The 72,089-nt window shown below is 39.3% G+C and overlaps 3 protein-coding genes and 2 pseudogenes across 3 annotated transcripts; 4 read left to right on the top strand and 1 right to left on the bottom strand.

The window, feature by feature from the left end:
• Positions 1-5,781: 5,781 nt before the first annotated feature.
• Positions 5,782-6,791, top strand: LOC124526695 (olfactory receptor 1J4-like). The gene is given in 2 exon segments (XM_047099823.1): positions 5,782-5,800; positions 5,803-6,791. Coding segments are annotated over 2 exon segments (1,008 nt in total).
• Positions 6,792-19,553: 12,762 nt separating this feature from the next.
• Positions 19,554-20,498, bottom strand: LOC124526707 (olfactory receptor 1L8-like). Its single transcript, XM_047099834.1, has one exon. The coding sequence runs from the start codon at positions 20,496-20,498 to the stop codon at positions 19,554-19,556; it is 945 nt and encodes a 314-aa protein (XP_046955790.1).
• An 18,779-nt stretch (positions 20,499-39,277) lies between these two features.
• Positions 39,278-40,272, top strand: LOC124524607 (olfactory receptor 1J4-like; annotated as a pseudogene).
• A 13,113-nt stretch (positions 40,273-53,385) lies between these two features.
• LOC124526717 (olfactory receptor 1J4-like) lies at positions 53,386-54,327 on the top strand. The gene has a single exon (XM_047099842.1). It carries the CDS (start codon positions 53,389-53,391, stop codon positions 54,325-54,327), a length of 939 nt encoding a protein of 312 aa, XP_046955798.1. The 5' UTR covers positions 53,386-53,388.
• Positions 54,328-59,080: 4,753 nt separating this feature from the next.
• Positions 59,081-59,992, top strand: LOC124524616 (olfactory receptor 1J4-like; annotated as a pseudogene).
• The last annotated feature ends 12,097 nt before the right edge of the window (positions 59,993-72,089 follow it).

A 72,089-nucleotide genomic window follows, 5' to 3' on the forward strand; every position in this document is an offset into this window, starting at 1 on the left:
TGTTGATCACTGGGTGTAGGCTGCCCTTGGATGGAAGAATGCTTGTGTGAAGCAGTTTCTTTCAGTCAAGGCTATCCCCAAAAAGAGCTTAAAGGGCTACCTTACGAGGCAAACCTTGATGAATTATAGTGGAGTCATCATTCATTTTTGACCTGCAATTACACAGTGAGCAGAACTATTTATGAACCATGCTCAGGAGTTTTCTTCCTGTCAGCTGGTTATAGGGGATATTCTGTGCAGCCATAGCTTTCTGATCCCTCTCCTAGATCACTGGGTTTCTATAAATGATACTGGTATAATGGGTCCCCTGCATTTTTGCAGTGATTATCTTTCACCCTCAAGACTGTACATGTCTTTCTAAGGCTCCAACTTGCTAGTAACTTCTTGGTTATCTGATCCATTTACCATGGTGTCATTGATACAGTGGACCAGTGTGATGTTCTGTGGGATATCTAGATTGTCTGCATGTTTTACAACGATATTATGACAGAATTCAAGAGAGTTAGCAGAACCCTGGGGAAAACCATATACCATTTCCATTCAAAGTACACGCAAGCTGTTTCTGATCCTTTTGTGTATTAAAGGTGGAAAAGAATGCATCCACCAGATCAGTGGCTGCAAACCACGTAGCTAAGACCACATACTAGTCCTCAGTAGCAAATATACCACATCTGGGAAGATGGCTGAGATTGAGGCTAGTCCTCGGTTGAGTTTGCAATAGTCCACTATCACCTTCCAGGGTCTGTCTTTTGTAGGGACTCAAATGGTGAATGAAGGAGAGAAATGATGGCTATCCTCTCTGGCATGCTTTCTCTGCCATTCCCCTCGGATTATTATTTTTGATTTATTGCCCTGACTTGGTGATGGGCAATTTCAGAGGATCCCCAAAGGTCAGGGATTCAATGTTGGGGATGTGCCAACTGCCAAGCATTCTTTGTAATTATATTTACGGAGACTACTGAAGTCACACAGTGAGTCTGCAGATTAAGTGGACCCACTGTATAACCGATTTGGCCAGCACTCCATTTAATACCTTGCCCCCATTTGCATCCTCTCTAACAATGACACCATGATGAATTTCCCCCATATAAATTTGCCCAAGTAAATGGCCATAGGTACCTCTGGGGAAGGACAGGGAGAATCATCATGAGCACACTCTCTGTGGTGTTGCATGGCTTTTCCTTCTTGGGACGTGGTCTCTCCATCCGTCAGTGGATTCTGGGTCTGAAAAGTGGCTCAGGTCTAAAAATCGAGCAAGGGACTAGAATGTTTTATTGAGTATACTCAGTCTCCTCATTCATCCTTGATTTTCTTTGTTCATAGAGATGGAACAGTACCCTTTACTGGTTGCTGATCTATTTTCTCACAGCAACCCTATCTCCATATTTTTCCCAGGTGAGGATTCCTTGACTAGCACTCTGACCTCACCACTTGTGATGGTTAATTTTCTTTGTGAAGTTGGCTGGGCTATGGTACCCAGTTACTTAACCAGATAGTAATTCAGGTGTTGCCATGGAGGTATTTTGTTGATGTGATTAACATCTACAATCAGTTGACTTTAAGTAAAGGAATATAATTTAAGTAAATGAATAAAATATTTTATAAAGTAAATATATGTAAGTAAAGTAGAATAATGTTAAGTAAAGGAGATTACTCTTATTTAATCAGCTGAAGGCCTTAAGAGTCCAAGCAAAAAATGAGATTTCTTGGAGAAGAGACTCTGCCTCAAGGCAGCCTGAATTTCCAGCCTGCAGATCTGTCTGCCCTGTGGATTTTGGACTTGTCAGCTCCCACAATGGCATAGGCCAATTCTTAAAATCTCTATCTCTCTTCCTCTCTCTGTCATATATACATTTCTGTGATGGCATATATTACCATTATTCTGACTTTCAGAAGAAAGAAGACCCATTATCAAAAGCATAAAATGGAAAATACAGTCTTGTGTTCCTGTTTCCCATCCACAGTCTGCTACTAGCATAATTTAAAATTAAATGAAGACTTGGGTTGGTATGTTACAAACTTGAACAGTTATTAAAGTGAATGCTTCATTTGGCAAATTCATTAGGATGTTTGTCCCTTAGGCCATTTGTCTTTAGGAAACTGGCTGGGTTTAGTGCTTTAGCACCAGTATCTCATTTAATGCTGACAATAACCTTGCAGTCAAGGAACTGTTACCACCTGCCATAGGTCTGAGGGAGCAGAACGTAAGTCCCTTGCTTAGATGACCCAGTGGCAGAGCTTGTACTGATCTCAGGTCAGTCTGTGTCTAATGCCCTGGGATCAATCTCACCATTTGACTCTTTCCTGATCAAGCCTCAGCTCCTGCCCTGCAGAGTATCTCAGGGGAGCGAGGAGACCTGCAAGCTCTCAGGTGGCAGTGGAATGCTTGCTCTGATGGAAGCCAGGTCTTAAATTTGGGAGTCTGCAAGGGTCAGGTCTTATCCTGTTTTGGACGTTCTGTAAGGTATGGAAAGGCTGCCCCCATAGCTATTCAGAAGCCAAGGTGGCCATGGTCACTTCTGCTCTTCATGACATCAACATCAAGGACACCTTCTCCTGGGACTTGTGACTCAGCTCCTCTAGTTCCTTCACAGGTTACCTCCCAAGGGAAAGGCCAGAAATTGGGCAATTAGCCTATATAGGCTTCTGCTCTCATCAGAAGCTTGGGCTGTTCCCCTGAGGTATTAATCTTGTTGGTGAATGAGGATCTTCTTGCCCATTTTTCTGCTGCTGGAAAACAGGAATGAAACCTTCACAAGGTCCCTAGGTCGTGAGAAATTGTTCCTTGGATACCAGGTGTCCTGAACAAAAAGTGAAGGCCCAAGGAACAACCTCGACCAGAAGTGTCTGAGCTCACCAAGGAATGTTGCAGGTCAGAGGAAGATGGAGAATTACCACCTGGCACTGGATGTGTATTTTTTTGTGTTGTTTGTATAACCTGGTGCACTTAGTGGTTAACTGACTCACATACCAACTCTGTTCATGTAGACAGGGTTTCAATAGATTATGGAAGGAAAACTCTTCTTGGTAGTGTGTGTGTGTGTGTGTGTGTGTGTGTGTGTGTGTGTATTCGTGTGCTGTTTATGCTTATGTTTGTGTGTGGTGTATTTGCATTGCTGCACATGTACCTATCTGTAGATAGTATGTGCTTTTTTGTGTGGGTTGTGCTTTGTTTGGATGACTGTGATGTTTATGTATTGTGTTGTGTGCAACAGTGTTTTATTTATCAGTTGTGTGTTAATTCATGTAAAAGTAACACAAACCCTGATTGTGTTCTACCTAGAATGAGTTTATGTCGTGAAGAGAATGCATATAGATCTGAGGTCTGTGATGGTGTGCATGTGTGTGTAACTACATGTGTGTTTTCACATATAAACACTCACACTGTATTTTAACCAAGAATGGGTATAGAAGGGAGAGAACTAAAACCATGATAAGGCAACATGTGTGTGTGTGCATAGTTTTGTGTGTATGTCCATGGGTGTGTGTATGTGCATGGGTGTGTTTGTGTATGATGTGTGTGTGTATGTGTATGTGTTGGATAAACAGTCTGATAGCTACATTCTCCTCTTATGTCTTATCTCCTTTTATTTCAGACAGAGATATCCAGCTCCAAGAAGAGTCATTCTCAAGCCAGGTTGTAAGCCATTTGTCCATGTGATTTGAAGACCCCACAGTGCACTGAGAGCACTTTTCTTCATTGGCCTTCCAAAATGCCATATTTCTACTCTTTGAAAAATTTTGTTTCAATGTTTACCTATTTTTTTTTTGAGGGAGAGAGAGAGAGCATGAGTGGTGGAGGGGCAGAGAGGGAGACACAGAATCTGAAGCAGGCTCCAGGCTCTGAGCTGTCAGCACAGAGCCCAACTCAGGGCTCGAACCCACAAACCGCGAGATCATGACACAAGATGTAAGACCATGGCCTGAGCCAAAGTCGGCTGCCCAACCGACTGAGCCTCCAGGTGCCCCAACCATATTTCTACTCTTGAGAACATGGTAGTGGTTAAGTGCTTAGGCTCTGGTGTCACACACATTTTATTTCAAATGCTTATTTTGACACTTCATTTTGGACTGTGGGCTCAACCTCTGTGAGGCTAAGAAGGCTGAACTGTAAAGTGATAGGAATATTCCACCCAGTATGTGGCATGTGATAAGCATGCACTAAATGGGTGCTAGCATCATGATTATTCCCTAAAGGCATGAGATTTTAAACTTGCTAGTCACTTCTTGACTGTTCAGAGTATTTTGTGCAAAGGCAGGGGAAACATCCAAACAGTCTCTTTCAAACTCCAGCAGACAGCTTCCCTTCCTCCTTCCTGAGGCATGTATCCAGCCGTTTCTTTCACACAGGGTTGGCTTGCATCAGGGTTCTATTCTTCCTGGTCCAATCCTTGAAGGTGAAGATTCTACTTGACACAAAACTTTTGGATTTCACCCCCAAAATGCTTGAATTCCAAAGAGAAGTTTTACCCAATGAATGTCACTGGGCAGCCACGGATCAGCAGAAGGTTTAAGTCACTGCCCTCCATCTGGTCCCACTGACTGAGATGAGCTCAGAAATGGCTGAGCTCATCTGTGTTCTTTGAAGAGACTCTTCTATCAGATCCCTATCGTTAGAATGATGCTGTCTCACTGGGTTCCATCGTAGGGCTTCTGTATGTGGCCTCTAAGTCTGATTTAATTCCCAGCAAGGGAGCCTGGCCTTTAGTGTAAAGACTATCAGAATCTCTATGCTTTATATCAGAGTCTATCAAGCACTACATGCCATGGAGTATGTGACTTCACACCTGTTTCCACTATAGTAAGATGAAAGAATTAACTGCTGGAATTTCTGCTTTACAGGCACTCAATAAATGTTTACTAATTAATGTAATTAAGTGCATGTGAAAGACCTTTGAAAATTGTAAAGTGTGGTGTAAGTAGGTGATCATACATTCTGGCTTGCCTAGGAAAATCTTGGTGTAGACCTATTGTTCTGGTATAATTATTATATAACGTCTCTCCTCAATCTTTTCTAAAAATTATTTTTAGAGGGAAAGGGAGAGTGCCTGGGCAGAGGGAGAGAGAGAGAAATCTTAAGCAGGCTGCATGCTCAGTGCAGATCCCGACGTAGGGCTTGGTCCCATGACCCTAGGATCCTGACCTGAGCCGAAATCAAGAGTTGGATGTTCAACCGACTGAGCCAGCCAGGTGCCCCTCTTTTCACTCTTAAAGCATGCTGGCTTGGATAAGATAATATAGGGTCATCATATGTATGAGTATAATTAGGCAATCAAGCACGTGGCTGGGGTAATTTTGAAGCCCTGAAACAATTCCAAACATGGACTAGAATATTCTGCCAAATGAATGAAGGGCAGGAACAGCAGAATGCTGAAGAGTAGGATCTCTGATTATGGTGACAAAGAGAAAGTCCCCAGGGTCATTCAGGGAGTAAATTATTGAGGTTAGAGTCCAATTCAAGATTTTTAGCTACAGGGCCCTAGCGCCTGATCAGTACTCTATATTGTGCTCAATAATTGTGAGCTCTAAGGAGGAAGAGGATTGCATATTTTATTTTCTGTTTTATTCTCAGTGCCAAGAAAGTATCTGGAACATGGTCAAGTAAGTAAAGAAATTTATGCTGGCCTCCTTTGAAGGAAATCTTGTTTGCTGTTGGAAATCCGATGTACTCTGTGACCACAATGGGGCAGATGGAAGATTCAGACAGCAAAATGTGTGGTGTGTCTGAATTTTGATACCGTTTCCAGGAGAAACAGCATGTGGTGTAATGTACACATAGTGATGATAACTACCATATCTCAGTCCTGACACTCCCTACTCCTTCCATCCCCAGCAGAGATAAGAACAACATGAGGCCTAAGAACCAGAGCAGCATGTCCGAGTTCCTCCTCCTGGGGCTCCCCATCCGGCCAGAGCAGCAGGGCATGTTCTTCACCCTGTTCCTGGGCATGTACCTGACCACGGTGCTGGGGAACCTGCTCATCATCCTGCTCATCAGGCTGGACTCTCGCCTCCACACACCCATGTACTTCTTCCTCAGCCACTTGGCCTTCTCTGATATCTCTTTCTCATCTGTCACCGTCCCAAAGATGCTGATGAACATGCAGACTCAGCACTTATCCATCCCCTATGTGGCATGCATTTCCCAGATGTATTTTTTCATATTTTTTGTCTGTCTTGACAATTTCCTTCTTGCAGTGATGGCATATGACAGGTATGTGGCCATCTGTCAACCACTCCACTACACCACTGTCATGAGGGAGGAGCTGTGTATCTTACTGGTGGCTGGATCCTGGTTCTTCTCGTGTGCCCATGCCCTATTGCATACTCTCCTTCTGTCCCGCCTGTCCTTCTGTGCTGACAATACCATCCCTCATTTCTTTTGTGATCTCACTGCCCTTTTGAAGTTGATCTGCTCAGACACCTCCCTCAATGAGCTAGTTATCTTCACCGAGGGGGGAGTGTTTGCCTTCCTGCCATTGTGTGCTATTTTCGGCTCTTATATTCGCATTGGGGCCACCATCCTAGGCGTTCCCTCCATCAAGAGGATCTGCAAAGGCTTGTCCACCTGTGGCTCCCACCTCCTTGTGGTGTTTTTGTACTATGGGACTCTTGCAATGATTTACTTCATTCCTTCATCAAACAATTCCGAAGTCAAAGATATAATTGCTTCCGTTATATATACAGTGGTGACACCCATGTTAAACCCCTTTATCTATAGCCTGAGGAACAGGGACATGAAACTGGCTCTGGGGATACTTTATAGGAGGAAAATTATTCTTTCTAAGTAACAGTTACTCACTCATATTCTTAATTTTCCTAGTGATGTTTCTAGAGACACCTCCTTGAAAAATTGTGTAGGTGACTGTTGTAGATAGCAAAAATGGCCAAATTACTTCACTGCCCCTCTTATAAATGTGGTTTGTTTCCTTACCCACTGAAGCGAGACAGGACTTCTGACTGACTTTGACTAATAGATTCAGTGAAAGTGGTGTGAGATTTCCAAGCCTATGTACACTCTGTTCCTTCTCCTCTTGGAACCTTGAGACCACCATGTGAAATAGTCCAAGCTAGGGTGTGTGAAGATGGGGGCCATGTGAGGGAGAACCAAGATGATCCAGCTAAGAATCAACCAGCTCCCTGGTGACTTGGTAGGTGACAGCAGAAGCATGAGTGAGCCCTTGTTGTGATCAGTTGAACAAACCCAGATGAGAAGCCCTATCCAGCTAGCACATTCCCTGCTCAAATTGCAAGTGCATGGAATTGTCATATAAACAAGTGGTTGTTGTTAAGCCACTAAATTTGGGGATGGTTTGTTATGCAGCAAAAGCTAACTGATACATTGACTGCCTTTGTTTCCTTGTTTTCCTTGATTTCAATGGTCTCTCCCCCCTTTTTGGATCCCTACTTGGATTGTATTCCCTGCCTATTTTTCAGGTTATGATCTCCATAACCTATTGCCTTAGCCTTAGGTATCTTTTCTTGTCCTCATTATTCTCCCATAAGCATTGGTATATGGCATTATCAGCAACTCTCATTTTTGTCAAGTCAACATTTTAAGGTATGGCCTTATCTATCTGAAGAGAAATAAATGAATTGCTGTGATATCAAAACACATGAACTTCTTTTTCTGAAGGAAGGTTACACGTTCTGTTTCTTCTTGAAGAGAAACAATCTTAGACTAAGATTTGTGGTCTAAATTATATTGCATTTTGTGTAAGTTATACCTTCTGACCCCTTAACTTACTGATGCCAAGTTAAAGAGATAAAAATTCTCAAATGTGAGGGGCGCCTAGGTGGCTCAGTTAAGTGTCTGATTCTTGATTTCAGCTCAGGTTACAATCTCATGGTTTGTGAGTTTGAGTCCCACATTGGGCTCTTCGCTGACAGTGTGGAGCCTCCTTGGGATTCTCTCTCTCTCTCTCTCTCTCTCTCTCTCTCTCTCTCTCTCCCTTGCTCCCTAACCCTCCCTGTACTCTCTTTCTCAACAAATTAATAAACTATTGGGGCACCTGGGTGGCTCAGTCGGTTAAGCGTCCGACTTCAGCTCAGGTCACGATCTCGCGGTTGGTGAATTCGAGCCTTGTGTCTGGCTCTGGGCTGATGGCTCATACCCTGGAGCCTGCTTCCGATTCTGTGTCTCCCTCTCTCTCTGCCCCTCCCCCATTCATGCTCTGTCTCCCTCTGTCTCAAAAATAAATAAACATTAAAAAATTTTTTTCTAAAAATTAAAAAAAAATTAATAAACTATAAAAAGTTTTTAAAAGAGGACTTCTTAAATGTGATATGCTACTTGTTTATAGAACAAAACTAATATCTGGGCCATTATAGCTGAGTTAGTATTAAGGTTTGTGCAGTATATTTTTGATAAACAAAAAGGCATAAAAATAGTTAATATGACACTGAATAATGAATAGAATTATTGAATCACTATATTGAACACCTGAAACTAAGATAACATTGTATGTTAACTATACTGTAATTAAAACTAAAAATGGTAAATAAATGCTATTGTTTGTATAAAAAATGACTAATATGAAATTTAATGATAATTCATAGTGTGTATAAATTTATGTAAATGAGATAACAATAAACAATTTAGTGTTTTTGTCCTTTTGTCTATCATGTCTATAGTTATAAAAAGTAAGTATTGCTCTAAGTGTTTAAAGTAAAGAAGTTGAGACTGCATTTGTAATATATTTGCTAGTTACATATTGTGTCTAAAAGTAAAACATTTGCAAATATGCTGGCTTTAGTATCCTTAAGTTAGTTTTTGCCTGTGCCAAAAACTCAGCAGAGAGGCACAGTGCATTAAATCTCATTCCCAAATTCTCTAAACCAATGTAGGATGTATTTTTTTTTAACTGGAAGTTTCTTTGTGGGGACAGCTTATTTACTTATGCCTTCTTAATTCTAGGTTATAAAAATGGGTTATCTTTTGCTCCACAAACAGCATGACCGATTTCTAGAAAAGAAAACTATAAATGTATATAAAAATAATTGATTTTTTGACAGGTATTTAGGACGTGTTTCCTGGGCTTATGGAAATTTCTAGAAGAGAACAAATCAGGCAGAAATATTTTCCTTTTGTAGAGCTATATTCTAGTAGAGGATGACAATGAAAATAAACATAATATGTAAGTAAACTTCATGGTTTTAAGTGCCACAAAATGCAACACTGTGAAGAAATCAGGAATCCAGGGCCTAGGCTGCTATTTTAAATAGTGTGATGAAGATTGGTTTCACCAAGAAGGTGCTATTTGAGCAAGGAATTGAAGGCATCAGAGAACGGAGCTACAGGGATATTTGCAGGAAAAGCATGTCAGGGAGCAGGTACAGCAGCTGCAATGCTCTGAAATGTGACAATGTCAGCTATGTTCCAGGAACAGAAAGGAGACTGGTCACTGAAGAGGAGTGAGCATGTAGAAGAGCAGAAGGAAGGTGGTCCAGTTTCATTCTTCTGAATGTTGCTGTCCAGTTCTCCCAGCACCATTTGCTGAAGAGACTGTCTTTATCCTTTGGATATTCTTTCCTGCTTTGTCGAGGATTAGTTGGTCATATATTTGTGGGTCCAATTCTGGGTTCTCTATTCTATTCCATTGATCTATGTGTCTGGTTTTGTGCCAATACCATACTGTCTTCATGATTACAGCTTTGTAATACAGCTTAAAGTCTGGGATTGTGATGCCTCCAGCTTTGGTTTTCTTTTTCAACATTACTTTGGCTATTCAGGGTCTTTTCTGGTTCCATACAAATTTTAGGATTGTTTGTTCTAGCTCTATGAAGAATGCTGGTGTTATTTTGATAAGGGTTGCATTGAATGTGTAGATTGCTTTGGGTATTATCAACATTTTAACAATATTTTTTCTCCCAATCCATAAGCATGGAATGTTTTTTTAAAAATGTTTTAATCTTTATTTTTGAGAGATAGAGCATGAGCAGGGGAGGGGCAGAGAGAGAGTGAGACACAGAATCTGAAGCAGGCTCCAGGCTCTGGGCTGTCAACATAGAGCCCGACACAGGGGTCAAACTCACAGACCATGAAATCATGACCTGAGCTGAAGTTGCACACTTAACCAACTGAACCACCAAGGCTCCCCAGAGCATGGAATGTTTTTCCATTTCTTTGTGTCTTCCTCAATTTCTTTCATAAGTATTCTGTAGTTTTCAGCATACAGATCCTTTACCTCTTTGGTTAAGTTTAGTCCTAGGTATCTTATACACAAAAATAAATTCAAAATGGAGGGAAGATCTAAATGTGAGAAGGAAAACTATCAAAGTCCTATAGGAGAAAACAGATAGTAACCTTTTTGGCTTAGGCTGCAGCAACTTCTTACTTGACATCTCTGCGGAGGCAAGGGAAATAAAAGCAAAAATGAACTATTGGGACCTCATCAAGATAAAAAGCTTTTGTATAAGGAAGGAAACAATCAATAAAACTAAGAGGCAACAAATGGAATGGGAGAAGATATTTTCATATGATACATTGAATAAAGGGCTAATATTCAAAATCTATAAGGAACTTACCAAACTCAACACCCCAAAAAACAAATAATCCAGTGAAGAAATGGGCAGAAAACATGAATAGACAATTTTCCAAAGAAGACATCCAGATGGCTAACAGACACATGAAAAGATGTCACCATCACTATCATCAGGGAAATACAAATCAAAACCACAATGAGATAGCACCTCACACCAGTCAGAGTGGCTAAAATTAACAACTCAGGAACAACAGATGTTGGCAAGGATGAGGAGAAAGGGGAACCGTTTTGCACTGCTGGTGGAAATGCGAACTGGTGTAGCCACTCTGGAAAACAGTATGGAAGTTCCTCAAAAAATTAAAAATAGAGCTAACCTACAACCCAGCAATTGCACTACTAGGTATTTATTGAAAGGATACAAAAATGCTGATTTGAAGGGGGGGTGTACATGCACCCCAATGTTTACAGCAGCACTACCAATAATAGCCAAAGCACGGAAAGAGCCCAAATGTCCATTGCCTGATAAATGGATAAAGAAGATGTGGTGTGTGTGTGTGTATGTGTATGTGTGTGTGTGTGTGTGTGTGTGTGTGTATAATGGAATATTGTATATATATATACACACATATATATGCAATATATATATTATATACATATGTAATATAATGTATATATTACATATATATAATGGAAGGGGTGTGTATATATATACATATATAATGGAATATTATTCAGCAATGAAAAAGAATGAAATCTTGTCATTTGCAACAATGTGGATGGAACTAGAATACATTATGCTAAATGAAATAAGTCAGTCAAAGAACAATAAATATATGATTTCACTCATGTGGAATTTAAGAAACAAAACAAATGAACATAGGGAAAAGAGGAAAAAGTAAGATGAAAATAGAGGGGGAGGTAAAACATAAGAAACTCTTAAATACGGGGAACACACTGAGGGTTGCTGGGGGGTGTTGGATGGGGTTGATGGGCTAAATGGTGGATGGGCATTAAAGGGGGCACTTGCTGGGATGAGCACTGGGTGTTATATATGTGATGAATCACTAAATTCTACTCCTGAAACCTATTACACTATATGTTAACTAACTTGGATTTAAATAAAAGAAAAAAAGAAATATTCACTCATCTGAAGGTCACAAATACATACATACATTTATATATATGTACATATGTGTGTGTGTATTCTGTTTTCTTTGATGAATTTTAGTTTTATCCCTCTCATTTAGGTCTATGAGCCTATTGGTCTATGAGCCTATTGTGTATGGTGTGAGTAAGGGGTCAAGACTAATTATTTCCTATGGCATATCTAGTTGTTCCAGCATAATTTATCAAATGGCTGCTTCTTTCTCCATTAAATTGCATTTGCACTTGGGCAAAAATCATTTGATTATATAAATAAGGATTTATTTTGGGTTCTCTATTTCTTACGTTGGTTTGTTACTTATTTATTTGGTAATCTAATATATTAATAGGTTTATATGAGCTATATATATTAATTTAAAGAAATTCAGATGTTACAACCATGTATTAATTGGCAATTCTCTCCCTCTCTCCCCCACTGAACTTTCATTCTTACTCTAGTGACTATACACATACACAGATTTGTACAATTAAAAAAAAATCAATTCATACTTTTTTACTTGTGCCACATCTTGATTTTCCTACCTAATGGCTTTTCAAAGAAATATAGACAGAAGATGGCGGCGTAGGAGGACGCTGGGCTCACCGCGTCCTGCTGATCACTGAGATTCCACCTACACCTGCCTAAATAACCCAGACAACCACCAGAAGACTAGCAGAACGGAGTCTCCAGAGCCAAGCGCAGACGAGAGGCCCACAGAAGAGAGTAGGAAGGGCTGAGAGGCGGTGCGCCCTCCACGGACTGGCGGGAGGGAGCCAGGGTGGAGGGGCGGCCCACCTGCCAAGCAGAACCCCGGAGTCTGGCTTGCAAAAGCGGAGGGGCCAGATGGAGTGTGTTCTGACAGCAAGTGGGACTTGACATCTGGAAGGTTATAAGCTAACAGCTCTGCTTGGAGAACGGGAGGGCTGGAGGACAACTGGACGGAGAGTTGTTGAGCACCAGGATGACAGAACTCAGTTTGGCGGAGAACAAAGGCGCTCGCCAGTGCCAACTTCCTTGACCATCCCCCAGCCAAAATCACAAAGGGAACCAGTTCCTGCCAGGGAACTTGCTTGCACCGCGCAAACACCCAACACTGTGTTTCTGAAGAGCCACACCTCTGGCGGCGGGTCTGACTCCCTCCCGCTGGTCGCGGGGACCCTCCCAGAGTGGTTCACCAAAGGAGAAGTGAGCTGAGCCTGCCCCTCCCGCCCTCATGCACCTTGCATATCCACCCCAGCTAATACGCCAGATCCCCAGCATCACAAGCCTGGCAGTGTGCAAATAGCCCAGACGGGCCACGCCACCCCACAGTGAATCCCACCCCTAGGAGAGGGAAAGAGAAGGCACACACCAGTCTGACCGTGGCCCCAGCGGTGGGCTGCGGGCAGACATCAGGTCTGATTGTGGCCCCACCCACCAGCACGAGTTATTCAAGACAGCTCAGGGGAAGTGCCCCGCAGTCCCGCACCACTCCAGGGACTATCCAAAATGACCAAACGGAAGAATTCCCCTCAAAGGAATCTCCAGGAAATAACAAGAGCTATTGAACTGATCAAAAAGGATTTAAATAATATAACAGAAAGTGAATTTAGAATAATAGTCATAAAATTAATCGCTGGGCTTGGAAACAGTATAGAGGACAGCAGAGAATCTATTGCTACAGAGATCAACGGCCTAAGGAACAGTCAGGAGGAGCTAAAAAATGCAGTAAACGAGCTGCAAAATAAAATGGAAAAGATCACGGCACGGATTGAAGAGGCAGAGGAGAGAATAGGCGAACTAGAAGATAAAATTATGGGAAAAAAAGAAGCTGAGAAAAAGAGAGATAAAAAAATCCAGGAGTATGAGGGGAAAATTAGAGAACTAAGTGATGCACTAAAGAGAAATAATATACGCATAATTGGTATTCCAGAGGAGGAAGAGAAAGGGAAAGGTGCTGAAGGTGTACTTGAAGAAATAATAGCTGAGAACTTCCCTGATCTGGGGAAGGAAAAAGGCATTGAAATCCAAGAGGCACAGAGAACTCCCTTCAGACATAACTTGAATCGATCTTCTGCATGACATATCATAGTGAAATTGGCAAAATACAAGGATAAAGAGAAAATTCTGAAAGCAGCGAGGGATAAACGTGCTCTAACTTATAAAGGGAGACCTATAAGACTCGTGACTGATCTCTCTACTGAAACTTGGCAGGCCAGAAAGGAATGGCAGGAGATCTTCAATGTGATGAACAGGAAAAATATGCAGCTGAGAATCCTTTATCCAGCAAGTCTGTCATTTAGAATAGAAGGAGAGATAAAGGTCTTCCCAAACAAACAAAAACTGAAGGAATTCATCACCACTAAACCAGCCCTACAAGAGATCCTAAGGGGGATCCTGTGAGACAAAGTACCAGAGACATCGCTACAAGCATAAAACATAAAGGCATCACAATGACTCTAAACCCATATCTTTCTATAATAACACTGAATGTAAATGGACTAAATGCACCAACCAAAAGACATAGGGTATCAGAATGGATAAAAAAAGCAAGACCCATCTATTTGTTGTCTATAAGAGACTCATTTTAGACTTGAGGACACCTTCAGATTGAGAGTGAGGGGATGGAGAACTATTTATCATGCTACTGGAAGTCAAAAGAAAGCTGGAGTAGCCATACTTATATCAGACAAACCAGACTTTAAATTAAAGGCTGTAACAAGAGATGAAGAAGGGAATTATATAATAATTACAGGGTCTATCCATCAGGAAGAGCTAACAATTATAAATGTCTATGCGCCGAATACGAGAGCCCCCAAATACATAAAACAATTAATCACAAACATAAGCAACATTATTGATAAGAATGTGGTAATTGCAGGGGACTTTAACACTCCACTTACAGAAATGGATAGATCATCTAGACACGCTGTCAATAAAGAAACAAGGGCCCTGAATGAGACACTGGATCAGATGGACTTGACAGATATATTTAGAACTCTGCATCCCAAAGCAACAGAATATACTTTCTTCTCGAGTGCATATGGAACATTCTCCAAGATAGATCACATACTGGGTCACAAAACAGCCCTTCATAAGTATACAAGAATTGAAATCATACCATGCATACTTTCAGACCACAATGCTATGAAGCTTGAAATCAACCACAGGAAAAAGTCTGGAAAACCTCCAAAAGCATGGAGGTTAAAGAACACCCTACTAACGAATGAGTGGGTCAACCAGGCAATTAGAGAAGAAATTTAAAAATATATGGAAACAAACTAAAATGAAAATACAACAATCCAAACGCTTTGGGATGCAGCGAAGGCAGTCCTGAGAGGAAAATACACTGCAATCCAGGCCTATCTCAAGAAACAAGAAAAATCCCAAATACAAAATCTAACAGCACACCTAAAGGAAATAGAAGCAGAACAGCAAAGACAGCCTAAATCCAGCAGAAGAAGAGAAATAATAAAGATCAGAGCAGAAATAAACAACATAGAATCTTAAAAAACTGTAGAGCAGATCAACAAAACCAAGAGTTGGTTTTTTGAAAAAATAAACAGAATTGACAAAACTCTAGCCAGGCTTCTCAAAAAGAAAAGGGAGATGACCCAAATAGATAAAATCATGAATGAAAATGGAATTATTACAACCCATCCCTCAGAGATACAAACAATTATCAGGGAATACTATGGAAAATTATATGCCAACAAACTGGACAACCTGGAAGAAATGGACAAATTCCTAAACACCCACATGCTTCCAAAACTCAATCAGGAGGAAAGAGAAAGCTTGAACAGACCCATCACCAGCGAAGAAATTGAATCAGTTATCAAAAATTTGGGGCGCCTGGGTGGCGCAGTCGGTTAAGCGTCCGACTTCAGCCAGGTCACCATCTCGTGGTCCATGAGTTCGAGCCCCGCGTCGGGCTCTGGGCTGATGGCTCGGAGCCTGGAGCCTGTTTCCGATTCTGTGTCTCCCTCTCTCTCTGCCCCTCCCCCGTTCATGCTCTGTCTCTCTCTGTCTCAAAAATAAATAAACGTTGAAAAAAAAATTTAAAAAAATTTCCCAACAAATTGGAGTCCAGGACCAGATGGCTTCCCAGGGGAGTTCTACCAGACGTTTAAAGCAGAAATAATACCTATCCTTCTGAAGCTATTCCAAAAAATAGAAAGGGAAGGAAAACTTCCAGACTCATTCTATGAAGCCAGTATTACTTTGATTCCTAAACCAGAGAGACCCAGTAAAAAAAGAGAACTACAGGCCTATATCCCTGATGAATATGGATGCAAAAATTCTCAATAAGATACTAGCAAATCATATTCAACACCATATAAAAAGAATTATTCACCATGATCGAGTAGAATTCATTCCTGGGATGCAGGGCTGGTTCAACATTCACAAATCAATCAACGTGATACATCACATTAATCAAAGAAAAGATAAGAACCATATGATTCTGTCAATCGATGCAGAAAAGGCATTTGACAAAATTCAGCAACTTTCTTAATAAAAACCCTCGAGAAAGTCAGGATAGAAGGAACATACTTAAAGATCATAAAAGCCATTTATGAAAAGCCCACAGCTAACATCATCCTCAATGAGGAAAAACTGAGAGCTTCTTCCCTGAGATCAGGAACACGACAGGGATGTCGACTCTCACCGCTGTTGTTTAACATAGTGTTGGAAGTTCTAGCATCAGCAATCAGACAACAGAAGGAAATCAAAGACAACAAAATTGGCAAAGATGAAGTCAAGCTTTTGCTTTTTGCAGATGACATGATATTATACATGGAAAACCCAATAACCTCTACCAAAAGTCTGCTAGAACTGATACATGAATTCAGCAAAGTTGCAGGATACAAAATCAATGTAGAGAAATCAGTTGCATTCTTATACACTAATAATAAAGCAACAGAAAGACAAATAAAGAAACTCATCCCATTCACAATTGCAACAAGAAGCATAAAATACCTAGGAAAAATCTAACCAAAGATGTAAAAGATCTGTATGCTGAAAACTATAGAAAGCTTATGAAGGTAATTGAAGAAGATATAAAGAAATGGAAAGACATTCCCTGCTCATGGATTGGAAGAATAAATATTGTCAAAATGTCAATACTACCCAAAGCTATCTACACATTCAATGCAATCCCAATCAAAATTGCACCAGCATTCTTCTTGAAGCTAGAACAAGCAATCCTAAAATTCATATGGAACCACAAAAGGCCCCAAATAGCCAAAGTAATTTTGAAGAAGAAGACCAAAGTGGGAGGCATCACAATCCCAGACTTTAGCCTCTACTACAAAGCTGTCATCATCAAGACAGCATGGTATTGGCACAAAACAGACACATAGACCAATGGAATAGAATAGAAACCCCAGAACTAGACCCACAAACGTATGGCCCACTCATCTTTGACAAAGCAGGAAAGAACATCCAATGGAAAAAAGACAGTCTCTTTAACAAATGGTGCTGGGAGAACTGGACAGCAACATGCAGAAGGTTAAAACTAGACCACTTTCTGACACCACTCACAAAAATAAACTCAAAATGGATAAAGACCTGAATGTGAGATAGGAAACCATCAAAACCCTAGAGGAGAAAGCAGGAAAAGAACTCTCTGACCTCCGTCGTAGCAATTTCTTACTTGACACATCCCCAATGGCAAGGGAATTAAAAGCAAAAATGAACTACTGGGACCTTATGAAGATATAAAGCTTCTGCGCAGCAAAGGAAACAACCAACAAAACTAATAGGCAACCAACGGAATGGGAAAAGATATTTGAAAATGACATATTGGAAAAAGGGCTAGTATCCAAAACCTATAAAGAGCCCACCAAACTCCACACCTGAAAAACAAATAACCCAGTGAAGAAATGGGCAGAAAACATGAATAGACACTTCTCTAAAGAAGACATCTGGATGGCCAACAGGCACATGAAAAGATGCTCAACGTCGCCCCTCATCAGTGAACTACAAATGAAAACCACACTAGGATATCACCTCATGCCAGTCAGAGTGGCCAAAATGAATAAATGAGGAGACTATAGATGCTGGAGAGGATGTGGAGAAACGGGAACCCTCTTGCACTGTTGGTGGGAATGCAAATTGGTGCAGCCGCTCTGGATAACAGTGTGGAAGTTCCTCAGAAAATTAAAAATAGACCTACCCTATGACCCAGCAATAGCACTGCTAGGAATTTACCCAAGGGATACAGGAGTACTGATGCATAGGGGCACTTGTACCCCAATGTTTATAGCAGCACTCTCAACAATAGCCAAATTATGGAAGGAGCCTAAATGTCCATCAACTGATGAATGGATAAAGAAATTGTGGTTTATATACACAATGGAGTACTACGTGGCAATGAGAAAGAATGAAATATGGCCCTTTGTAGCAACGTGGATGGAACTGGAGAGTGTGATGCTAAGTGAAATAAGTCATACAGAGAAAGACAGATACCATATGTTTTCACTCTTATGTGGATCCTGAGAAACTTAACAGAAACCCATGGGGGAGGGGAAGGAAAAAAAAAGAGGTTAGAATGGGAGAGAGCGAAAGCATAAGAGACTCTTAAAAACTGAGAACAAACTGAGGGTTGATGGGGGGTGGGAGGGAGGGGAGGGTGGGTGATGGGTATTGAGGAGGGCACCTTTTGGGATGAGCACTGGGTGTTGTATGGTAACCAATGTGACAATAAATTTCATATACTGAAAAAAGTAAAAAAAAAGAAGTAATAGACATCCATTTTATTCTTTCAACCTGCTGCATATTCTTACATTCTATGTGATTAACCATAATTATTTTCTCTATTCTTTATTGGTAGGATTTTAGGTTGTTCTGAATTTTTATCTGTTATAATCTGGGAATGACTGAAAAAATCTCAATATCCAATATATATTTATGACAATATTTCCATAGATTAGACTCCTCAGAGTGGGAATTTCTAGAATGAAGCATTCAATCACATATTTTTAAACATATACCTTCGAAGATAAATGGGAATAAGAAATGTCCCAATCTCCCCGCTGTGGAATGGATAACTTTCAAGTAATTGCTCTTGGTTCTTGTTCTTTCTGGCCATTCCCATTTTTTAAATTGTATGGTAAAAAAAAAAAAAAAAAACAACAACCCAGGAAAGTAAACAGAACAAAAGCACAACAATTTAATAAGGATATAAATTTAAGAGAGGAGTAAAAGTGGGGCACCTGGGTGTTCAGTCGGTTGAGTGTCTGACTTCGGCTCACGTCATGATCTCATGGTTCATGAGTTCAAGCCCCACTTCAGGCTCTGTGCTGACAGCTCAGGGCCTGGAGGCTGCTTAAGATTCTGTGTCTCCCTCTCTCTCTGCTCCTCCCCTGCTCACACTCTGTCTCTCTCTTGAAAGTAAATAAAGATTAAAAAAATTTAAGAGAGGAGTAAGGGTAAAAATTTTTAAGGAAGGAAACGTTTTTTGACCGAAAAATGGGGAATTATAAAAATCCTCACAATGAGAAAAGTTGCTAAAATGTAATTCTCCTGCTTCCCTTCCTTCTCTGCCTCCATTCTTTTCCACATGAAATGTCTGCAAAGACATTCAAAAGCTACAAATTCAGTAATCATTTCCAGCAATAGGCTGCCATGTGAAGGGTTTTGGAGGGTAAGTCTCAATAAAAGGAGAGCAATTTGTTCAGGAAGTATTTGTGGGAAGAGAATTAGTTTCAAGCAGTATTTGGAGGATGAGGTGACGAGTCTTCATGGGGAAATGGAGGAATGGTGAGGAAGAATATCATGATTTTAGCAGAGAAGGGGACAATTGGTGGGCTGTCATCAATGCATGTGAGCATCCACAACAGCCTTGTCTCACATGGGTTAAAAAAGCTCATCTCCAACAGTTCAGTTGTTCACCAAGATCTAGCAGATATTAGATTCAAGTGAAGCAGATTCCACTTGTGGGTTTGTCAAGAGGGTGCTGCCTGGGATTTCCTCCTGCCCATCAGCTTCCTCAGGCCCTGTTTCAGGTCTTTGTTTCTCAGGCTATAGATAAAAGGGTTCAGCATGGAGGTAAGAACTGTGTAGACAAGTGTTGCTATGTGGTCCCTGGCAGTGTAGGTGGACAGGGGCTGTAAATAGACATAGAAGATGCTTCCATAAAAGAGGGTTACCACAGTGAGGTGAGAGCCACAGGTGGAGAAGGCTTTGCGTTTCCCAGCAGCTGAGGGGATCTTGAGAACTGTGATGAGGATTCGTATATAAGAGAAGGTGATGCACAGAAAGGGGGTCACCAAAACAACTGAACATTCTGACATTATCACGATTTCATTGAGAAATGTGGAGGAGCAGGACAATTTCATTAGGGGACTGAGGTCACAGAGGAAGTGATGGATAACATTGTTGTCACAGAAGGTGAGACGATTCAGTAGCAGTGTGTGCAGGAGTGAGTGGAGGTGAGGAAGTGAGCAGGAAAAGGCCACCAGCAGGACACAGTGGTGGTGGTTCATGGTGGTGACATAGTGGAAGGGGTCACAGATGGCCACATAGCGGTCAAGGGCCATGACTGCCAGGAGGAAGCTGTCAGTGTTGCCCAGAGCATAAATGAAATACATCTGTGTCAGGCACCCAGCATAGGAGATGGTCTTCTCTGACAGGAAGCTCACTAGCATCCTGGGGACAATGGTTGTTGTAAAGCAAATGTCAGTGAAGGACAGGAAACTCAGAAAGAAATACATGGGGGTCTGGAGCTGCGGGTCAGAGTGGATGGCGAGGATGATGAGCAGGTTCCCTGTTATGGTGACCAGGTACATGGTGAGGAAGAGGATAAAGAGTGGTTTCTGGTCCCCAGGCCGGGAGGAGAGCCCCAGGAGGATAAACTCGGAAACACTGCTGGTTTGGTTGACTCTTTCCATTGATTTGGGTCTACTTATATACAAGATGGCTTATTATTTACCATACTGCAAGTCCAGAATCCAAATCATCAGAACCCAGCAAGTCTTGTTTTTTCTGTTTTGTTGCAATTAGTTGTTCTGTAGAGACAGCTTGTAAGTGTCACGGTCCTTGATGTATTTCTCCCTTCCCAAATCCATGGGCATCACAAGGGCCTTATACTGAAGGCTGGAGAGACAGAAGAAGAATTTACCTTTAGAAACTATCAGAGATGGACCTTGTTGATTCCAGTTCATTAGTTCTTATTCTGTGCAAAGCCTGTTCTCTTGTTGGGGATGTAGTGATAAAAACAGGCAAATTGTTGCCATTGTGTAGCTCGTGTTTAGTTGGGGAGACAGATCATCAACAAACAACATAAAGCAGTATATAAGGGATGAAGATGAATGGGGAATGGAGTGGAGGTATTTTTGGTACGGGAGGTCACAGGACACTCATTTCCTATCAAAGGAAACCCAGTGGTGGCATTGTAAAGTTCATATTTGCATTGATTTGGAAAAAAATAAGGGTTTGCCAAAATAACCAACAGGGAAAATCTAATGGGAATGTTGAACCTGTTTCAACAAAGTGGGCTTTTCCTCCTCTGGACATAGGATGAAGGGTTCATCCTCCTTAGTTCATGGCATGCTATCATCACCAGTGTAAGTCTCCCCTTTTTTTGTAAATTGTTTTTCCTTTCTTTAACTCTATGTTCTGAATCTTATTTCTACAGGATGAGAATCCATTTGTACAGGATTATTGAATCGTTGGGTATTCAACAATTTTTTGTTGAATCTTTATAATTCACCTTTCCTATGTGTATGCAAAACTATCTATGAGAAATATGTTAATTTTCATATATTAACTGTTGAGATATCTATCTATCTATCTATCTATCTATCTATCTATGCTTTTTCTCCAGACATATCGAGTTATGGACAATATCACTTTGGTGATGGACAAAAAAGTGGTCTCCACTTATTGCTACTACAAACCTCTCTGCAATGGGAGATCTTGTATAAATAAAGTGTTTTCAAACAATTTTTAGAGTCTTATATTTACCCATACCTTCTTAATGGACATATCACATAGGGATTTTTAAAAATTTTGAGATATTGGTTACTTATATATTCCTTGTTACCATAAAAATCTCTATAGTCACCATACTTACATATCACCAAAATTTTTAGAATAATTTTTTTCTTAAGTTTTATTTAAGTAATTTCTACACCTCACGTGGGCCTCAAACTCATAAGCCTGAGATCAAGAGTCACATGTTCTTCCAACCGAGGTATCCAGGCACCCCTAAAATAATTTCCTTGGAAACAGTATATTCTTTCATACTTTTTGAATAATCCCATGCATTGGAATTTTTATGCATTAAACATTTTATTATATATTAATATATGAATTCATTTAACAATCAAATGTTGTATTTACATTAACAACTAAATGATGTCCTGTACATCAGGCTAATTATAGGTAATAGCACTGCACTGCATATCCAAAACTCGCTAAGACAGTAAGTCTTAAATGTGCTTACGACTTTATCATAAATAACTAAACATCTTTACACCTCAGATTCACCATGTATGATATTGGACACAAATACATGCTTGCTCATGAGGATTTAGTGAGAAATGCATCTACACTCAGGAGAGAGACAAGCATATTGTGAACACTCAGGAGAAACTCTTGATCATCATCAATCCCATTGTTGCTTTCCCTTATCTGCTATGACCGGTTGTCCTCAAAATCAATTAACTCACACGCTTGAAGTATCATATCCCTCACCGCCAAGTTGTCAGACTAACCTCATGATTTTGTAAGATCTTATGGAAGGATGATTTGTTTAGGCATTGAATGATCTGAGTGAACCAGTAGTTAAAGTTAAAAACAATAACCAATATTATTGAAAATGTACTACGTGTCAAGCTTGTGCTAAGCCCCTCACAAATTCTCACGATGAGGGATCACAACGTATGTGTTGTTATCAGAAGCCTGAGGCTTAGAGTGAAGTGGTTTGCTCAAGGTCACTAAGTAAGTGAGTAGCAATCAGGATTTGAACTCCAAGCTGAATCACTCTGAAGCTCATGCTCTTAACCCTCAGGCTACACCTCCTCGTATTTTGGTGTATATACTGTCTGTCACAATCACACACAGGCACTGTTTTCCTCACTGTGTCATTTCCTAAATGACCTCCCTTTCTTTCCCTCTTAACTAACAATCTTTCTTTTCCCATGTTCAGAATCTCTCCTTGTAGTGGCTAAAGAGGTGACCGATCTTGCTGTGTTACACAGATGGTGGATTTGAAATTTTGAACATCTATGATTAAATGGCCAACATCAGGTGGAGAAAATTGGCCATGCATGTCTGGGGCATGTCTGGCATGGAGAGTTGTGGTTGGTGCTGGACAGTGTCCTGGAGTTAAGACAAAAGATGGGGGTTTGATTTGTCCTTGGTCACCTGCTCACAAGCTGATTCCTGATGTTTATGAATAGCAAATGAGACACCATGGCTGCAAGACAGTTTGTCAAACACAGGCCAATATTAAAAAATGAGCCATTTGTGAAAAGGCTGCTTGTGGAAATAAGAAATTAGTGGAGATTTGGTTTAATTAATGATGTTGGGTGATCCAGGTCATAGATGTGAGGATCACCTACTATGATAACTAGAAAGAAGAAAGGTTTTGAACCTGAGAATCAAGAAGAACAGTTCTCAAAACACAAGATGAATGACTGAGGCTGGGAATATAATAGTTTTGTTTTGTTTTGTTTTCTTCTTCACTTTTCCCTCCCTGCCTCCCTCCATCCCTCCTTCCTCCCTTCTTCTTCCTTCCCTCCCTCTTCCTTCCTTCCTTCCTTCCTTCCTTCCTTCCTTCCTTCCTTCCTTCCTGTGGTTTACTTCTAGCAAAGCACACAGTGTAGATGGTCTAGCGGTCAAACTGGATGGACTGAAAACCAAAAGCCAGGTGGAGGTTTTAGTCGGACACTATGACTGCTTAATCCACAAAATATTTGAAATTCTCAGGGAGGAAAGAGTAAGTGCCAGAGGTTGGAGGGAAGCTGGCCAAGAGGGTGGCCAGCTTACCAAAGCTCACCTCCAGATCCAGATGCTGTTCTTGCCTTCCACTTTCTCCAGAAACTGGTCTGCACCACATCTGCTACTCAGCTGCAAGTCTGCTTCTCAGCCAAGCACAGCCCCCTCATGTTTCTCCCATGCCACTCTGGGCTGATTAACAAGGAGAGGAACAGGAAAGGCGGGGGAGCTGATGTGCTACTTGGAAGGCATAGCACATTTCCCCTCACTGGACTCCAATCCCTCAAGTCTGGCCCCCAGCATGCTGCTGCTCTCCTAGCTCCCCATCTCAGAAGGCAGAGACGTCTTGACTCAAGGGGCAAGGACTGTCTTGATGGTGGAAGCCAGACTATCTCCTGAGTCTGAGCTCTGCTCTGCTGACCTTGGGGGCCCTTGTTAGGCTGAAGGAGTTGTGGTGTGATGACCTCTCAAGGGAGCTGATTCTGTGCTTGCTGTAAGCAGAGGAAGCAGACTGGAAATAACACCCAGGATTGCTGACTCGAGGGGATAGGGGAGCCCAGTGGCTTTCTGTTTTGATGTGGGGCTCATCCCAGAGCCAATTAATCTCACTGCAACATCTCAAGGGTGTGCCTTAGTTTCCCCAACTCTGGGTTATCAGAAATGGACAAATATTTATGTGGGTGAATATTTTTATGTTTGGGGATGCAGGTGTGGGCCGAGGTATATTCTAGAGCAGGGAGGTGGGAGTTTCTAGGGGATTCAGTGGGGGTAGATCAGTGGTGTGTATGTGTGTTCCAGTATCTTGGCAGGCATGTGGATCTGGTTTCTTTTTCCTGTGTGGGATTAGGTTAATGTCGGTTTATGTGTGTTTAAAGCACAGGGTATGCAATTGTTGTTGTCATATTTAGCAAAGGGACTTTGGGAAAATAGTGTATGTATTTTTAGAGTTTAGACTCAGGGAAGTTTTTGAGGATTAGTGTTGAGGAAAGAAGATATCTAATAGAATGTTGGCCTTGCCACTAAGCTAGTTGCTTGTAAGCCTGAGTTTCTTCATCTGAAAAGTGAGGATAACAACTATTATTGGCACTGAAATCAGAGAGAAAATTTCCTCGTGGGTTTTATATAGAGAATATTGTGTATCATGGTGAACATAATCCATAACAAAGTGTAAGGAATGAAACACATTCTGCTGCAGCCTTCAGCATAAACTACTGTCTCACACGATATATGTGTGTCTTTTTCTTTAGCCTTTAGTTTAATATTTAAATTTTAATCGACATATTAAGAGTAAATAATACATAGACAAAAAGCCTTGGGTTAGAGTCCTGCCTATTCATGTGGCTTTCTTTCCATTCATTCACTTAATTCTTTCTTTCCTTCTTTCCTCCTTCACTTCCTTCCTTCCTTCCTTTTTTCTAGCTTTATTGAGATATAATTGACACAGAACATAACTTTAAAGTGTAAAACACAGGATAAACTGAGAGCTTTCCCCCTAGGGCCAGGAACAAGACAGGGATGTCCACTCTCACCACTGTTATTCAACATAGTATTGGAAGTCTTAGCTTCTGCAATCAGACAACACAAAGAAATAAAAGGCATCCAAATCAGCCAGGAAGAGGTCAAACTTTCACTCTTCGCAGATGACATGATACTCTATATGGAAAGCCCAAAAGATTCCACCAGAAAACCGCTAGAACTGATTTATAAGTTCAGCAAAGCTGCAGGATGTAAAATCAATGCACAGAAATCAGTTGCACACCTACACACCAACAATGAAGTGACAGAAAGAGAAATCAAGGAATCAATCCCATTTACAGTTGCACAAAAAACCATAAAATACCTAGGAATAAATCTAATCACAGAGGTGAAAAATCTATACACTGAAAACTACAGAAATCTTATGAAAGAAATTGAAGAAAACACAAAAAAATGGAAAAAGATTCCATGCTCCTGGATAGGAAGAACAAATATTGTCAAAATGTCGATACTACCCAAAGCAATCTACATATTCAATGCAATCCCTATCAAAGTAACACCAGCGTTCTTCACAGAGCTAGAACAAATAATGCTAAAATTTGTATGGAACCAGAACAGACCCCGAATAGCCAAAGCGATCTTGAAAAAGAAAACCAAAGCTGGAGGTATCACAATCCCACAGTTCAAGCTATACTAGAAGGCTGTAATCATCAAGACAGTATGGTACTGGCACAAGAACAGACACTCAGATCAATGGAACAGAATAGAGAACCCAGAAATGGACCCAAAAATGTATGGCCAACTAAACTTTGATAAAGCAGGAAAGAATATCCAATGCAATGAAGACAGTCTCTTCAGCAAGTGGTGCTGGGAAAACTGGACAACAACATGCAGAAAAATGAACCTGGACCACTTTCTTACACCATACACAAAAATAAACTCAAAATGGATGAAAGACCTCAATGTAAGACAGGAAGCCATCAAAATCCTCAAGGAGAAAGCAGGCAAAAACCTCTTTGATCTTGCCCACAGCAACTTCTTACTCAACACGTTTCTGGAGGCAAGGGAAACAAAAGCAAAAATGAACTATTGGGACCTCATCAAAATAAAAAGCTTCTGCACAGCGAAGGAAACAACCAGCAAAACTGAAAGGCAACTGACAGAATGGGAGAAGATATTTGCAAATGACATATCAGATAAAGGGCTAGTATCCAAAATCTATAAAGAACTTATCAAACTCAACAGCCCAAAAACTAATAATCCAGTGAAGAAATGGGCAGAAGACATGAATAGACACTTCTCCAAGGAAGACATCCAGATGGCCAACCGACGCATGAAAAAATGTTCAACATCACTCATCATCAAGAAAATACAAATCAAAACCACACTGAGATACCACCTCACACCTATCAGAATGGCTAACATGAACAACTCAGGCAACAACAGATGTTGGTGAGGATGCGGAGAAAAGGATCTCTTTTGCATGTTGGTGGGAATGCAAGCTGGTGCAGCCACTCTGGAAAACAGTATCGAGGTTCCTCAAAAAATTAAAAATAGAGCTACCCTATGACCTGGAAATTGCACTACTAGGTATTTATCCAAGAGATACAGGTATGCTGTTTTGAAGGGATACATGCACCCCAATGTTTATAGCAGCACTATCGACAATAACCAAAGTATGGAAAGAGCCCAAATATCCATCCATGGATGAATGGATAAAGATGATGTGGTATATATATTCAATGCAGTATTACTCAGCAATCAAAAAGAATGAAATCTTGTCTTTTTCAATTATGTGGATGGAACTAGAGGGTATTATGCTAAGCAAAATTAGTCAGCCAGAGAAAGACAAATATCATATGACTTCACTCATATGAGGACTTTAAGACACAGAACAGATGAACTCAAGGGAAGGGAAGCAAAAATAATATAAAAACAGGGAGGGGGACAAAACATAAGAGACTCCTAAATATGGAGAACAGAGGGTTACTGGAGGGGTTGTGGGAGGGGGGATGGGCTAAATGGGTAAGGGGCATTAAGGAAGCTACTCCTGAAATCATTGTTGCACTATATGCTAACTAATTTGGATGTAATTAATTTGGATGTATTAATTATTATATATATATTTATATATTTATATTTAATTATAAATTAAATCCTGAAATCATTGTTGCACTATATGCTAACTAATTTGGATGCTAACTAATTTGGATGTATTAATTATTATATATATTTACATATTTATATTTAATTATATATTTAATTAATTATTAATTAATATTATTTAATTATATTTAATTAAATATTTAATATATATATATAAACAAAATTACCACAATCATACTAGTTGACACATCCATCACCTCACATTGTTACAACATTTTTAGTGTGGTGAGCACTTTTATAATCTACTCCCTTAGTAATTTGCATACAGTCTTGCTATCATCACCATGCTGTAAATTACATCCCCAGAACTTATTCATCTTACAGCTGGAAGTTTGTACCCTTGGTCCTCGTCCATTTCTCTCACCCCTTACCCCTCACTCATGGCAACCAACCATCTATTCTCAGTTTTTTAGAGTTCTATATTCTTAGATACCACATATAAGTGAGACCACACAGTATTTATTTTTATTGTGGTCAGACTTATCTCACTTAGCATAATGTCCTTGAGGTTCATCCATATTGTAAATGACAAAATTTCCTTCCTTTTTGTGGATGAATATTATTCCATTATATATATCAATATTCATTATCCATTGGTAAATATTTAAGTTGTTTCCATGTCTTGACTATTTAAATAAAGCTGCAGTGAACATAAACATTCAGATATCTCTTCAAGATAGTGATTTCAGTTCCTTGGGATATATATACCCAGATGTGGGATTGCCGGATCATATGGTTGTTCTATCTTTCAGTTTTTAAGGAACTTCCAGACTGTTTTCCATAGTGGCTTCACCAGTATACCTTCCCACCAACAGTGCCATGGGTCACTTTTGTTCACATCCTCAGCAGCACTTATTGTCTCTTATCTTTTTTAAAACTGTTTATTTATTTTTGAGAGAGAGGCAGTGCACAAGCAGGGGAGGGGCAGAAAGAGAGGGAGACACGGAATCTGAAGCAGGCTCCAGGCTCTGAGCTGTCAGCACAGAGTCCAATGTGGGGCTCAAACCCACAGACTGCGAGATCATGACCTGAATCGAAGTTGGACGCTTAACTGACTGAGCCACCCAGGCATCCCTCTTATCTTTTTGATAATAGCCATTCTACCAGCTGTGAGGTGATATCTCATTGTGTTTTTAATTTTTTTTAACTATTAATTTTTATTTTTTCAAGTTTTTATTTAAATTCCAATTAATTCATGTACAACGTAATATTAGTTTCAGGTATAGAATTTAGTGATTCATCTTAACACAATATCCAGGGCTCATCACAACAAGTGAACTCCATAATCCCCATCATCTGTTTAACCTATTTCTCCATCCAACTCTCCTCTATCAACCCTCAATTTGTTCTTTACAGTTAGGAGTCTGTTTCCTTGTTTGCCTCTCTTTTGTTCCCCCCTAAGTTCACCTGTTTTTTTCTTAAATTCCACATAGGAGTGAAATCTTATGGTATTTGTCTTTCTCTGACTGACTTATTTCACTTAGCCTAATACACTCTAGTTCCAGCTAGAGTTGCAATGGCAAGATTTCATTCTTTTTGGTGGCTAATATCTCATTGTATATATACACCAAATCTTCTTTATCCATCCATTAGTCAATGGACTAATGGGCTCTTTCCATAGTTTGGCTATTGTTGATAATGCTGCTATAAACATCAGGTGCATGTACCCCTTTGAATCTGTATTTTTGTATCCTTCGAGTAAATACCTAATATTGCAATTGCTGGGTCATAGGGTAGTTCTATTTTAAAATTTTTGAGGAGCCTTCATGTCGTTCTCCAGAGTGCTGCACCAGTTTGCATTCTCACCAACAATGTAAGAGGGTTCCCCTTTCTCTGCATACTTGCCAACACCTCTTGTTTCCTATGTTGTTAGTTTTAGCCATTCTGACTGATGTGTATCCCAGTCTGACTGGTGATATCTCATCGTAGTTTTGATTTGTATTTCTCTGATGATGAGTGATGTTGAGCTTCTTTTCATGTGTCTATTGGTCACCTGGATGTCTTCTTTGGAAAAAAATGTCTATTCATGTCTTCTGCCCATTTTTAAAAACTGGATTATTTGTTTTCTGGGTGTTAAGGTTGATAAGTTCTGTACAGATCTTGAATACTAGCCCTTTATCAGACATGCCATTTGCAAAAAGCTTTTCCCATTCTGAGGTTGCCTTTTAGTTTGGTTGATTATTTCCTCCACTGTGCAGAAGATTTTTATTTTTGTTTATTTTTATTTATTTTCATTAATGTTTGTGTATTTATTTATTTATTCAAAAATGGGGACTGCGTATATATTCTATATGGGAAAATATAATTATACTTTATTCATTCATACAAAAAACATTACTAGGGGCGCCTTGGTGGCGCAGTCGGTTAAGCGTCCGACTTCAGCCAGGTCACGATCTCACGGTCCGTGAGTTCGAGCCCCGCGTCAGGCTCTGGCCTGATGGCTCAGAGCCTGGAGCCTGTTTCCGATTCTGTGTCTCCCTCTCTCTCTGCCCCTCCCCCGTTCATGCTCTGTCTCTCTCTGTCCCAAAAATGAATAAACGTTGAAAAAAAAAATTTAAAAAAAACAAAAAACATTACTAAAACTTTTATTTTTTATTACATTTATTTATTTTTGAGAGAGACACAGCACAGTGGGGGAGGGGCAGAGAGAGAGGGAGACACAGAATCTGAAGCAGGCTCCAGGTTCCAAGCTCTCAGCACAGAGCCCAATGTGGGACTCCAACTCACGAGCTGTGAAATCATGACCTGAGCCAACATCAGATGCTTCACTGACTGAGTCATCCAGGGGCCCCAGGAGGAGATAATTTTAAAGCTAATAGGGGCTATGTCCTTTAGGCATTGTGATTTGATTTTTGTTATGAATTATTTGTGTAGTCCTTGGAAGCTTTTCAGCAGAACGGTAACAAGATTCAGGTTTAAAAAACATCACTCTGGCTGCTGTATTGAGAATAAACTGAAGGAGAAAGGGGATGTGTGGAAGCAGGGGACCACCTAGGAACTACTGCAACAATGCAGTTAAGAAATGATAGGCTGGGACGATAGCAGACAAAGTAGTATAATTTTGGTGAATACTGTATTTAGTTGTAAGTTGGAACCAACAAGAGTTGCTGACAAATTGAGAATTGTGAAAGAAAGGTTGGAGTCAAGGATTCCTATATTTTGGTTTGAACAACATGGAGTTATCAGTAACTAAGATGGTAATGAAACAAATGTGTGAGCAGCTGAATGCAATGAGTCTGTAATCTATAACAATAAGATAACCAAAGTTTATTTAGGATTTACAAAATGCCAGACAATGTTCTAAGTTCATTCTGTGTTTTAACTCATTTAATCTCTTAAGGTGGGAATATGCTGTTACTATAAGATGGAATGAATTAATCAATTAATTCACTCATTTATTCAATATCAATCCTATGGCAATGTCAGTGATTTTAGATATCATTATCTTTTTTGGAAGATAAAAAGATAAAGATAACAAGAGTTGATATCTGTTGTGCATTTATTATGTCCTTTAGCATGAATCATCTCATTTAATTTCAATAATAACTTCTGAGGACAATGTAATTTTTATCCACACTTTACAGCTGATGTAACAGGGCTGAGGGGATGCTATATGTGCTCAGGGCCAACATTTAATGAGTGGCATAGCCCAGACCCAGTTCTTCTGAGTACTGAGCCTAAGGACTCAATTTTCCCCCTCTACACTCTCTTAGAAAAGGCACACCTCTATGACTTGAAGTCTCTCCCAAGGGAGGAGGGGACCTGCAGGATGCGAACTTAAAGCTAGATTTGTGTGCTCATGGTAGCAAGTGCAAATGGTGTGGGAGTTTGCAAAAGCCAGACTTACTCTTCCTGGACCATAATGTGGTGTCAGGAGAGGCTGACCCAGTGCATTGGCAACACTGGTGATGGAAGCTGACTAAGCCATTCCTAATTTCCACCTGGAACTATGAACAGGCAAAGAGGAGCCCAGAGTATCCTTGAGAGATGGGTCAGCCTCTCGGGTGGCTCTAGCAGCTCAGTCCCTGTTGCCCCTGCACAGGCTCCTCCCCAAGGTCTTTTAGGAATTTGAGGCCATTAGTCTGTTTTGATTCTTTACTTAACCAGGAGCTTAGAGACTTATCATGAGTGTTCTCCAAGGCTTGTAAAATGGTATCTCCTGCCTGTTTCTCTGGAGCTCAAGGACAGACAGAGAGCTCATGAGGTCATGGGCTCACAGAGGCTTTCTTCTTACTTTTTGTTCCTGGTGTTCTCAACAGAAGCTGAGGACGCAGGAAATTGTATTAGAAGGTACCTCAGCTTGCTAAGGAGTGGCACAAGTCAGAATGAGCTAGGAATTCTAGGCAGGCAAGGTGCGTCTCTGTGTCTAGAGGTCTGCATATGTATTCCATGTGGGTCTGTCTGGTGTTTCCTTGCTTGCACAATGTGGACATATGTATGTTTTCTTCTTGAGTTGTGCGTGTGTGTGTGTGTGTGTGTGTGTGTGTGTGTGTGTGAGATTGACTCTCAGTATTATTTTTTCCCTCTCTTAGACCAAGAACATAGTAGTCTAATAAGAGCTGCCTCATTAAACAAGTGTAGGGCATTTGTGTACGTGATCTGGGGTCTCCTAATCAGTTCCTTTGAACTCAAGTATTTGCCCCACTCTCTTTCTATAACTCCTTCTTCCATCTTTGTACAGACATCATAGTAAATTAAATGAGATTGCATAGTCTGAAGAGAGGCTGCTCACCAATCTGGGGGAGAAGTTTCCTGAATTTACTCATGACCAGCAATACATAAGAAGTCTTGACATCTCAGCTCAATGGTGTGTGTATGTGTGACATTGCATTTTGTTTATAAGTTATATACATATATGTGATTCCAAATGTTAGAATGTGTTGTTGTTGTTGTTGTTGTTTTTCATGTACATGTTTTAGGGGCTCTGGTTCTTTCCTGTGAACTCAAATATTTCCTTAACAATCTTTCAATAGTAGCCATATATATATTACTGCATTAAGGAGGCAGGTTCATATGCATTTCCACTCCTGGGCAGGTGTCATATACTAACTCAGTGTCTGCAGTATGGCAGACTGGGCCCCAATCCTCAGTCTGGCCTTCATATATTTTGTGATCTTAGGAAGTGACTTCATCTCTCTGAGGTTAAGATTCTTCACTGGCAAAGGAGAGGCAACTATTCCTACTTCAAAATGCTATTTTGAGGATTAAATGAAGCAATGCACACAAATTTTTCAGTCCCATGCCTGGCACAATTGGTGCTCAGTAAAAAGGAGGTATTTTTATTATTTTTCCCCAAATCCAATGTTTGCCTCGTGGAGGTTCCTGTTTCACCATTGTCTGGAGCAGGACAAGTAGAATTCTGAGAGGACAGGCTTATCTTAAGGCTCCTTCTCATACTCCAAGGTCACAGTCTGACCTCCTGTCCACAGCTAATGGCCCAACTGCCTCCTTCTCGCGGTCCTGCCTGAATCAAAGTTCCTGGTTTGTTCCAGCCCTCTTGTTTTTTCTGGTTTCTAAGTAAGGACTGACACAGCCTACATCAGTGAGCAGCCAGGACTCTGCATAAGGTTCAAGCACTGTCCTCCTTGGTAGCCATGAACAGAGATAAAACCAGTGCCACTGAGGAAGCTTGTGGTACTTGAGGATAACTCACTGTCCTGCTCCTACTCTTGAGTGAGAATGTCAGTCCCTCTTCAGGGCTATGTGGTTATCCTAACCTCTAGTCTCACTTCCAAATAGATATTGTATCTGGAATCCACCATCAAACAGCCAAGTCATGGTGGGTATCAATTATCACTTTAGCTTCAGTTTTCCCATCTATAAAATGAGGACATGAAGTTTGCCTTGTGTACTGAACAGTCCCTAAATATATACTTATTGTTTTCAGAGAAGTTAAAGCATGTGAAAATCCTTTGTAAATTGTATGATGTATAAATGCGAATGGTCAATTTTTCTTAGAGGGAGTTAATGGCATTTTGGACAAAGGTAGTTGACAAATAGCTTCTTTGGACACTCTAATAACGTTGTAATTTCTATGCAAAGTAGTTGAGTAGGAATTTTGTCAGACATATGTCGTGATTCTATCTGTTGCACTTAATTGTGCATACCTTTGCAATTTAGATAATGTACACTTTGTCGTCTCATAGTTAAAATGACTCTAATAATACCCATTTGTTAGGACTATAATGAGGATCTGATTTGAAAGGACATGTAAAACACATGGAATAGTGCCTGGTACTATTCTTAATTTTGGTTTGGAAACCTGGATTGGACACTTTTGGTAACAGGGAATTTTATATGACTTAAAGCAGGACTCAGCCAATTACACCAAAAGCCTGTGACATAGCCTTAGTAATTCTGTTCCAACTTAGGGAGATTCACCCCCTTTTTAAGAGGAAATGACTGATATTTCTTTTCTGGTACTCATTTCACATTTGAACATGGTTTGACATTAAGATGTCAACTCCTTGAACATAAAGACTTCCCATTTCTTGGCGCCTGGGTGCCTCAGTCAGTTGAGCGACCGACTTCGGCTCAGGTCATGATCTCACGGTTTGTGAGTTCGAGCCCCGTGTTGGGCTCTGTGCTGCCAGCTCAGAGCCTGCAGCCTGCTTCTGATTCTGTGTCTCCCTCTCTCTCTGACCCTCCCCCACTCATGCTCGGTCTCTCTCTGCCTCAGAAATAAATAAACATTAAAAAAATAAAAAAAAGACTTCCCATTTCTTGTTCACTGCTATTATCAATATGGGACTAAGCTGTTTTTCAATAAATATTTGTTGAATAAAGAATAAGTGCTGTTTGTTTTTTGGAGAGGAAGAAACCTGGTTAATGTGAGGGTCTCATGTATATTGGAGCCAGAATGGGGCACACTCATGTACCAAGAGTTGTGAAAAATAAACAGAAAGGTAGTTAAAAAAATTTGCGTAGAAAGAACCTCACTATAATGTTATGACATGTTCATGAACATTCTGCACTTTTCCCCATTGCCAGCAGAGAAAAAACAACATGAGGGAGAACCAGAGCAGCGTGTCCGAGTTCCTCCTCCTGGGGCTCCCCATCCGGCCAGAGCAGCAGGGCGTGTTCTTCACCCTGTTCCTGGGCATGTACCTGACCACAGTGCTGGGGAATCTGCTCATCATCCTGCTCGTCAGGCTGGACTCTCGCTTTCACACGCCCATGTACTTCTTCCTTAGCCACTTGGCCTTCACTGATGTTTCCTTTTCATCTGTCACAGTTCCAAAGATGCTCATGAACATGCAGACTCAGCAACAATCCATTCCCTATGTGGGGTGCATTTCACAGACGTATTTCTTAATATTTTTTGGTTGTCTTGACAATTTCCTTCTTGCAGTGATGGCATATGACAGGTATGTGGCCATCTGTCAGCCACTCCACTACTCTACTGTCATGAGGCAGGAGCTATGTATCTCATTAGTGGCTGGATCTTGGTTCTTCTGTTACATTCATGCCCTGTTGCACACCCTCCTCTTGGTCCAACTGTCCTTCTGTGATAATACCATCCCTCACTTCTTTTGTGACCTCACTGTGCTCCTGAGGATAAGCTGCTCAGACATCTCTCTCAATGAGCTGATCATCTTTACTGAAGGAGGAATTCTTTTCATCCTGCCTTTGAGTAGTATCTTAGGCTCGTATATTCGTATAGGGACAACTGTCCTAAGGGTCCCCTCCACTAAAGGACTCTTTAAAGCCTTTTCTACCTGTGGCTCCCATCTTTTTGTGGTGTCTGTATACTATGGGACACTTGCAGGTGTTTACTTTTTCTCCTTATCATGGAACTTTAATGACAAAGACATAATTGCTTCAGTCATGTACACAGTAATTACCCCTATGCTGAACCCCTTTATCTATAGCCTGAGGAACAAAGATATAAAACAGGCCCTACAAATATTTGTCAATAGGGCTAACTTTTAAGTGACAATCACTAAATCCTCTTATTGCAGTTATACACAGTGAGATACATCGACTAAAACTACCGTGTAATTGGCAACTCTGTGTAACTTAAAAAGAATATACATTCTTCTGTCATGTATGAGGTGTTGTCAATTGTCAACTAGGTCAAGTTTGTCACTTGGATTGTTAAGTATTCTTTACCCTTAATTTTTTCCTGCTTGTTCATCATCTCTTATGTGCACAAAATCTTATGCAAAACATGTTGCACAATTATAATTGTGGATTTGTTTCCCCTTTTAGACATGCCCAGTCATTGCTTGTAAATTTTATATACTATGTTATTGAGGACATGTAGATTTACCATCATGATCTGCTCCTGTGTACTGACTCTTTTAAAAAATGGTGTGCTGAGGCTGGCTTGCGTTGGTTTCAAGCTAAATGTGAATGTCTCTTTCCAACTCCATATTCAATGACATCATGTTGGTAGACTGAAATCAGCCATAGTGGAAATAATTACACTGTAGAAATTGGCAAATGCTACAAAACAAGGCTCCTCAGAGAGCCATTTTATTCATTTAACATACGACTGCATTTATAAATAGGAGATATTTCTCTTTATCTCTAGCAGCAGCTCTTGCCTTAATATCTCATCTACTTCTTCTGATATTAGTATAGATATGCCAGATTTCTTTTGGTTACTGTTTACATGGTATTTATTTTCTATAACTTTAAACTGTTCTCTGTCCTTATATCTGTGAGGTGTCCCTTGTTAACACTGTGAAGTTTTGTTTTGTTTTTTATATAGATTCATAATCATTGTATTTATGGAGAATTTGATCTAGTAATATTTAATTATAATATATTTGGATTTATATTTTTCATATTACTATATGTTTTCTATTTGAGACATCTGTGTCATATTTATTCTTTCTCCCTTTTGATTAATTAAATATGTATTTTGTAAACAAAGAAAAGAGGAGAAAAACAAAAAAAACAGACTCAACTACAGAGAACAAATTGATGGCTACCAGATGGGAGGGGGATGGGGGGATGGATGAAATAGGTGAAGAGATTAAGAGTACACTTACCATGATGAGCACTGAGTAATGCATAGAATTGTTGAATCACTATATTGTACATCTGGAACTAATATAACACTGTATGTTGATTATACTGGAATTAAAATAAAAAACAAATATATATTTTGTTATTCTATTTCCCCCTCTATTAACTTATTAACCATACTTATTATTAATATATGTTTTTCCTGTGCTTTATGTAGAGATGACTTCTTGCTTTCTCTTTAAGATTTTTTAATGTAGTATAATATAGATAACATGAAATTTATAATTTTAACTGCTTGAGGTATACAATTCAGTGGCAATTAGCACATTCATCCCCACCATCTCATTATAGGACTCCAAAAGGAAACTCTATGGAACATCAATGCAGTTGCCTACTTTGTAGCTATGAAAAAATAATGACAAAGATAGCTATGAATCAGTGTAGAGGGATCGCCAGGATAAATTGTTAAGTGGGAAAAAAGCAATGTATAAAGCATATGCTGAGCATCTATAACTCAGTACTTTTTTTTGTAGCTCACTACTTTTTGTATAATAATGAAGGGGAAATAAAATATGTATCTGCCCATTAGAGCAAAAAGAAACACAGGAAGAATAAATCAGAAACTAGTGAGATTGCTTACCTACAGAAGGTAGGCAACAATGGGCAAGAAAGGATGGGGAGATGAGTCTATTTATTTGTATGATTTTGACTATGTTATCTTTTACCTAGTAAAAATTAATATGGGGGAAAAACAGAATAGAATAAAACACAACAAATAAACCTAGCTATATTTCAAACTAATACCATAATTAGACTAAAGGGGAAAATAAAATACCTAATCTAAGTAATTCTTGAACACAGAATTTTATCTATATACCCATAGTAAAGAAAAAACTGTAAGCGAAGTTTTTAAGCTTCAGTTAATTTGTCATTACAGTGGTATGAGTTGAAGATTCTAAAATTACTTAACATGCATTCACAGATATAGTAAATAAATAAACATATTGTAGAAAAGGGAATGACTTCTCACTATCAGGGAAAGGAGCTATGTACATGGAAAAGGAGAGGCTAGAAAGAATTCTATGGCATCAAACTGGAATTGGAGATATCAGTTTGAACTCATGGGTTTTAATATGTATAAATAGATTGAATTTACATTATAGTAGTATCCATACTATTCCCAGTTCTCCATTCTTTCCATCTGTCCCCTGACCCACTTTCTATGGGTAACCATCCCTTTAGTTTATTAGTTTGTAGTTTCTCTTTCCTGTGTTTCTGTTACATATATTTCCTGGTTGCATCCTCAGATCATTTAGAAGCTTTGTAAGCTATGAACACACCTCACGCCAAATATGTTTTTTACCATTCTCCTTTAAAAGGGACCAAAGTTAACCTTCTGGAGAGGTCTCTGAACTTGAGAATACCAGGCATATACCCTCATCCTGGCCCTAACCCTAAACCTAACCCTAGACTTGAGAAAAAAATAAAATGTGGTATATATATATATATATATATATATATATATATATATATTACACATATAAATATACATTACATACACATACACACTTATACACACAATGGAATATTACTCAGCCATAAAAAAATGAAATCTTGCCATTGGCAATGGGTGGAGCTACAGTGTATTATCCTAAGTGAAATAAGTCAATCAGAGAAAAATAAATACCATATGATTTTACTCATATGTGGAATTTAAGAAACCAAACAAATGAACAAAGGGGAGGGGAGAAAGAGGGGGCAAACCAGGAAACAGACCCTTAACTATTGGGAATGAACTGATGGTTACCAGAGGGGAGGTGGGTGGGACATTGGGCTAAACAGATGATGGGTATGAAGGAGTGCACTTGTTGTAATGAGCATGGGATGTTGTATGGAAGTGTTGAATGTTGTGCACCTGAAACTAATATTAAACTGTATCTTAAGTAAGTAGAATTTAAATAAAAAATAAAACATAAACATAAAAATAAAAGGGACAAAGTTACTAGAAAAATGGCTGATTCCAGGACTGGGGCCAGGACATGACAAGATTATCCAAGAAAATTTTGCTGAGCCTGAAAGGAAGTGCTCAATGAATCATAGAGACTCAGGAGCCAGCATGAAGGAGCTCCCAATGACCAAATCTGGAATAGTTTGAGCTTCAAGATGAATAGCAAATGCAGTGATTATAACTCAAAGAATAAAAAAGAATTAATAAGTCCACAATATATATAAATCAATGAAAAAAACAAATGAATGTGGGATAAGAGAAAGTTCCTTCTCATATATAACAAATAAAGGTAAAAGAAATGATAGAATTAGAAAATCATCACTTTGCCACCACATTTGCAATAATTTTTCATATAAGATTTACCAATGGATGTTAAACATAGTGGGTGAGATTTTAATGAGAAAAAATTATAGTTATATGGTTTTAAAATACTACACATTTATAATCCAGATGATACAGATTAATTACAAAGGTTAAAATCGTAATTTTACAGTAGAGAACCTAGAAGACACCACCTTAACCAACTGATCAGGATAAAATCACTAGTTTGGTATCATGAAGCCAGGTTCACAGGAGGAGAGTGACAATGCCCTAAAAATGCCACCTCAGCACTGGAGTCTCATGTCACTTTAAAGAAGAAACAGCTGATACCAGTTTTCCAAGAGTCATCTACTATTTCTGCCACAGTGAACTATTATGATTTATTTCTCTCTTGGTGTAGTGAGTTATCTCTCTACACTCATCAAGATCTACACTCATAGAGGGTAGGGTCTTTGCCTTTCTTGTTTATGGCTACATTCTCAGCCCTTAGTAGAAGTCCAGATACAGACTCAATGTTCAATGGAACAATGGATGAATAAAACAGCATACGCTCTCTTGCTTCTGTGCAATGGAGTCTTGTTGGCTGCTCTTGGGTGAGATGTTTTCCTGGAGCCAGTTTTCGGCAGAGTGAAGATATGTGAATCCACAGGTGTGAGTAATTAATGAGTGTGGTTAAAAATTTATTGTTTTCCCAGAAAATTGCAGTTTGAGATGTGACAGTCCTTTCTAGGTTTCTGAGATTCCCAGAACATCTTCATCCCCAGCAAATAGAAAAGCATTATGAGGGCAAAGAACCAGAGAAGCAAGTCCAAGTTCTTTCTCGTGCACTCCCTTATTGAGTGGGAGCAACAGGGTGTGTTTTTCATCCTGTTCCTGGGCATGTATCTGACCCCAGTTCTGGGAGCCTGTTCATCACGCTGGACTCTCACCTCCTAAGTATATTCCTATGTATTTCTTCCTCAGCCACTTGACCCTCATGGATGTCTCCTTTTCATCTGTCACCATTTCTAAGATGCTGATAAACATGTATATTCCAGAAGAATCCATTCCCTATGCTTGGTGCATTTCACAAATGTATTTCTTCATCAATTTTAGTTGTATTGTAGCTTTCTTCTCACAGTGATGGCATATTACAGGTGTGTGGCCATCTATCACCCTCTTAATTATACCACCATCATGAGGGATGAGCTTTGTATCACCCTAGTGGCTAGGTCCTCATTTTTCTCTTATACCCATGCTCTGTTGCACACCTTCCTCATGGAGCAGTTGTCCTTCTGTGCAGGAGCTGTCATCCCCCACTTCTTTTGTGATCTTGCTATTGTGCTGAAGTCCTCCTGCTCAGACATCTCCTGCAATAAGCTGCTTATTCTCACTGAGAGAGGACTGATCTTCATCCTGCCATTGAGTGGTGTCTTGGGCTCATATATCTACATGGCAGGCATCATTCTGAAGAATGATTTGAGAAAGTCTCCAGAGCCTTGTCTATATGTGACTCCTACCTCTTTGTGGTGTTTTTGTCCTATGGGACAATTGCTGGTATCTACTTTTTCCCTTCATCAGGCAACATAATTGCTTCTGTGAGGTACATGGTGGTCCCCCCATGCCAAACCCCTTCATCTACAGCCCGAAGAATAAGATTTTCTTATTTTCTTCAGAAAATCTTTAGAGCCAAGGACATACCTCAGTGTTGTTCATTCAACCTTGCTGTCAGAGGTACTCATGGGGGCTGTAAACACGTCTCTTTAAAAAGTTGTAGTTTGGCCAGTTCTTATTAAGAATACTTTTAACTCTTAACCTTCTTTTCTTGGTCTTGTGTTATGCTTCCTCTCATATTTATGTTCACCTGATTGTTCTTTTTCCTTACCTGCTATCTGATTTGTGTGCATTAATGCTCTGCAGTGAAAATGCAAGCCCTCCTGTAACCTGATGAAATTCTCTGCAAGACTGTGAAACTTTGGCACCCATTTCTCTGGGCTTTAGGAAGTTTTAAAATCCTCATTTTTTTTCTTTATAACCATAGCTGGTATTGATATCAACACATATTTTTAATTTTTTAAAAGTATTTGTTTATTTTTGAGAGAGAGAGTGGGGGAGGGGCAGAGGGAGAAGGAGACACAGAACCTGAGGCAGGCTCCTGGCTCTGAGCTGTCAGCACAGAGCCTGACACAGGGCTCAAACTTGTGAACTGCAAGATCATGACCTGAGCCAAAGTCAGATGCTTAACCATCTGAGCCACCCAGGCGCCCCTATATCAACAGAGACTGATCTGAGTTTTCACAGTATCATTAAAGTTCACTTATTTCATGTGTGAGAAATCCGGAAGTTACCAAACTGCTATATATCTGAAAGACATGAGAGTAGCTATTGCATTAATCAAGCATTTAAATGTATATTTATTTACTCCTCAGAACGTTTCTGTTATAAAGGTGCCAATATTTTTCAGATTTACAGAGAATCAAACTAAAAGCCAGAGATATCAATTAAGCAGTTGCCCCCCAAGACTTAACCTCAGATATGTGTGAATTCAAAAAAATCATGTGTTTAACCATATTACTTTATTGCCATTATTCTGATTTCATATATGATTGGACACTTTGGCTGTTTTATACATAAAGCATAGAGTATATACTCTTTTGTGTTCCCATTCTGTTTTGTTCTCTATAGTTATGGTTAACTCATTCTCATGGCTTTATCATTTTCAATTGTGTCTATATTCCTTAATTTATTTATCCACTCTAGTTCTGATTGACATTGGGTGGTTCCCAGTTCAGGGCTTCTGTATATACCTCATAATGGAATTTTTGGAAGAAAATATATGTATACTTCAATTAACAGATAATATTTTAAAAAGTGAGACAAAGTACTTGCTTCAGTTTCCACTGCTCCCTGTAATATACTTACTCACCAACTTTTATACTGTCCATCTTCTCTACTGTACACATTCTTATGGGCTGGTAGGAGTCATGAGTTGTGGTCTGAATTTGCATTTGTCTGATAACTCATGTACTTTTACCTTCTTTGCCCATACTTACTAGGAATTTGGGTATCCTTTCTTGTAAATGGTCTGTTCTTAGTCATTTGGTGCTGTTTTATTGGGTAGTCTGGTTTTTTCTTATTGGTTTCTAGGAGTTCTTCATGTATATGTAGATTCCTGGAAATAAGCCATTTGCTGGGAATATGTATTGAGAATATATTCTTTTGTTATGTGGCTTGCTTTTTCATAATCTTTATGGGTCTTTTGAGGAACCGAGTTTATATATCCTAACTTAGTCCTATGTATTGAATTTTTTCCCTATGTGGCTAACTTTATCTATACCCTATTTAAGAAATTTTTGTCCACCAAAAGAACTTGATAATATTCCCCTAAATTTTTATCTTAAAAAGATTCTTCTCTTGCTTTTAATATGTGTATCTAAAGTCTGTCTGGGTTCACTTTTGGTGTATTTTTTTTTAGGACTATTTATTTATTTATTTATTTATTTATTTATTATATAATTTATTGTCAAATTGGCCAACATACAGTGTGTAAAGTATGCTCTTGGTTTTTGGGGCAGATTCCTGTGGTTCAAGGCACAGACCCAAATTAATTGTATTCTGTATGAATATCCAATAGATACATATTACAATTTATTAAAAATGCCATCTTTCCTTAGTTGATCAAGTTTGCAACATAACAAACTTCTCTGTAGTCTATCCAAGAAAATCAATTTTAACTTTTTGTCCTGGAGCTCACTTATCACAGCCCAGATAATCAAGACTTATTGTACAGCAGTTATACTTACAGCTAGACACAAAAATGAGGTAAAAAGATAAGGTCAGGATAAATGATTTACACACACGTTGCATCTCAAAGGTAGAAGCAGTAATTCCTATGTATAAAATTCATAAAATATTTTTAGTATATTTAAATAAAAGATACTATTATAAAATAATACATTGTCTTGATCTTTATCATTGCTCAAATTTTATTGTCTTGCTTAACAGTAAAAATTACAATTGAAAGTACTAATTTTCCAAACAATAAATCATGTCCATGAAAATTGTATGGTACCGAGGGGCATAGATTCTTTTAATTCTTGAATATCTACTGAATACAAAATACTCTTGTCTCTCATGTAGTGCATTTTGTCACTTTACAGATTTGGAAACCAAGCCCTAATTAAACTTGGTTAAATGATATTGCTAAAGTCAGAGAGTAATAGTTAAGAACATAAATTAAAAGTTAAAACATATAATTTGTATTAAAACATTTTTAATTTTTAAAAAAATTGAATGCACTGTGATGAACTGAACCTTGTATTAAGAGCATCTTTAAATAGTGCCTGAGATTCAGAATAGTGTTATCAGTCAAATATAGGAGGAGGAGGAGGAAAAAAAAAAATCCATCCTTTCTCCATTCAAGGAATCAAATGATTGAATATGAGTTATCTTGGCTTTTTTTTCTTGAATTTCCATTTGAATTTTAGATTCTGCTTGACAATTAAAAAACAAAACAAAACTTGGTTTTTTATTTAGGATGGTATTCAAAATATAAAATAGCTTAAAGAGAACTAACATTTCAAAAATATTGACTCTCTAACCTGGGAACATATATATATATCTTGGTTATTTTTATCTTCTTGTTTTCTTTCAAGACATTTTTTAGTTTTAAGATACAGGAATTACACATTATTCATTCAAACTTTCCCTGGATATTTCATATTTGTATGTAATTTAAAACTTTTGCAATCATTTAACTTTCATATTCAAATTTTTCTACAATATAGAAATACAGTTGACTTTTCTATGTCAAAGTCAATGTATAACTATACTAAATTCACTATTCTTATAATTTGTATATTGTTTTTTGTATTTTAGGTAAGTGATAATATTATCAGTGAACAATAAATGAATTCTACCCTCTCAATATTTAGACTCCTTATTCTTTATATCTACATAATGTACTGGTTAAAATTTCTGGTACAATCTTTTGTTCTTGTAACTTTATATAATAAAATCCAGCTCAATGATTTTTAATAAGTTTACTGAGTTGTAACCTAGATGAAATTGATAAATTCCCAGAAACATACAGCCTACCAACATTGAATGACAAAAGAATAGAAACCTTGAAGAGACCAATAACAAATAAGGAGATTGAATCAGTGATCATAAACCTCCCGATATAGAAGAGCCCAGAACCAGATGGTTTCACTGGTGAATTTTATCAAATATTTAAAGAAGAATTAGCACCAGTATTCTTAAAATCTTGCAAAAAATTAAGAGAGAACACTTCCAAACTCACTTTAGAAGACAAATATTACCCCAGTATCAAAGCCAGCCAAAAGCACATATGAAAAGAAAACTAAAAGCCAATATCTTTTGCACAGTGAAAGAAACAGTCAACAAAGCTAAAAGACAAACTGTGGAATAGGAGAAGATATTTACAAATGACACATATGATAAAGGGTTAGTATCCAAAATATGTAAGAACATATCAAACTCAACACCCAAAAAACAAGTAATCCAATTAAAAAATGGATAGTGGGTGGTGGAGAGGGGTGATGGGCATTGAGGAGGGCATTTGTTGGGAGGAGCACTGGATGTTTTATATAAGCAACAAACCACAGGAATCTACCCCAAAAAACAAGAGTCTGCTTTACACCCTGTATGTTAGCCAATTTGACAATAAACTATATTAAAAAAAAGGAAAGACAGTATTTACAAATAAGAAAAAAAATGGACAGATGATATGAATAGACTTTTCTCCAAAGAAGACATCAGATGGCCAACCCACACATGAAAAGATACTCAACATCACTTATCATCAGGGAAATGCAAATCAAAACTACAATGAGATAGCATCTCACACCAGTAGAATGGCTAAAATCAAAAACACAAGAAACAACAAGTGTTGATGAGGATGTGGAGAAAAAACAACCCTCTTGCACTGTTGGTGGGAATGCAACCTGGTGCAGCCACTGTAAAAAACAGTATGCGGTTTCCTTAAAAAGTTAAAAATAGAACTCCCCTATGACCCAGTAATAGCACTACTGGGTATCTACCCAAACAATAGAAAAACAGTAATTCAAAGGGATACAGACACTCTTATGTTTAGAGCAGCATTATTTACAAAAGCCACATTATGGAAAGAGCCCAAGTGTCCACTGATAGATAAGTGGATAAAAAAGAGAACACACACACACACACACACACACACACACACACAGGAATATTGTTCAGCCATAAAAAAAAAATGAAATCTTGTCATTTGCAGTGACATGGATGGAGCTAGAGAGTATAATTCTAAGGAAATAAATTAGTTACAGAAAGACAAATACCACATTATTTCACTCATATGTGGAATTTAAGAAACCAAACAAATGAGCAAAGGGGAGAAAAGAGAGAGAGAGAGAGACCAAGAAAGAGAGTCTTAACTACAGAGAACAAACTGATGGTTAACAGAGGGGAGATAGGTAAAGAATTGGTGATATAGGTGATGGGGATTAAGGAGGACACTTGTTGTGATGAACACTGGGTGATATACAGAACTGTTAAATCACTATATTGTACACCTGAAACTAATGTAATACTGTATATTAGCTATACTGGTATTAAAATAAAAAAATAAAGCCAATATCTTAATGAACATAAATGCAAAAGTCCTGAACAAAATACTAGCAGACCAAATTCAAAAGCACATTAAAGGTATCATACACCATGACCAAGTGGGATTTATCCCTGGGATGCAAAGATGGTTCAACATATGCAAATCAATTAATGGAATATACCACATTAACAAAGTAAAGAAGAGAAAACACATATCATCTCAATAGTTGAAGAAAAAGGATTTGACAAAATTCAACACACTTTTATGATAAAAACTCTCAAAAAACTAGGCGTAGGAGGAATTTACTTCAACATGATAAAGTTTATATAGGATAAGCCCACGACTAATATTATATTTAATAGTGAAAAGCTGAAAGCTTTTCTTCTAAGATCAGTAACAAGACTGGGATGCCCACTCTTGCCACTTCTATTTAACATAGTACTGGAAGACCTAGTAAGAGGAATTAGAGGTGATATTTATAACTATAAAGGTTGTTAGTTAACTTAAAGGAGAACAAAGTGGGAGGCATTTCACTCCTTGATTTAAAAACTTACTGTAAAGCTTCAATCATCAAGAAAGTGTAGCACTGACATAATAATAGACATATAGAACAATGAAACAGAATTGAGGGCCCAGAAATAAACCTCATTAAGGAATAAGCCTTATTTTTGTGGTCAACTGGTTTTTGACACAGGTGTGAAGGCAATTCAATGGGGAAAGGATAATCTTTTCAACACATAGTGCTAGGCAACATGGATATCCCCATGCAAAACCCTCAACTTAGACCCTTACTTAATACCATACACAAAAAAAACTTAACTCAAATTGGGTCACATACTGAAATATAAGAACTATAAGGGTTTTAGAAAAAAATAAGAGAAACTATGTATTTCCTTGGGTTAGGCAAAGATTGCTTAATGATTCATAAAAGAAAAAAATTAGAAATTGGACTTCATCAAAGTTCAAAACTTCTGCTCCAAGAGACAAACCATTAAGACAATGAAAACAAAGGGGTGCCTGGGTGGCTCAATCAGTTAAGCATCTGACTCTTGATTTGTGCTCAGGTCACGATCTCATGGTTAGTGAGTTCAAGCCCCACATCAGACTCTGTGCTGACAGCGTGGAGTCTGCTTGAGATTTCCTCTCTCTGTGTGACTGCCCTGCTCTTGCACGTGCTCTCTCTCTCTCTTTCTCTCAAAGGAAGGAAGGAAGGAAGGAAGGAAGGAAGGAAGGAAGGAAGGAAGGAAGGAACTGAAAAGAAAGATACAGACTAGGAGAAAATATTTGAAAATTATGTGTATGATGAGGGTCCAGTCTCCACTTAGAATAGATAGAAAATTTCATACACAAATATCCCATGCTGTAGTGCATGTGCTGTCAAGACAGGAAGAAGAACAGGAAGAAGAGCAGTGCAGACACAGTGAGAGGTAGCATTCAGAGAACAGGTTGTGAGTTAATAAAGAGTTCACATGGCTTTGATGCTGAACCGGGTACCAGACAGTTCTAGGCCACCTTCTCCTCTACCTCCTACTCAAACTCACCCTCCTCCTTGACCCTGGAAACCTGGTATTGCTGGTACTCAGACACCAGGTCATTCATGCTGCTCTTGGCCTAGGTGAGCTCCATCTCATCCATGCCTTCCCTCGTGTACCAGTGCAGGAAGGCCCTGCACTTGAACAAGGCCATGAACTGCCATGAGATGTGCACCTGAACACAGATGTGCTGTGAGATGTGCTCTTGGGTGGTGATGCTGCTGCTACTGGAGGTGGTGGACATTTTTGGCTCCTGGGGCTGAATGTCACAGACAGATATTTTTACATCATTAGGATCCATTTTCATTTTTTTGCATGTGGATATCCAGTTTCTTGACACCATTTATTGAAGAGACTATCCTTTACTTATTGTGTATACACTTGGCTCCCTTGTCAAGGATTAGTTGATGGCATATGCATGGGTTTATGTCTGGGCTCTGTATTCTGTTCCATGTTCTACACGGTTTTATGCCAGTAACATATATTGTTGATTACTATAGGTCTGTATTATAGTTTAAAGTCAGGAAATGTGATGCCTCCCACGTTGTTCATTTTTCTCAAGATTGCTTTGGCTTTTGTGGCTCTCTTGCAGTTCTCTAAGAATGGAATGAATGGTGGCAGTGGAATATGTGCTTTAATGTAGTTTGGGGTTAGTGGTTTGGGAGTCTACAAAGGCTAGTACTACTCTATCTGGGCCTTTTTGTGATGTATGGAGAGACAGATTCCATTGCTGGATTCTTCAGAGGTCAAGGGTGTCCGTGGCCCCTCCACCTTCTCATGACCAGGCAGAGGGGAGGCTGATGTGTCACTGATTTTAGGGACACTTTCTTCTGGGACCCTTTTGTCCCTGCATAGGATCCATCTCAAGAGGGAGGCAAGAAATTGCACAATTAGTTCTGTTGGCTTCTTCTCTAACAGAAGCTTGGGGTTGTGTTCCCCTGGGTCTTTTTCTTGTTGGTAAAAGTGAATCTTCCTGCTCGTTATTCCAGTGCTTGTGAACAGGAATGAAAGGTGTTAAGGACCATTAGGCCATAAGAGAGGAGTATTCAGGTAACAGCCAGGACCAGCAAGAATTGGCATCCATTGGAGGAAGGTGAGGAACCATCACTTGGCCTAGATACGTGTGTGTATGTGAGGACTAGAGACAGAAGGAGAAAATGGGTGTTTACATTGCTTGTGTTTTTAGAGGCTAAGTGACTTGCACACTGACCTCTATGATGCTGCTAGCCATATGTGGTCATAAAGTTAAATTTAATTAAAATTAACTGAAATTACAATTTTAGTTCCTCAGTTTCAGTAGATCTATTTCAAGTCTTCAGTCACATGGGGCTAGTGCTGCTATAGTGGACAATGTAGATACAGAGCATTTCTATCATGGTAGAAAGTCCTAATGTATAATGCTAATAGTAGACCATGGAGGGCTGGAAACCTTTTGCTAATGTGTGCATGTGTGCTTGTGTGTGTTTATGTGTGTGTGTGTGTGCGTGTTGCTTCTTTTTATGTTACTTGTGTGTTGTGTTTGACTATGTGTGATTCTTATTGTGTGTAGTGGGGATTGTGTGTGTGTGTGTGTGTGTGCATGTTGCTTCTTTTTATGTTACTTTATGTTGTGTTTGACTATGTGTGATTCATATTATGTGTAGTGGGGATTTTGTGTGTGTGTGTGTGTGTGTGTGTGTGTGGTTTGTGAGTTCCCTGGATGACTGGATGTGGTGTTCGTATGATTTTTTAAAAAATATAATTTACTGCCAAATTGGCTTACATATAACACCCAGTGCTCATCCCAACAAGTGCCCTCTTCAATGGCCATCACCCATTTTCCCCTCTCCCCACCACCCCCCGCCATCCACCCTCAGTTTGTTTTCTGTATTTAAGAGTCTCTTGTGGTTTGCCTCCCTCCCTCTTAGTTTGTAACTATTTCTTCCCCTTCCCTTCCCCCATGGTCTTCTGTTAAGTTTCTCAAGATCCACATATGGGTTAAAACATATGATATTTGTCCTTCTCTGAGTGACTTCTTTCACTCAGCATAATACCAACCCTCTTGCACTGTTGGTGGGAATGCAAACTGGTGCAGCCGCTCTGGAAAACAGTGTGGTGGTTCCTCAAAAAATAGAACTACCCTACGACCCAGCAATAGCATTACTAGGCATTTACTCAAAGGATACAGGAGTGCTGATGCATAAGGGCACATGTACCACAATGTTTATAGCAGTGTTTTCAACAATAGCCAAATTATGGAAAGAGCCTAAATGTCCATCAAATGATGAATGGATAAAGAAAATGTGCTTTGGGGCGCCTGGGTGGCGCAGTCGGTTAAGCGTCCGACTTCAGCCAGGTCACGATCTCGCGGTCCGTGAGTTCGAGCCCCGCGTCGGGCTCTGGGCTGATGGCTCAGAGCCTGGAGCCTGTTTCCGATTCTGTGTCTCCCTCTCTCTCTGCCCCTCCCCCGTTCATGCTCTGTCTCTCTCTGTCCCAAAAATAAATAAACGTTGAAAAAAAAAATTAAAAAAAAAGAAAATGTGCTTTATATGTACAATGGAATACTACTTGGCAATGAGAAAGAATGAAATCCTGCCATTTGCAGCAACGTGGATGGACTTGGAAGGTATTATGCTGAGTGCATGATTTTTTTAAACAGCTTTATTGAGGTGTAACTGATACAAAAATCTGTATAAAGTTAATGTATACAATTTAATGAGTTTGGACCTATGCATATACATTTGAAGCTATCACCACAATCAAGGCAATAGACATATCCATCACATCCCAAAATTTCCTTGTGCACCCCCTCTTTTTTTGAGGTTAAAATAGCTTAAAATGAGATCTACTCTTTTCATGAATTTTGAAATGCACAATAAAGTACTGTGGACTGCAGGCACTATGCTGTATAGCAGGCCTCTAGAACTAATTCATCTTGAATAACCAAAACTTTATATCAATAACAGCTCTACCTTTCTCCCCCTCCCCTTGGTAACTACTGTTTATTCCCTGTTTCTACGAGTTTGACACTTTTAGATACCTCATAAAAGTGAAATCATGCAATATTTGTCCTTCTGTAACTGGCTTATTTCATTTAGTATAATGTCCTCCAGGTTCATCCATGTTGTCACAGATAGAAGGATTTCCTTCGTATTTAAGGCAGAATAACATTCCATTGTATGTTTATACCACGTTTTCTCTACCCATTCTTCTCATTTGGGTTGTTTCTATAACTTAATTATTGTGAATAGGACTGCAGTAAACATGGAAGTGCAGATATATCTTTGAGATCCTGATTTCAGTCCTTTCTGGTATATACCCAGAAGTGAGATAGCAAGATCATGTGGCAGTTCTATTTTTAATGTTTTAGGGAAACTCCATTCTGTTTTCCATAGAAGCTGAGCATTTTACAGCCCCCCAAACAACATAGAAGGGTTCCTTCTGCATGTTTTTTAAAGTTGTGTGTGACAAAATGTTTCATCTTAAGGAGGAATGTAAGTTAGTATGAATCCATGCAAACTTCTACACTTTTGAACTAGAGATGAGTATAGGTCAGAGAGAGCCAAAGCATAGGACCTTGGGTTTGTTTCTGTGTTACTCTGTGTGTCTGTTTTTGTGTCTAACACACTCACATATGTGCGGGACATAGCAATATGTGTATGCACTCGATTTAGGGAAACAGCCCCAGAGTCTTGTCTCAGCCCTCTTGTCTTGTCTCCTCTTGTCTCCCCTTGTCTCAGCCCTAGACATAAACAGGAAGCTCTAAGCAAAGTCCTCTTTATGCTAAGTTGGTGGCAATTTGTCCATGTGGTTTGAAGACTACTGAACTTCTCCAGGGCCCCCAATTTTCTTCATTGACCTTCAGTAATTTCCAAATTTCCACTTTGGGAAACATGGTGTAGTTAATTCTGGAACCTTGTCTAGTTACTCAGATGACTATGAATTCTGATATAACTCCTCAGTCCAATACCATCTGTAATATCTTGATTCTCTGGCCACACCATTGGGCAAATTCTCATGTCACTCACATTGCTTGTGTGCTTAGAACTTAGCCATTTTGGGGGCACCTGGGTGGCTCAGTTGGTTAAGCATCCAACTTTGGCTCAGGTCGTGATCATCGAGCCATGCATTGGGCTCTCTACTGTCAGCACAGAGCCCACTTCATATCCTCTGTCCTCCTCTCTCTTTACCCCTCCCTGCTGGTTCTCTCTCTCTCAAAATAAATACATAAACTTAAAAAGAAAAGAACTCAGCCATTTGGAAGTACTGGAGATGAAAGGGGAGAGAGATGATGGCAGACATGAAGGAAGTTATTTATTGGAAAATTTATTTAAAATGCGGTGAGTCGGGGCGCCTGGGTGGCGCAGTCGGTTAAGCGTCCGACTTCAGCCAGGTCACGATCTCGCGGTCCGTGAGTTCGAGCCCCGCGTCAGGCTCTGGGCTGATGGCTCGGAGCCTGGAGCCTGTTTCCGATTCTGTGTCTCCCTCTCTCTCTGCCCCTCCCCCCGTTCATGCTCTGTCTCTCTCTGTCCCAAAAATAAATAAAAAACGTTGAAAAAAAAAAATGCGGTGAGTCAATTGCTGCGGATGAAGTAATCTTCAGGGGCCATGGTCTGGGCCTTCACTGTTTCCCTGAATGTGTGAGAGAGACCACAGAAGTAAACACATTTTCAGTAAGCTATTTGATTTTGCTTGATGGCCTATTCATACCTCTGTTATCTTTAATTCCTGACCTGTGATCTTGGTCACTCATCCTGCCAAAACAGTGAGTTTATTTATTTTTTGGTCACCATTCATTCATTCATTCATTCATTTATAAAAGATTTTATTTTTAAGTAATCTCTACACCTAATGTGGGGTTTGAATTCATGACCTCGAGATCAGGAGTCTCATGCTCTCTACCAACTGAGCCAGCAAGACACCCCTGACTATTATCTTTAGTCAATAATTTATCAACTCTTCCTGATATATTTTCCAACTTAAAGGTTTTTTTTTTTAGTTTGGTGAAATATACATAAAATTTACCATGTAAGTAATTTTTTAAGTGTGCAGTTCTGTGGCATTATGTACATTTACAACATCACCACCATCTACTTCCAGAACTTTTTTATCTTCTCAAAATGAAACTGTATACACTGAACAATAATTTCTCATTTCTCTTCTCCCTAACTGCTGACCACCACCATTCTACTTTTTGTCTCTATGAATTTGACTATTCTAGGATCTCATGTAAGTGGAATCATACAGTATTTATACTTTGGTGACTGACTTATTTTAGTCAGCATAATGTCAAGGTTCATCCAGGTTGTAGCAGGAGTCAGGATTTCCTTCCTTCCATTCCATTGTATGTATATACCACATTGTGTTTATCCATTCATTTGTCAATGGACACAGGTTGTTTCCATCTTTGGCTGCCATGAATAATGCTGTTTTGAGAAAGAATGAAATCATGCCATTTGCAGCGATGTGGATGAAACTGGAAGGTATTATGCTGAGTGAAATAAGTCAGTCAGAGAAGGACAGATGTCATTTGTTTTCACTCATATGTGGATCTTGAGAAACTTAACAGAAGGCCATGGGGGAAGGGAAGGGGAAAAAATAGTTACAAACAGAGAGGGAGGGAGGCCAAAAAAAAACACTAGAGGCTCTTAAATACAGAGAACAAATTGAGGGGGGATGGGGGGGATGGGGGAGAGGGGAAAATGGGTGATAGGCATTGAGGAGGGCACTTATTGGGATGAGCACTGGGTGTTGTATGTAAGCCAGTTTGAGAATAAATTATATTCATAAAAAATGAATAATGCTGCTTTGAACATGGGTGTACAAATATTTAAGAACCTTATTTCAATTGTTTTGGATATATACCCGGAAGTGGAACTTCTGGATTTATGATAATTCTGTGCTTAATTTTTTTAGGAACTGCCATAGTGTTTTTCATAATAACTGCACCATTTTATGTGTACCAGCAATACACAAGTGTTCCAATTTCTCCACATCCTCATCAACACTAATTTCCTTCCTTCCTTGCTTCCTTCCTTCCTTCCTTCCTCCCTCCCTCCGTTTTTCTTTCTTTTCTTTTCTTTTCTTTCTTTCCCTTCCCTTCCCTTCCCTTCCCTTCCCTTCCCTTCCCTTCCCTTCCCTTCCCTTCCCTTCCCTTCCCTTCCCTTCCTTTTTGATGATAGTCATTCTAATGGTGTGAAGTGAGTTTGTGTATTGAGGGCTTATTTTGTACATGGCATGTTTCTTTAGTCTTCTCAATGCTTAAGTGGCAAGCATGTGTATGTGTGTATGTGACAGACAGAGAGACAAAGATAGAGACAGAGACAGAGAGACAGAGAGGGCAAGCAACAATCAGGATAAGCAAGAACCAGATACAAGCTCATAAGCAGTCTGGCTGCAGAGCTATGCTCTTCATCAGTGCTGTGAGGCTGCTTACTCGAATGTGGGCTCCCCAGAGGAAGGGATTTATTCATTACTTTCTTCCTAGTGCCTATCACAGTGTCTCCACATGTGTAAAAAACAAAATCAAAAAAGAATGAGTTGTTCCTGATTTTGACTGAAGAGTTTGGTGTCACGTACTTTCTCCAAGTGACTGTCAGGGTTCACACAAATCTCATTGCATCCCTCTCACGAGACTGGACGAGGCATCCGTATGTGAATTGCAAGGCAATATTTGCCTGAATGCTGACAGTCACTTGGAGAAAATATGTGACTATACAGTAATTGCTATGCATAGTATTTCTAAGTACCTGTCATTTTCCATTTCTCTTTATTCCTAGAGGAGAGAAAGCAGCATGAGGGGGGAGAACCAGAGCAGCGTGTCCGAGTTTCTCCTCCTGGGGCTCCCCATCTGGCCAGAGCAGCAGGCCGTGTTCTTCGCCCTGTTCCTGGGCATGTACCTGACCACGGTGCTGGGGAACCTGCTCATCATCCTGCTCATCAGGCTGGACTCCCGCCTCCACACCCCCATGTACTTCTTCCTCAGCCACTTGGCCTTCACTGATGTCTCTTTCTCTTCTGTCACCGTCCCAAAGATGCTGATGAACATGCAGACTGAGCACCTATCAATCTCCTATCCAGGATGTATTTCACAGATGTATTTTTATATACTTTTCGGTTGTGTTGATAATCTCCTTCTCGCAGTGATGGCATATGACAGGTATGTAGCCATCTGTCATCCTCTATACTACACCACCATCATGAAGGAGGATCTGTGTGTGCTGCTGGTGGCTGGCTCCTGGATTCTCTCCTGTGGCAGTGCCCTCTTACACACCCTCCTCCTGACCCAGGTGTCCTTCTGTGCTGACAACATCATCCCCCACTTTTTCTGTAGCCTCCCCATCCTACTCAGGCTGTCCTGTTCAAACACCTCTCTTAATGAGCTGGTCATATTTACTGCAGGGGCTGCAGTTGTCATTTTCCCGTTGACTGGCATCCTGGTCTCTTATGGACGCATTGGGGCTTCTATTCTGAAGGTGCCCTCTACCAAAGGTATCTGCAAAGCCTTGTCCACCTGTGGCTCCCACCTCTCTGTAGTGTCTCTATTCTATGGAACAATTATGGCACTGTACTTTTCTTCCTCATCGAGCAACTCCAATGACAACGACATGATTGCCTCACTGATGTATACAGTGGTCACCCCCATGTTGAACCCCTTCATCTACAGCCTAAGGAACAGAGACATGAAATTGGCTCTGGAGATTCTTTTCAGAAACATTGTTTTCACCAAGTGAGAATCACCTAATTGTATTACTTTACCCACTGACCTTGTTAGAGATGACTTCTTGCAAAATTGTTTGTTGACTATCCATGTCTCTTGCATTTTCCCAACTACTCTTTAAGTGGACAGTTACGTTATAGGACCTGACCCCTTTCACTTTGGTCATACCTACTTTTAATTATAATCCACAGTTTCTATTTGTTGAAGTAAATGAGATATAAACAAGCTCCTTATTTCTTGTTTCTTGTCTACAAATATTCAGTCAAGTTTCTAATGTTTAGTTTTAGCAAGTCCAGAATGCTTACCTTCTAAATGCAGTAGCTAGATAATAAAGTGATTTTGATAGTTTGTTAAAACTTAAATGAACTTTAATTTGATTGTGCCTGTGACAAGAAGTTAATAGGGGAGCACAGAGGAGTCAATTCAATTACCAAATTTCTCCATGCTAGAAAGATTATGATTTTCTGCTCTAAGTTGGATTTTTGTGGTGAGAACAGCCTCTATCTGCCTGATTAATTTTAATCTGGGAAAATAAGTGTTGTCTTATTCCCAAACAGAGAGCTTCTACTTCTGAGAAGGAAAAGATAAATGTGTGAATTCATAACTCATGCACACAAAAATATTTACCATGACTACTATATGCTAGGCAATTTTCCAAGCTCTGGGTGTGCAAGTTAAAAAACAGAAAGACCTCCAAATCGATTGCCATGCAGAATTTACATTCCAGCATTCCTGACCCCACTCATCATGCTCCTTTTTTTTTCCATAGCAGTTTTCAACCTTCTAACACACCATGAGCTTTACTTATTTCCTTTATTGTCGTTGTTTCTTTACTAGAATGTAAGCTCTGTGGGAGATGAGTTTTTGTGTCTGAATTAAATGCATAAATTTTAAGTTTTGTTTGTAGGTAAAAACTGCTGTAGGTAAAGGAAGCATTAAAGCGGGGAACAATATGATTTAACTTATAAGTGGAATCTAAAAACAAAAAAGAAATGAATAAACTAACAAAAACCAGAATCAGACCTATAAACACAGAGAACAAATTGATGGTTGCTAGAGGGAAGGGGGGTCAGTAGTGGGCAAAATGGGTGAAGGGGAGTGGGAGAAACAGCCCTCCAGATATGGAATGAATAAGTCATGGGAATAAAAGCAGAGCATAAGGAATATAGTCAATGGCATTGTAATAACAATGTATCAGGACAGATGGTAGCTATATTTATAGTAAACATAACATAATGTGTAAACTTGTTGAATCATCATGTTGTACAACTGAAATTAATGTAATATTGTATTCAACTATACTCATAAAAAAAAGGAGGGGGAAATGAGAGTTCTGGTGGGGGGTGGTGCTTTATAATTTAATGGTCACTGGAAAGGTAACATTTAAACTAAGACATTAGTGAGGACAGGTAAGTGAGCCATGGGGATTTCTGAGGAAAAAGCATCGCAAACATGAAGATCAGCAACTAGAAATACCCTGGGGTAAGATGGTATCAGGCCTATTCCAGGAACATTAAATGGGCCTCTGTAGCTATACAGGGATGAGTGAGGGTGGGTGGTAGACGATACGTTTAAAGATATCAAGGAACCACATTTGTAAGGCACCTCAGGTCATAGCAAGCGTATTAGTCAAAATTCTCCAGAAAAATAGAACCAAGAGGGTTTGTGTATGTTTGTGGGAGAGAGGCACATGGGGGGGAGATTTTAAGGAATTAGCTCATGTGATTATGGAGGCTGGTAAGTCCCAAATCAGCAGGGTGACAGGCTGGAAATCCAGAGAAATGTTTCAGTTTGAACCCAAAGGCAGTTTTCTGGCAAAATTGCTTCTTCTTTGGGGGAAGGCAGTCTTATGCCCTACAGATTGGATAAGGTCCATCTGCAGTATGGAGGGCAATCTACTCAAAACCTGCTGATAAAAATTAAATGATTGAGAGGGAGGCAAACCAAAAGAGACTCTTAAAAATTCAGAGAACAATTGATGGTTGCTGGAGGGGAGGGGGGGATGAATGGCATTAACGAGGGCAATTGTTGGGATAAACACTGGGTGTTATATGTAATTAATGAATCACTAAATCCTACTCCTGAAACCAGTACTACATTATATGTTAACTAACTTGAATTTAAATTTTAAAAAATGTTCATCTCACTTAAAAATGCCCTCATAGAAACATCTAGAATAGTGTTTGTCTAAATACCTGGTTACTGTAGCCTAGCCAAGCTGACACATAAAATTAAGCATCATAGTAGAGTTTCATCTTTAGTGTGAGTGATTTGGGAATCCACTGGATGCTATTCAATAGAGAAATGGCAAGATCCTTTTGACATAGGTATACATCTCTGAAACTATCAAAGATAAACCATCAAGATAATGAAGTTTCCTCAAGCTTACCCTCCTGCCCCTCTTTGTTTCTCCCATCTGTCCCCAGGGGAACTACTAATCTTTTTTTTTTCCCCACATTGATTAGTTCCCACCTTCAAGAAGTTTATCTAAATGGAATCAGCCAGTATGTTTTTGTTTTTTTTTTTTGTTTTTTTTTTGCTGCTGTCCTCTTTCACTCAGCATAAGCATTTTGAGATTCACCCATGTACAAATTTTTATCAATAGTTTATTCTTTTTATTGCTAAGTAGTATTCCATTATAAGGATATCCCACAACCCTTCTGTCCATTTACCTGTTGATGGATGTTTGGACTGGTTCCAGTTTTTGGCTATTAAATAAAACTGTTATGAACATTCTTGTATAAGTCTTTGTATGGACATCTACATTTTCTTTTTCCTTTGGGCAAACACCTAGCAATATGCTAGCTATATATTTAACTTTTAAAGAACTTGTAAACTGTTTTTCAAAGGGTAGCACCATTTTACACTGCCACCAGCCGTGTATGAGAGTTACAGTTCCTTCATATCTTCAACGACTCTGGATAGCATCAGTCCTTCTAATTTTAGACATTCTAATAGGTATGTAGTGGTATCTCATTGCAGTTTAATTTGTATTTTCCTTATTAATTGTAATAGGTCAACTTATAAGATATCAGAAAGCTTATTGTATATAAGTTCGGCTTAAACTCACCTTTCATGAATGGTTGAGATAAAAGGCTTATGTAGTTCCCTATTAGGGTTATCAGTAATTACTAACCGCCTTATCTCACTTCTGTGACCTCACCTGCTTACTAAATAGATAACTTAGGATACAAAACGCTCCCTCACCCCCTCTACCAAGATCTAGCCTAGGCAAGACCAACATGTAAAAAGTCACGTACTCAAAGCCCTACAGCATCTCAGTTGTCTAACTATGATTGGTCATTTTAAATCCCCTTAGGACAAAGACCTTTAAAATTTATAGGTTCCCACCAAAACTAACGTCTGTGTGTCACAATATAATTGGCTACAATGAAATGCTGTAAATTGTAATTGGTTAACCAAATAATGATGTATTCTGACTTGCTAAAACCCATATAAGCCCACTGCTGCCTTTGTTCAGGACCATCCTCTGCACTTTTTTCCTTAAGATTAGGAGATCAGGTTTGGCCTGGCTGTGAATAAAATCTTGCCTTGCTTCTATTCAGCGTCTGGTGGTTTTTTTTTTTGTTTTTTTTTTGATAGCACCCTGTTTCATTAATAATGATGTCAAGTACATTTCATGTGTTCATTTGCCATCCACAAGTCTCCTTTGGTGAAGAGTCGGTCAAATAGTTTGCCCATTTTTAAAGTTAAAAAAAAATAGTTACAAACAGGGCAGGAGGCAAACCATAAGAGACTCTTAAATACAGAGAACTGAGGGTTGATGGGAGGCAAACCATAAGAGACTCCTAAATGCAGAGAACAAATTGAGGGTTGATGGGAGGGTGGGGGAAAGGGGAAAATGGGTGATGGGCCTTGAGGGGGGCACTTGCTGGGATGAGCATTGGGTGTTGTATGTAAGTGATGAACCATGGGAATCTACCCCAAAAACCAAGAGCACACTTTACACACTGTATGTTAACCAATTTGACAATAACTTATATTTTAAAAAATAAAAATAAATTCCAGTTTAATTCTAATATTAGTTTCAGGTGTACAATATAGTGATTCAAAACTTCTATACAACACCTGGTGTTCATCACAACAAGTGCACTCATTAATTTCCATCCCATATTTAACCCATCTCCCCACTCACCTCTCCTCTTGTAACCATCAGATTTTTTTTATAATTAAAAATCTGTTTCTTGCTTTGACTCGCTCTCATTTTTTCCTTTGGTTTTTTGTTTTGTTTCTTAAATTCTACATATGAGTGAAATCATATGGTATTTGTCTTTCTCTGTCTGATTTATTTCATTTAGCATTATACTCTAGCTCCATCCATGTCACTGCAAATGGCAAGATTTCCTTCTTTTTTATGGCTCAATAATATTCCATTGATAGAGCAATCTGGCTGTAGATCCATACCTTAAGTCTGCATTCTGTCAGGCATGCTCTGGAGGGTCAGTATCCTGGGGGAAGATGCCCTGTGTTTCCTATTTACTCTTGTATCTCCAATTAGTAGCACAGTGCTAGGAACATGGTAGGTTAAAAATAAAGAATAATTTTGCTCTGGTTTCCACTGAAAGGAATCATGTTGGGCATTGAGGGTGTCTCATGCTTTGGCAACACTAGGGAATGATAGAAATCCATGCATTTATTTTTTTTTTTTTCAGGAGAAAATAAGAAATGATAATGGTGGCCATTATCAACTTCCAAAGTCTCTGACATTTCCCTATCCCCTTACTCCCAGTAGACAGAAAAGCAGCATGAAGAGGGAGAACAAGAGCAGCATGTTCTTCCTCCTGGGCTCCCCAATAAGGCTGGAGCAACAGGATGTGTTCTTCACCCTGTTCCTGGGCTTGTGCCTGACCATAGGGCTGGGGATCCTGCTTATCATCCTGCTCGTCAGGCTGGACTCTCACCTCTACATTCTCATGTACTTCTTCCTCAGCCACTTGGCCCTCACGGATGTCTCCTTTTCATCTGACACCATCCCTGAAATGTTGATAAATATACATACTTGAGATCAACCCATCCCTTATTCAGGGTGGGTAACACAGATGTATTTCTTTTCATATTTTTTTGGTTGTATTGGTAATCTCCCTGGAGTGATGGCATATGACAGGTATATGGCCATCTGCCATCTATACTACACCACCATCATATGAGAAAACCTGTATGTCTCATTAGTGATTGTGTCCTGGTTACTCTCATGTAGCAGTGCATTATCCCACAATCTCACTATCCCTCATTTCTTTCATGATCTTGCTGCTCTGCTCAAGTTGTCCTGCTCTGACACCTCCATCAATGGGTTGGTCATCTTCACTTCCCAGTGGGGGTTGCTGGAAATCATCATACCACTGACTGGCATCCTGGTCTGTTATGTCTGCATTGGAGTCTTCATCCTAAGGGTTCCCTCAGGTTTACCAAGGGGATCTGTAAAGCCTTGTGCACTTGTGGCTCTCACCTCTCTGTGGTATTTCTATTTTGCAGGACAATTATGGCTCTGTGCATGTTTCCTATGATCAAACAACTCCATTGAGAAAGACATAATTGCTTCAGTGATGTACACAGTGGTCACCCCAATGCTGAACCCCTTCATCTACAGCCTGAGGAACAGGGACATGAAAGGGACTCTGGGGGGACTTTTTAAGAGGGAGATCTTTTTCTCCAAGTGACAATCACCTTACCTCAGTTCTTAGTTCACCAAATGGCACTGTCAGAGATTCTTCCTTGGAATACTGTGCAGAGGACCATCCTTGTTGCTGGCACCCTCTCCACTTCCCTGTTTCCAGGTTACGGGCTTTTACAGTTCTTCCTGTTTGTTCTCCCTAAACCCAATGAGTTAATTTAACCTCCAGGCCAGACACATCAAGTGATATTTGCTGTAACCATCTGCATTCTGTGAACCAAACTTCTATTTACTTTATTTTATACCTTTTTAGGTTTTCTTTTTTTTTTTTTTCAACTTTTTTTTTTTTTTTTTTTAATTTTTGGGACAGAGAGAGACAGAGCATGAACGGGGGAGGGGCAGAGAGAGAGGGAGACACAGAATCGGAAACAGGCTCCAGGCTCTGAGCCATCAGCCCAGAGCCCGACGCGGGGCTCAAACTCACGGACCGCGAGATCGTGACCTGGCTGAAGTCGGACGCTTAAACGACTGCGCCACCCAGGCGCCCCCCTTTTTAGGTTTTCTTAAGCCCAGGCATTTGGCACATACAGAAACACCCTTATTTCAATTGTCTTCAAAGCACCAAACTTTTTTAAATCAGGAGAGGGAATCTTCCTTAACAATTGCCTCTTATTCATGAATAGACCAAAAAAAAAAAAAAAAAAAAAAATCCTTGCTTTCCTCTTTAAGGAAAAAGGCATTTGATTGCAAATTTATTTGCTATTTGGATCTGTTAGGCATTTTTATTAGCTGTATCTTCTCATTCTTTACAATTCTGATGCCTATGTTGAAGAATTTTGGAGATGTCAAATGTGATGTAGTTTGGAAACATCAAGACTTTATGTGGACCTCATATGAAAATGTACCAACATTTGTGAACCTTAATGGTGTAGATAATTAGAACACCTTTAAAATGGCTGTATAAAATTAATGATAATCCATATTTTAGCAATCTGCTCGTTAGTTTCACTTTCAATTCTTAAAATATTTTTTCTAGAATTATAAAATTTAAATTTAACTCCAAGTATTAAGATAAGGACATTCATAATGCTGGCTTACCAATTGGAGTAGCTGACTAACTAAATGCTTCATATGTTTTCCCCAAATCTAAATACAATATGAAACTTTTGGCAGGTGATTCTAATGTGCAGTGGAGGTTGAGAACACTTGGATTAAGTGAGTTGGAGCAAGCATGTAACTGAATCAAGAAGTCCACTGGAATAAACTGGGAGTTTAAGGCATAGTGGCTTTTCATTGGCTGAATTATGACAGTCTCTCATTGGCTGGGCTGTTGCTAGGGTAGGAGAGCAACTTTCTTCTCCTGGTGGGCCTAGTAAAGTGGTGTATCTACTTGCAAGACTTGCAAGGAGCTCTCTCTTCCTATCGGGGTCTGCAATTGATGACCAGGGGTAGGACGTGACAGCTCCCCCTTCTAGCCTCTAGATTTCATTTTAAATGAAATTTCCTTTTACCAATTTTCACTGAACCAACTCTGCTAACACCTAGATTTTGGATTTTTAGCATCTACAAATGTGAGAATAAATTTCTGTTGTTTTTTTAAAAAGATGCATATCCTGAAAATAAACATCTACACCAAATGCTGGGAATGTTATAGGTAATTGATATGGTATAATACAGGAGGAAAATCCTGCCAACATTTCCAACACAATGAAAGAACCTCTTGTCCTTGGAGGTGATGTAGATAATGAAACATGGACCAAATATAAAGAATCATCCCTTCATAACACATTGGAATAGAGCAGATGTCACTCTGATCTCCCATCCTTTAGATTGTGACTGGGTGGAAAAACCTCATTCTTCCAAAGGAATATGCTCTGAAAAATGAAGATAGAGAAAAATAGTCTTTCCATGTTAAATTTTGCTGTGAAATATGCTTGTGTGGAAAGTCTTCCCTGCTGTGAAGATTGTTCAATTAAGATAATGAAAGAAAGGTCTCAATGGAAATACTTCTGTTGTCCAAGGGGACTCCTGCTTATTTCTTATTTCTTTGCTTTCACTTACAGTTTTATTGGGATGTAATTGACATACAGTTTTTAAATGTTCAACTTAATGTATTATGATGTATATACATGAAGCCATCACCACAATCAAGACCACAAACATCTCCATCACTCTCAAAAGACACCTTCATATGCTTTTCTAAGCCTGACCTCCTTCTCCATTTTTCAATATGTTTTATTTTTTTTTTGAGATGGGAGGTAGCAGAGAGAGAGAGGGGGACACAGAATCTGAAGCAGACTCCAGGCTCTGAGCTGTCAGCACAGAGTCTGACATGGGGCTGGAACCCACAAACTGTGAGATCATGATCTGAGCCAAAGTTGGACACTTAACTGACTGAGTCACCCAGGCACCTTTCCTTATTCTTACTAATAGTAGTGGGTACCTTTTCTCTTTTTTCCCCCTTGATCCATCTGGCTTATCAATTTTATCATTTTTCTCAAATAACCAACTTTTGGTTTTACTGCTATTACATATTATTTTTCTGTGTTTCATTTCACTATTTTCTGCTTTTCTCTTTATTGCTTCTTACTTTATTTTCTATATTTCCCTACTTTGAGTTTAATTTGCTCTTCTCTTTCTAGTTTCTTAAGGTGAAATTTTAGGTGACAGATGTGAGACCTTTATTCTTTTCTAATATAGGCATTTAGTGCTATCGATTTCCCTCTAAGCATTCCTATTTGTTTATCTTACAAATTTTGATATGTTCTGTTCTCATTTTGAAAGTATTAACTGAAAGTGTTTTCTAAAAATCCTTTAATTTTTTCTTGACCTATGACTTATCTCTCTATCTACTTTTATTTATACTTTTTCAAGTTTTTATTTAAATTCCTACTAGTTAACATACAGTGTAATATTAGTTTCAGGTATAGAATTTAGTGATTCAACACTTAGATACAACACCTGGTGCTCATTACAACAAGTGCACTCCTTAATAGCCATCACCTGTTTAACCCATCCTCCTGGCCGCCTCTTCTCTGGTAACCATCAGTTTGTTCTCTCTAGTTAAGAGTCTATTTCCTGGTTTGCCTCCCTTCTCCCCCACCCCCCACCATGTGCATTTGTTTTGCTTCTTAAATTGCACACAGGAGTGAAATCATATGGTATTTGTCTTTCTCTGACTGACTTATTTCACTTAGCATAATACTCTCTAGTTCCACCCATGTCATTGCAAATGGCAAGATTTCATTCTTTTTGATGGCTGAGTAATATTCCACTGTATCTATACACCACATCTTTACACATTCATCAGTCAATGGACATTTGGGCTGTTTCCATAATTTGGCTAGTGTTGATAATGCTGCTATAAACATCAGGGTGCATACATCCCTTTGAATTAGTATTTTTGTATCCTTTGGGCAAATAACATTAGTGTAATTTCTGGGGTCATAGGGTAGTTCTATTAACTTTTTGAGGAACTGCCACACTTTTGCAGAGTGGTTCTGCCAGTTTGCCTTCCCAACAATAGCATAAGAGTGTTCCTCTTTCTCCATATCCCTGCCAACACCTCTTGTTTCTTGTGTTGTTAATTTTAGCCATTCTGACAGGTGTGAGGTGATATCTCATTGTGGTTTTGATTTGTATTTTCTTGATGGTGAGAGATGTTGAGCATCTTTTCATGTGTCTGTTGGCCATCTTGATGTCTTCTTTGGAAAAATGTCTGTTCATGTCTTCTGCCCATTTCTTAACTAGAATATTTGATTTATGGGTGTTGAGTTTGATAAGTTCTTTATAGATTTTGGATACTAACCCCTTATTAGATAGGTCATTTCCAAATATCTTCTCCCATTCCATAGGTTGCCTTTTAGTTTTGTTGATTGTTTCCTTTACTGTGCAGAAGATTTTTATTTTGTTGAAGTCCCAATAGTTTATTTTTGCTTTTGTTTCTCTTGCCTCAGGAGACATATCCAGTAAGAAGTTACTACAGCTGATGTCAACAATGTTACTGCCTTTGTTCTTCTCTAGGATTTTACAATTTCCTGTCTCACATTTAGGTCTTTCATCAATTTTTAATTTATTTTTGTGTATGGTATAAGAAAGTGGTCTAGTTTCATTGTTTTGCATGTTGTTGTCTAGTTTTCCCAACGTCATTTGTTGAAGAGACTATCTTTTCTTCATTGGATACTTTTTCCTCTTTGTTGAAGAATAATCACCTATAGCTGTGGGTTAATTTCTGGGTTTTCTATTCTGTTTTATTGATCAATATGTCTATTTTTGTGCCAGTACCATACTGTCTTGATCACAACAGCTTTGTAATATAACTTGAACTCCAGAATTGTGATGGATCTATGGCTTTTTTAGAAGTGTGTTATTTAGTTTTTAAATATTTAGAGATTTTTTTTCTGATGTCCTTTACTGATTCTTAAATTATTTCCATATTTGTCAGATAGCATACTTGGTATGATTTGAATCCTTTAAACTTCATGAAACTTGTTTAATGGTCCTGCATATGGTCCATCTCGATAAATATTCCATATGTACTTGAGAAGAATGTGTACTTTGCTATTGCTGAGTAGAATATTTTCTAAGGCCATTAGGACAATCTGGTTGATAGTGTTGTTCAAGTCAACTCATTCTTCTCTACTTGTGTACTGATTATTAAGAGAGGAGTGTTGAAATCTTCACTTAGATGTTTAGGAAAGATGGTGGCATAGGGGGATGCTGGGCTCACCTCAGCCTGCTGATCCCTTAGATTCCACCCACATATGCCTAAAATATCCAGAAAACCCCCAGAAGCAGAAAGGACTCTCTGGAGCCAAGCATAGATGAGAGGCCCATGGAAGAGGATAGGAAGGGCAGAGAGGTGGTGCATGCTACACAGACTGGAGGGAGGGAGTCGGGGTGGTGGAGGGGCAGCCCACCCAGCAAGGTAGAGCCCCTGAGTCTGGCTTGCAAAAGCAGAGGGGCCTGACCCTGTGAGTTCTGACAGCCAGCGGGACTTAACACCTGGAATGTTATAAGTCAACAGCTCTGCTCGGAGAGTGGGGAGGGCGACAGGACACCAGGAGGGAGAGTTGTTGAACCCCAGAAGACAGAGCTTAGCTCGACAGGGAACAAAGGCACTGGCAACCACCATCTGCCTCTCCCATCCCCAAGACGTAATCCCAAAGAGAACCAGTTCCCATCACCGAACTTGCTTGCACTGCACAAACACCCAACGCTGTACTTCTGTGGATCCATCCCTCCGACGGGTCTGCCTGCCTCCCTCCCCATGCTGCAGGGCCCCTCCCACAGGGGACCACCTATGGCAGAGTGAGCTAAGCCTGCCCCTCCTGCCCCTGTGCACCTTGGATATCCACCTCAGCTAATACGCCCTTGGCCAGATCCCATCGAAGTAGCACCACAAGACTGGCAGTGTGCAAGTAGCCCAGATAGGGGCCGCACCACTCCACAGAGTCCTGCCCCTGGGAGAGGGGAAGATAAGGTACACACTAGTCTGACTGTGGCCCCAGCGGTGGGCTAGGGGCAGACATCGGGTCTGACTGCAGCCCCACCCACCAACACAAGTTTCTCCAGACAGCACAGGGAAGTGCCCTGCAGTTTGGAGCTACCACAGGGACTACCCAAAATGAAGAAACGGAAGAATTCTCCTCAAAAGAAACTCCAGGAAGTAGCAACAACTAACGAATTGATCAAAAATGATTTACGCAATATAATGGTTCAAGAATTTAGAATAGTAGTCATAAAATTAATCACTGGGCTTGAAAAAAGCAAAGATGATAGCAGAGAATCTATTGGTACAGAGATCAAGGGACTAAGAAGTAGTCATGAGGAGCTTAATGCTATAAATGCAAAATAAAATAAAAGGGAGGCGGCCATAGCATGGATTGAAGGCAGAGGAGAGAATAGGTGAATTAGAAGATAAAATTATGGAAAAAGAGATAAAATATCCAGGAGTATGAGGGGAGAATTAGAGAACCAAGTGATGCAATCAAATGGAACAATATCCATATCATAGGAATTCCAGAAGAGGAAGAGAGAGAGAAAGGGGCAGAAGGAGTACTTGAACAAATCATAGCTGAGAACTTCCCTGATCTGGGGAGGGAAAAAAGCATTGAAACCAAAGAGGCACAGAGAACTCTCTTTAGATGTAACTTGAATTGCTCTTCTACATGACATATCATCATGAAACTGGCAAAATACAAGGATAAAGAGAAAATTCTGAAAGTAGCTAGGGATCAACAGGCTCTAACATATAAAGAGAGACCAATAGGACTAGTGATGGATCTATCTACTGAAATTTGGCAGGCCAGAAAGGAATAGCAGGAAATCTTCAATGTGATAAACAGAAAAAATATGCATCCAAGAATCCTTTATCCAGCAAGTCTGTCATTCAGAATAGAAGGAGAGATAAAGGTTTTCCCATACAAACAAAAACTAGAGGAATTCATCACCACTAAACCAGCCCTACAAGAGATCCTAAGGGGGATTCTGTGAGTGAAATGTTGCAAGGACCACAAAGTACCAGAGACATCACTACAAGCATGAAACCTACAGACATCACAATGACTCTAAACCCATATCTTTCTATAACGACACTGAATGTAAATGGACTAAATGCTCCAACCAAAAGACTGATCTATTTGCTGTCTACAAGAGACTCATTTTAGACCTGAGGACACCTTCAGATTGAAAGTGAGGGGACGGAGAACTATCTATCATGCTACTGGAAGTCAAAAGAAAGCTGGAGTAGCCATACTTATATCAGACAAACTAGACTTTAAATTAAAGGTTGTAACAAGAGATGAAGAAGGGAATTATATAATAATTGCAGGGTCTATCCATCAGGAAGAGCTAACAATTATAAATGTCTATGCGCCAAATACAGGAGCCCCAAATACATAAAACAATTAATCACAAACATAAGCAACCTTATTGATAAGAATGTGGTAATTGCAGGGGACTTTAACACCCCACTTAAAGCAATGGATGGATCATCTAGACACAGGATCAATAAAGAAATAAGGGCCCTGAATGATACATTGGATCAGATAGACTTGACAGATATACTTAGAACTCTGCATCCAAAAGCAACAGAATGTGCTTTCTTCTCAAGTGCACATGGAACATTCTCCAAGATAGATCACATACTGGGTCACAAAACAGCCCTTCATAAGTATATAAGAATTGAGATCATACCATGCACACTTTCAGACCACAATGCTATGAAACTTGAAATCAACCACAGGAAAAAGTCTGGAAAACCTCCAAAAGCATGGAGGTTAAAGAACACCCTACTAAAAAATGAATGGGTCGACCAGGCAATTAGAGAAGAAATTTAAAAAAATGTATGGAAACAAATGAAGATGAAAATACAACAATCCAAATGCTTTGGGAGGCAGCGAAGGCAGTCCTGAGAGGAAAATACATTGCAATCCAGGCCTATCTCAAGAAACAGGAAAAATCCCAAAAACAAAATCTGACAGCACACCTAAAGGAAATAGAAGCAGAACAGCAAAGACATCCCAAACACAGCAGAAGAAGAGAAATAATAAAGATCAGAGCAGAAATAAACAATATAGAATCTAAAAAAACTGGAGAGCAGATCAATGAAACCAAGAGTTGGTTTTTTAAAAAATAAACAAAATTGAGGGGCGCCTGGGTGGCGCAGTCGGTTAAGCGTCCGACTTCAACCAGGTCACGATCTCGCGGTCCGTGAGTTCGAGCCCCGCATCAGGCTCTGGGCTGATGGCTCGGAGCCTGGAGCCTGTTTCCGATTCTGTGTCTCCCTCTCTCTCTGCCCCTCCCCCGTTCATGCTCCGTCTCTCTCTGTCCCAAAAAATAAATAAACGTTGAAAAAAAAAATTTTACAAAAAATAAACAAAATTGATAAGCCTCTAGCCAGGCTTCTCAAAAAGAAAAGGGAGATGACCCAAATAGATAGAATCATGAATGAAAACGGAATTATTACAACCAATACCTAAGAAATACAAGCAATTATCAGGGAATACTATGAAAAATTATATACCAACAAACTGGACAACCTGGAAGAAATGGACAAATTTCTAAGCACCCACCCACTCCCAAAACTCAAACAGGAAGAATAGAAAACTTGAATAGACCCATAACCAGCGAAGAAATTGAATCAGTTATCAAAAATCTCCCAACAAATAAGAGTCCAGGACCAGATGGCTTCACTGGGGAATTCTACCAGACATTTAAAGCAGAGATAATACCTATCCTTCTCAAGCTATTCCAAAAAATAGAAAGGGAAGGAAAACTTCCAGACTCATTCTATGAAGCTGGCATTACTTTGATTTCCAAATCAGACAGAGACCCATCAAAAAAGAGAACTACAGGCCAATATCCCTGATGAATATGGATGCAAAAATTCTCAACAAGATACTAGCAAATCGAAATCAACAGCATATCAAAAGAATTATTCACCATAATCAAGTGGGATTCATTCCTGGGCTGCAGGGCTGGTTCAACTTTCACAAATCAATCAACGTGATACATCACAGTAATAAAAGAAAAGAACCATATGATCCTGTCAATCGATGCAGAAAAAGCATTTGACAAAATTCAGCATCTTTCTTAATAACAACCCTCGAGAAAGTCGGGATAGAAGGAACATACTTAAACATCATAAAAGCCATTTATGAAAAGCCCACAGCTAATATCATCCTCAATGGGGAAAAACTGAGAGCTTTCCCCCTGATAATCAGGAACACGACAGGGATGTCCACTCTCACCGCTGTTGTTTAACATAGTGTTGGAAGCTCTAGCATCAGCAATCAGACAACAAAAGGAAATCAAAGGCATCAAAATTGGCAAAGATGAAGTCAAGCTTTCACTTTTTGCAGATGACATGACATTATACAGGGAAAACCTGATGGACTCCACCAAAAGTCTTCTAGAACTGATACATGAATTCAGCAAAGTCTCAGGATACAAAATCAATGTACAGAAATCAGTTACATTCTCATACACTAATAATGAAGCAACAGAAAGACAAATAAAGAAAATGATCCCATTCGCAACTGCACCAAGAAGCATAAAATACCTAGGAATAAACCTAACCAAAGATGTAAAAGATCTATATGCTGGAAACTATAGAAAGCTTATGAAGGAAATTGAAGAGGATATAAAGAAATGGAAAAACATTCCATGCTCATGTATTGTAAGAATAAATATTTTTTAAATGTCAATACTATCAAAGCTATCTACACATTCAATGCAATCCTAATCAAAATTGCACCAGCATTCTTCTTGAAGCTAGAAAAAGCAAACCTAAATTTGTATGGAACCACAAAAGACTGTGAATAGCCAAAGTAATTTTGAAGAAGAAGACCAAAGCAGGAGGCATCACAATCCCAGACTTTAGCCTCTACTACAAAGCTGTAATCATCAAGACAGCATGGTATTGGCACAAAAACAGACACAGAGACCAATGGAATAGAATAGAGACTCCAGAATTGGACCCACAAAAGTATGGCCAACTAATCTTTGACAAAGCAAGAAAGAATATCCCATGGAAAAAAGACAGTCTCTTTAACAAATGGTGCTGGGAGAACTGGACAGCAACATGCAGAAGGATGAAGATAGACCACTGTCTTACACTATTCACAAAAATAAAGTCAAAATGGATAAAGGACCTGAATGTGAGACAGGAAACCATCAAAACCCTAGAGGAGAAAGCAGGAAAAAACCTCTCTGACCTCAGCCGCAGCAATTTCTTGACACATCTCCAAAGGCAAGGGAATTAAAAGCAAAAATGAATTACTGGGACCTCATCAAGATAAAAGGCTTCTCAACTGCAAAGGAAACAATTAACAAACCAAAAGGCAACCGACGGAATGGGAAAAGATATTTGCAAATGACATATTGAACAAAGGCTAGTATCCAAAATCTATAAAGAGCTCACCAAACTCCACACCCAAAAAACAAATAACCCAGTGAAGAAATGGGCAGAAAGCATGAATAGACACTTCTCTAAAGAAGACATCCAGATGGCCAACAGGCACATGAAAAGATGCTCAACGTCGCCCCTCATCAGGGAAATACAAATCAAAACCACACTCAGATATCACCTCATGCCAGTCAGAGTGGTGAAAATGAACAAATAGGAGACAATAGATGCTGGAGAGCATGTGGAGAAATGGGAACCTTCTTGCACTGTTGGTGGGAATGCAAACTGGTGCAGCGACTCTGGAAAAGAGTGTGGAGGTTCCTCAAAAAATTAAAAATAGATCTACCCTGTCACCCAGCAATAGCACTGCTAGGAATTTATCCAAGGAATACAGGAGTGCTGATGCATAGGGGCACTTGTACCCCAATGTATATAGCAGCACTTTCAACAATAGCCAAATTATGGAAAGAACCTAAATGTCCATCAACTGATGAATGGATAAAGAAATTGTGGTTTATATACACAATGGAATACTACGTGGCAATGACAAAGAATGAAATATGGCCTTTTGTAGCAACGTGGATGGAACTGGAGAGTGTTATGCTAAGTGAAATTAGTCATACAGAGAAAGACAGATACCATATGTTTTCACTCTTATGTGGATCCTGAGAAACTTAACAGAAGACCATGGGGGAGGGGAAGGGAAAAAAAAGAGGTTAGAGAAGGAGGGAGCCAAAACATAAGAGACTCCTGAAAACTGAGAACTGAGGGTTGATGGGGGGTTGGAGGGAGGGGAGGGTGGGTGATGGGTATTGAGGAGGGCACTTGTTGGGATGAGCACTGGGTGTTGTATGGAAACCAATTTGACGATAAATTTCATATTTAAAAAAAAGTTATTTTCACTAGTAAAAACTTCAAAGTTAACAGTTTTTTTTCTTTTAGTAGTTTTAAGGATGTTGATTCATTGTCTTGTGGTTTGAAATACTTTCAATGAGAAATTTGCTGTTTTTCTTGCCCTTCTTCAAAATGTATTTTTTCCTGAGTCTGCTCTCAAGATTTCTTTTTATCACTGGTTTTCAAGTAATTTGATTATGATGTGCTTCATCATAGCTTTTCACATTTTTTAGAAAACCACTTTTTTGAGGTATGATTGTCATACAAAAAGCTGTACATATTTCATGTACAAATTGTTGAGGTAAGTATACAGTCATGAAATCATCACCACAATCTATGCCATAAACATATCTACCCTAAACAAAATATTAGCAAAGTGAACTCAACAATGCATTAAATGGATGATACACCATGATTGAAGTGGGATTTATTCGAGGGAAACAAGAATGAGACAACACCTGCAAATCAATCAATGTGACACACCACATTAATAAAATAGGGGCTAAATATCATATGATCATCTCAATAGATGCGGAAAAAGCATTTGACAAAATTCAACATTCATTTGTGATAAAAATTCTCAATAAAGTGGGTATAGAGAAAATGTACCTCAACATAATAAAGGCAATATTTATAAGCCTACAGCTAACACCATACACAATTGTAAAATGATGAAAGCTTTTCCTGTAGGACTAGGAACAAGACAAAGATGTCCACTCTCACCACTTTTATAGTATTGAAAGTCCCAGCCAGAGCAATCAGGCAAAGGTAAAGGCATTCAGACTGAAAGGGAAAAAGTAAAACTGTCACTATTTGCAGATGGCATGATATTATATATAAAAACCCTAAAGACTCCACCAAATTATTGAACTATTATCTCCATTATTAGAACTAATAAATGAATTCAGTAAGGTTGCATGATATAAAATCAATATACAAAAAAATATGTTGTGTTTCTATATACTAATAACAAATGATCAAAAAGAGAACGTTTTTTAAAATCCCCTTTACAATTGCATCAAAAACAAAAGTTCTAGGAATAAATTTAAGCAAGAAGGTGAAAGGCTTGTACACTGAAAACTATGACACTGATGAAAGAAATTTAAGAAGACACAAATAAATGGAAAGATAGTTCATGCTCATGGATTGGAAGAATCAATATTGTTAAAATGTCCATACTAGCCAAGGCAATAAATAGATTCAATGCAGTCCTGATGGCATTTTTCACAGAACTAGAACAAAGAATCCTAAAATTTGTATGGAATCACAAAAGACCTTGAATAGCCAATGCAATCTTGAGAAAGAAGAACAAACCTGGAAGCATGACACCTCCCAATTT

This window comes from Lynx rufus, unplaced genomic scaffold, assembly GCF_022079265.1.
Source record: "Lynx rufus isolate CCGP_SWC_20201006 ecotype Redwood Valley unplaced genomic scaffold, mLynRuf1.p SCAF_10, whole genome shotgun sequence".
In the NCBI taxonomy this organism is placed as follows: Eukaryota; Metazoa; Chordata; class Mammalia; order Carnivora; family Felidae; genus Lynx; species Lynx rufus.

Bases quoted from the DNA above. Each gene is read 5' to 3' on its own strand.
- LOC124526707 (XM_047099834.1), bottom strand. From the start codon at position 20,498: ATGGAAAGAGTCAACCAAACCAGCAGTGTTTCCGAGTTTATCCTCCTG.
- LOC124526717 (XM_047099842.1), top strand. From the start codon at position 53,389: ATGAGGGGGGAGAACCAGAGCAGCGTGTCCGAGTTTCTCCTCCTGGGG.